Raw genomic sequence first — 72,089 nt, 5'->3', positions numbered from 1 at the left:
ATTCTTATAGTAAGTGGGTTGAAGCCATTATAACAACAAATACGTCATCGTCCAATACTATAAATATATTAAGAGATATTTTTGCTCGTTTTGGATTGCCTAATAGTTTAGTTTCTGATAATGCAAAACATTTTAAATCTGAGGAATTTCAAACATTTTTAAGCAAAAATTGTATAAACTTTAAAGAAATACCTCCATTTCACCCTGAGTCCAATGGACAGGCTGAAAATTCAGTTAGGACAGTTAAAAATGCAATTATAAAAGTAATAAATACAGGAAATTTAAAAAATTTAAATATGATTTTGAATAATTTTTTGCTATCTTATCGAATAACTCCCCATTGTACCACAGTGGTGTCACCTGCTAAATTAATGTTAAATAGGAATCCTAGATCAGTGTTAGATTTTGTACATAAAAATAAGAATGAGAATGTTGTAAATAATGATTGTAATATACAAGAAAGGGTTTTAGGGAACAAGAAAGACAAGTTAAAAATTATTGTGGGAGGAGAGTAAGGGAATATAATTTAGGTGAAACTGTAGCAGTTAGAGATTATAGGGTTAGTAATAAGCCTAGTTGGATTAAGGGTATTATTAAGAAAAAACTTGGTTTAAGAACTTATTTTGTAAATATACCATCTTTGGAAAAAACGTGGCGTAGACATATAAATCAAATTTTAGATTATAATTTTTCAATAGAAAATGGAAATGTTCATCAGGCTGAGAATATAGAAATAATTGATTTAACTCAAATGAACTCACCTGATAAAAATTTTCCAGAGGGTGATTGTGAAGTGAGAAGAAATAAAAGAAATGTAAATAAAAATATTGTGTATAAATGATTGTGTATGTATGATGTAATATTAATTTAGAAAAAAAAATAAATGACTGGTTATAATGTTTTTTGTTAAATTTAAACAATTGTTAATTTTAAGTTTTATATTGTAAGGGGGAAAAGTGTAGTATATTATTGTAAATAATGTAAATATCGACAACATAGCATTGTTAAGTTTTGCGCAGGTTTCACAAGTACTGCAAATGTTCAGGCAGTAATATCTGGGCTGTAATACGAATGACTTGACATTAAAACTTCATTAATATTGAATGGTGTCTTTTATTCTACCCCAAAACGATATTGCAGACATTACACATGTTGATATGTGATGTGAATATAAAATTATTTATGCATCTCAAAAGTGGCTTACCCCTATAACTTTTTTATTTTTTCAGATAAAACGAGATTTGGTAGGTTAGTATATGACATAAATTAGGATTGATTCACGTCAATTGCTTTTGGTCACTTCCTGTTTCACCGGAAATGACAACTTTTGATTTTTAAATGGCACCCTCGGTATTTTTGGAATATTTAATTCGATAGAAAATGACACTGAGTAGAGAATGACTTATATCATAAATCAACTTTTGACATTTTCTCATATGGTTTATTTGAAATTGTAACATGCGGATCATAATGATAATTTGACTCTGAATACCAAGTGTATGTGGTACCGAATTATTCGTAAAAAAATGTTTTTTTTCAAATACGCTAATGAACCACCATCGTTCCTTTTAAAAAATTGAGATATGATTAAAAATACGATTTGGGCATGTTTTAACTGGCCAAGATAAGACACGAAAAACACTAGATGGTCAAATCTATTTTTCCAAGGCTCTTGATTAAGAATTAGTGTTTTTAACAGAGCCATGACATTTTAGATTGAAATTTAAAATACGATTTTTTTAAAGCGAATATTTCAAAAGTTGGCATGTGATATGTCATTCTATTCAGAGTGACATTTTCTATCATCGAATAAAATAAAAAAGGGTACTATTTAAAAATCAAAAGTTGTGGTCATTTCTGGTGAAACAGGAAGTGACCAAAAACATTTGAATACGACAATTAATCCTAATTTCTGTCATATACTAACATACCAAATCTCGTTTTTTTTATCTGAAAAAATAAAAAAGTTATATGGGGGAGCCACTTTTGAGACGCACCCGGTATACTAGTAAATATCTAATATATTTTTGATTTTTGTTCAACTATAGTTTGAGATATTATGTGTTACAGATATTTTTGTTTCTAAGAATATCTTCCCCTAGGAGATGCAAGACCTTGTCGTTGGTGGAGAAGCTCCTGGTCAGGTGCTGGGGGGAATCCCCTCTAGCACTTGGCTTGGTCTAAGAAGCATCTCACTCATCGTCTTGTCCCTGACTGTAGTGTCGTGGCCAGGGAATTGCACCAAGACATATAACGACACCGGGCGGGGCTACGGACAACCTCAACCTTGGGGCACCGGGGAGCACCCCATTGTATTTTACCCCTTACTTCTACATGCGGGGCTCTGTAGAAGTGGACCGACTGTCCCTAGCGACTCATAGGAACACTATGAGATCTGGTAATAATAGTAATAAAAACATCACCGGTGAAGCTGTGGGGAAACTTAGCGACACTGGGAACAGTAACAATGAAAGTTCCAGGAGAGGTGGCTGACACTTGCGTGAGACCATCCTCCGCAAGTGGCATACAAGGTACTACCTCCTCCAAGGGTCGGGAGCCTACCTCCTACCTCTAAACCCAACAGGCGACACAAGCTACCGTTTCGTCTACCCGGCCTGGGTCGTAGCTCCTCGACTGTGAGGGACACGGGTCTCCGTAGGAAGTCCTGGGACTGTATGATGAGTTATAACTCAAGAAAGGGGGACACAATAGATCTCTAAGGTCGCAGAGATTAACCCCCCTCCCACTTATTCTATTCTATTCTATTCTATTCTAAGAATATTTTGTTTAAATTGTTAAACACTAGTCTCTTGTCGGAAATATGTTTCTTAGAAAATTAATCAAACATTTACTGAAAAATAATCAAATAAACAATTCTATTATCCAATGCTTGAAGGTGTTCAGCCACTTTAAACTTATTCTCATTTTACTTCTGTAAGCAACAACGCGTTAAATTGGCTTAAATAATTACCCAATAGAAGAAAAAACACTAATACCTAATAACACGTTTAACGGCAGTTACAAGGGTAATATTTTACTAGTTTAACTAGGTAAGTATACTAAATATTTCTAGACAATTATCCACTCAGCTCGGGACAAATTGATATCTATGCTTGGCTTATCATTAGGATTAAAGATGGCCGATACGCTCGAGTTGGCCCACCAGAGCAATCACGGTCGCGGAAACAAAGTAGCTGAATGCGAAATGTATTCCGCGTTGAGTTTTGCTGCTCGTTTAGTGATTGGATTAATAATAGTAGAATTACCATAAATATTACAGGTTTCTTCTCTTTTCTCATATATTACTTTCTTGTTTTATTTATTTGCGTTTTTTTTTGAATAGCATACCTATTTAATAAATGGATATGAGATAGAGATATATAAATTACTGCTTTAGAATAACCAAGAGTGATATTAAAATGATTTGTGAAAAACTTGTGGACTTTAAATGGATTAAGCTATATATTTCGTGTCATAATAATTATCTATAAATAGATAATATTGTTTCTTTTTCTTTCATTACTTTGCTCTATACAGAGTGTTGGCAACCTCTCGTATGTACAGGGTGGGCCAAATTGGAGGTTTTTAAAGGGAAACACTCTTTTCTATAGGAGATAGACAATAACTAATACATATCGGTGTCAGGTAATCAATTTTTATCAAAAATATGATGGTGAAAAGTGAAAACCGCACATAGATATCTGTTACTGTTTCGGAGTTTTTTTCAAAAATTTAACAAATCGTTGTTAACTTTTTTGCTATGCAAAATCCTGTATTTTTGTGAAAACATTTCCAAAGCACCTTTTTACGTAGAATTTAATTGTTTAAGTATCATTTTTTCAAAATTAATAATTTAAAACGTATCAACACAAAATTTGATTTTTTATGTAGGACACCATGTATATTTCTACCCAAGTAGCACAAATATGTTTATAACAGTTATATAAACTGCTACATAACAATTTGTAATATAACCTTAAATTTTTATAGTGTTGTAAACTCCTATATGATCCTTATAAACACGGAAAAGGCCCAGGTTTATAAAATAAAATTATTTTTTTCATGTTTTATAAGAGTCGCAAACAACACTTTTAAAACAATATTACGTATTTTATAAAATGTTTATAAATCTGCTTTGTAAATGTTTTATAAGCGCTTTATAAATTAAGCGGTAGTTTATCTACAAACTATGCTTCCAACAGTTACTAGATATTAATAAAACACTAATAAAACTGTTTTATAGCAGATTTATAGATATTTTAAAAATAACATATTTGTTTTTTAGTTATCAAGAATAAAATTATGATATCGTGTATTTATAGTGACCAAGATAAAACTGATTTTAAAATGGCAAAGTACACATATATACTATTTAAATGATACATATGGCTAATTCAAAGAAAGATGTAAATTGTATAAAAAGTATATCGCCTAAAACGCTCCAGGAGTTAAATTTTCCTGCGGAGAAAATTTTATTGATATTATATATCCATATTTGTGAAAATATTTTAAGGCGCTTTCATTTTAATAAGATTTTGCAGTTATAATAAATATTTAATTTTTGGGAAATTATTGCAAAATTACCTATAAACTGGAAAATCGACATTGTCCAATATCCGATATTATTGGAAACTAATTCGTTTCTTATAAATACGTTTATTTTGAATTAAATTTCGATTATTTTGTTTTGCAAATCTCAGTCGTCCAAATTCAACATAAAATCATGGCGTCGACTAACAAAACATTTTTGTTGCTCAGGGAGCAGTTATACAATTAACTTGTCTTACAATGATGCTATACGGAACATATTTGTTTTATTACTTAAAATAATGTCGGCAAAATACAATTAAAATCGTCTATATATTCCGGTGCTATCACATTTACAACAATAAAATTATAGCGTGCGTTTTTAAATTCGCTGTTAGGTTTATCAATACTTATAACATAAGAAGACATTTTAAAAAATTAAAATTTTCATGGATTTTTCTACGGCAAATAATTAGAAAAAAATACATAATTAAACACAAATTTACGAAATATTGTATTACTAGCATCACTTTCTTCTGGTGTTAACTGAATAATAACACTTTTTTTTAATTTCTCTCTGGTGTCAACCTTTCCACAAAAATTTAAAATCCTTTGGTAGTTATCTTTAACTTTTTTTTTAAAATGTCCACTTCTTTTTAGCTTCTTCCAGTTAGAAATACTTGACATTTTAAGTTTTAGAGATAAAATCACAATTTTAACATATATTTTAAACTTTGACCAAAACCGAAGTTTGAGGTTAGTGCTATAGTATGTTTATAAGGTTTCCTAAATAACACTTTTGTATTTGGGGAAACACTTTTGTTTTTTAATAGCTTTATAAGAATTTTAATTCATTTCTTTAACAGCAATTATAAAATTGTTTTCTTAGAGTAGCGTCGCGACTAAATTATTGCGAAGACCAAATTGTTTTAGAAATCATTCGCAAAAACAGCTATAAAACATGTCGATAATGTTTTAATAAACTAAAATGCATAATTTTATAGCTGTTTTGTAAATATTTTATAATTGTTTGAAATTATATTATAAATCAATTATAAAATATATCTAGCTTAAGCATAAATAGTTGTATAAGATTTGTTATATAAACGTTCCTGAGCATATTAACGAATATATTTATAAAAATGTTTTAAAATTTAGTCGCCAAAACATCTATATAACAAAATAATAAAACACATTTGTCTCTATGATAAATTTGTGTTCCTTGCGTTTATTATATAACAATTTCGTGTATAAGATCACTTTAATAAATCGTATATAAAACACTTCACTCTCATAATAATTTAGTGTGCTACTTGGGTAATTCATTGAAAAAAATTAAAATTATCCTCGAAATTACCTTTCCAAAAATATAGCATACGTGATATTTTGCTGGATTCTTCTTCGAGATATAAAGTTTTTAAAAATTCTCTTACTTTGAATAAGTAGGCTGTAAACGGCGCCGACTGTTATGCAAAAAATTCTAGCTGTGAGCACGAAAATAATACCGTATGATCGAATAAAAACGGCGTCAGCGATGGCTATGAAATGAAGATCGCTGTCATTTTATATGTAAAATTATATGGGGAATGTCAACGATGTTCATTTCCAAGCCATCTGGACGCCGTTTTTTTTTCGATCATACGGTATTTGCAATGAGAGATTCAGAATTGTATGACAATTAAAACTATATTTAACAACATCAACACATTTAAACTATATCTAATAAAAATAAAAATAAATAGCAAACCATGACATGAAATTTTGCTAGAGGTGTTGGTGTTCGATGTTCGACATATCGACTGTCTTCAGTTATGGACAGACGGGACCGTTTTTGAACATTTCTCACGAAATTTATTAACTCAGTGGGTGGTAAAAGATACCCTCGCATAACCGCTAAGAACTTCTAATTCTTGTCTAGATTATACAGGCCAATTTAAAAATACATATAAACCTTTATTCTTCCGCAAAGATAAAAATCCACAGGCGCTAAATTCATTGCGCGGCCTCGGCGGCCAACGGCTGGGATCTTGGTTAACTATTCAATCATTCTCGAAATTGACTGCCAAAATTTGCTGATAACTTCAGCGTTTTGAGGCGGTGCCTCGTCGTGCTTGAAAAATATGTTTTAGAGTTTGGTTTGGTTTATATAGAGGCAGACCATCAATAAGGGGTCCAAAACCTACTTACTAGTTAAAAGTGGCGAACTTTTAAAATTTCAGTTAATTAAAATTATACAGAGTGTCCTCTATAAAAAATCAATTTTTCTGTTGATGATTTTTAAATTATTAATTTTGAAACAAAAATACACTGAAACCAATAAATTTTACGTAAAAAGGTGCTTGGAAATGTTTTCACTTGAAATACCACTAGGGGTCAAATTATTACCAGAAATTTTCTAAAAATATTCATGAGCGAGAAAAAATTTCCAGATTTAATTTGACCTCGTGTGGTATTTGGTAAGAAAATTCCACACCAAATTGTGTTTGAAAACCAAATAATTAAAATGTATTTTTCGATTTTTGGTCGACTTGATTATTTAGTTACTATGGTAACTAAGTGACATCCAAACCTAAAAACTATTTCAGATTTGAAGCTGTCAAGCGGAATGACTTAAAAAAAAGTTTCGCTTCGGTCAAGAAAGCAAACAAAATGTTCGCCAGGAGATTAAGCAGTTGACACCCGCGAATACTAGGAAATCGAAGTCAAGCGTATGGAAGCAGTTAACAAACTTTTGCGCTGAAAAATCCTATGATTTCGACAGAGCGGATATACCTGTGGAAGAACTGGCGCTTATTCTTGAAGACTATGGGTTCAACATGCGAAAAAAGCAGAACTCTGAAGACTACAAGGAGAGTGTTATCAAAGTTTTATGGAACTCCACAGCCAAGCAGTTGCAGGAATATTTTTTCGAAAGATATAATCAGAGAGAACACTAATAACTAAAGTGAGAGAGACCGATAAACGTTAACTTTTGAAGACTGTTGTAGTGGCACGGCCTTTGACGTCTAACGCGAACTACGAGCGCATTATCGATATAGTAGGTTGCATTCATACGTATATACTGGCGCCAAAAATTTAAAATTTGTATATTTGAACCGAATCTTAATCTTTTAAGTTTATAATAAGAAATCTTCGTAGTTTTTTTAGATTATTTTGTTGACAACGAAATCTTATTATTAGACTTTAAAACATATAAATAAAATACTGTTTAGGAACATAATAATTTATTTAACTCCATACTCTTTGCCATACTCCAACTCAAGGCTGCAATCTTCAATATCTTTTTTATCTAACTTGGTTGGGAGTGAACAGGTGATTATTATGTGCACTCACTATTACTATTAGGTATGTTAAAATAGTTACCGAGATAAAACTTACCTTTAAAGGAAACGTTTTGTCTGGATCTCAACCACAAAACAAAAATGCTGAATAATCGTGGAATCTGAAATAATCATTAATGACAATAATCTTCTCTTCTGACAAGCTAAGAGAACAGGCACATTCAGTTAAAAATAATTTATTACTCCGATTATCAACAGATTTTAGTTATCTCCTTTTAGAGCTATGAAATAGAAAAAACTACTGACAATCTAATTAATCCTGTCAAATGTTTAACTTTCAAAGCTGAAAACTTACTTTTTTGACCGCCTAAACGCTATGCGCGTCTAGGAAGCGCGGTGACAAAATAAACTTCTCTACGAAATACCCTATTCCACAAGCCCCCTCACTTTAGTTAATAGTGTTCTCTCTGGGTATAATCGCAAAAAGATATTTTGTCATTATAGACGTCAAAAAATTTCCAGTATAATTCGCTGTTGGGTGCCCACAAGGAAAAAAAAATCACTAAAATTTATCCTTTGCCATGGCGATTTGTCAAAAAAACACGTTTTGCTTGGTTAAAAATTACAGGTGTTGAATTTTCATAAAAATTCAAAATTTTTCATAGCAAAAAGACAGCAATTTGTTAAAAATGCACATTTTTGAAACTCTGAAACGGTAACAGATAGATGTGCGGTTTTCACCATTATGTTTTTGATAAAAAAATGAGCTCCAGATACCGATATTAGTTTTAGTCTATCTCCTATAGTGTTTTCTTTTAAAAGCGTCCAATTCGACCCACCCTGTACGTGTGGTGTGTGTGTCATCAGTGATCTTGAGATAATTACGGGACTGTGTACACGAGACCTATAGTTTATCGCCGAATCCGTACAGCACTATTTGAGAGGCCGTAAGGGATAAATATACTCAGGGTGGTTTACAATTGTTTTTCTTGAGGTGGCGCATGGCGGCTCACTGGTCTCTCTATTTAGATAATTTAAGGTATTAATTAACAGTGTGATTTAAAAATCATAATATGCCTCATCCCTAAGTCGACAGGCAGGTATTAATAAATAGGCTGTGGTAAAGTTATGCTCTTGATTATGGTACACACGCCACTGCAGTGTAATACAACAAACTGATAAACTGGGCATCTCTGAAGAAATCTTTAAATTGCTCTCTCAATAACTGTCTATTAACTTAAATGTAATTATCACTTATGTATGTACCTCAGGGCTTTCCTATGATTTAAATATGATCAATGTAATGTGAAACCATAATTATGTTAGTTTATTTGACTTGCGTTCTTAATAGACGTGTGCCTAAAGCGCAATTTTCTTTTCACTTTGGTCGACTTTAATGCGCGTGGTTATTTCAAAAATATATTCGTTAGATTATTTCAAAACTAATTAACAGAACTAAGGTTAACATTTTAGTTAACATACGTTATTGTTTAAGACTGAAAATGTTTTAAATGTTAAATGTAAAACTAGAACTTAAATCTACACTTAGCTGTTCTTTATGTAATCTTGCTTCAAACAGTAACAGCGTGAGGTGGGCTCGCATCTCTGCACTCGGCCATCCAATACAACAAAAGGGGCCAGAATGAGCACACCATGAATTGATACAGCCGTAACTACTAACTGGCTTATAGATGGGAACGGAGCAGCATGGGGCTCAAGCTACATCCACGCTGGGGCACTTTATATGTAAGAAAAATCATTCCTACTGGGGACACTTGTCCACAGGACATCCGTACATAGGATAATGGTACAAGGGAACACTACCTGTACCTTGGACCATAACCTAGGACTATAACCTTGGAAATAGTCCGTACCTTGGACCCTAAAAATATGAAACTCTTGTTCAAAACCAAACAAGGTCTAATAAACAAAATAAACCTACCTCGAAACACTTCCGAGGGCTCAATAATAAACAAAAAAACTGTCCTTTCTTCCATGTAACATTCTGGAGGACAAAAGAAAAGGGACGCCAACGTGCCAGCAAAATACAAATACAAGTTAAGTTGGGACATCCAAAACTCTACCCTAAAAATATGCAGTAATAATATCGAATCTAAAAGGATAATATCTCATCTTTACCTGTTGCTTTGAAATAGCAGCTGATTCAGATTATACAGCAAGATTTAAATAATCACCATTTCTAAAAGCCGGGATGGTTAGGTTAGGCTACAGAGCGCTAAAAGCGAGTTATGACGCTAAAAGAGAGTTGACAGAAGCGATGTTGACAGCGCCTCCACAGAGCGATGACAGGGTTGTGGACTAGAGAACGTAAAAATTACGCCAAGCGTGTCAAATAAACTATCCGGCCTGAACGAGAGGGAATCCGGTGATGATAGGCCAGACATCATATGATCATATATTATATATAAAAAAAAACATGTAACGAACTAAAAACGTTACACAGTGTCAAATGCACGGTGGCGGAACTTAATTGAAGAAAGAAGCATTGATGGCAACTTTTAGAAAACTATGGCAAAAAGTAAAAGCAACCACTGGAACCGGCTCAGAGACTGACGACCTTTTTAAACTGGACTGGTTTGCATATGAATACATGCACAGATTTTTACACGGAATTTTTCCACCATCGTCTTTTTCTTTTTTCTTTGTTTTTATTTAAACTATGTTCAACACTCATTAAAATAAATCTTGCTGCACAGGCAGCAATACGCTGTTTTTGTTGCAATCTCATTATTTGTTCTTCCCTTCACGATGTTGACTACTTACTGCCACAAACAAATATACACTGCACTGTTTCCACTACTATGCAACTTGACAAGTACAGTCGACGGCCGCGCGCAAATTTGCACTCGCCACGCGCTGCGCCGTGGGAAAGAACCACGCTCGCTGACTCGCCACTTGGCGAACTGACTTGCCAAGCCGAAATTCGGTAAGCCCCGCGTCGTGGGATGCCGGCTTTACAGAGTTTTTGCCAAGTTGAGCATAGCCGTACCATTCTTTTCTAGAAGGTATTAGTGGAACTTTTGACCACCCTGTAACTTCATTGCGGATAAAGCAAGAATATTAATTTTAACTAAACATGAGGACATACTATAACTAGCTAGAATACCAAAATATCTAATAATTATAACTCATAGTTTATGAATTATCGCTTGTCAAATTCCTTTAATTTTGATATTGCCTCACTGACACATCATCAAAATTCTAAGGAATTTCTAGATGTGTCACACACTTCAAATTTTGAATTTTAGGTAGCTTTAAGCTTGCAACCAAAGGAAAAAATGAAAAACCTCAAAAAATATGCATTAAAAGTTAGTTGTCTAGCTGCTACCGGTAATTGACTTTCCAGTCGAGAAAAAAAGAAAAAAATTGTATGTGAATGTAACAACAATAATTCAAGGATTATAAATTAGTTCCACTCAATTTTTTTTTGACTTCGATAGTGACTCACTCACCGTCATCAAAATTCTAAGATATTTCTAGAAAAAAGTAGAAAACTAAAATTAATCGAAAAGGTCTCTTCTTATTTTATTTAAATATAAATGAAACAACAATACAACAAACAACAAACTTCTTTGACTTCGAAAGTCATTCACTTACCGTGATCAAAATTCCAAGGTACTTCTAGAAGTGTTAGAAACTTCAAATTTTGAGTCAGTTTATTTTATTTAGTTTCTCTTTAAGCATCTATTCAACAATTTTGATAGAAATTGTTAGTATCAATATTAGATTTGTTTATATCTGTAATACTTCTATCTAGAGTGCATCGTCTTCGTATTGGGCATACTGCGGTGACTTATGCATATCTGCTTAACAGAGAAATACCGCCAATGTGTATAGTCTGTGATGTTGAGTTGACAGTAATTCACATTATTTGTGAATGTCCTCAATATACGGTAGAAAGAAATAGATTCGATATACGTGGTGAAATTCGTGATAATTTAACTGAAGAACAAAAAATTAAAAATATTTTGAAATTTATGAAAGATATTAATATATACCAGCAACTGTGATACTCGTCTGTGATACTCAAATCCAACTGTGATACTGTGATGTAAATAATTACCTATTTTTCTTATTTTTTTTTTTTCGTTTGTTTTTTGTTGTCTATTTTTTTGTGTTTAGTTTTTATCCTTTTGTCACTCAATTTGAAATGTATATGTCAATGTAGTTTTATAAATTTTGAATTGCCCTTGTAAGATTGAATCCCTTATTGAGAATATTGAGATAGATCCCTGTAATTGGTATTATTGTTAACAATAACGAGTTGTATATGGCTAATGATCCTGGTGATCGATGCCTAGGAAAAAAAATAAAGTTTTTTAATTAGCAGAGAACACCATATCGTGCAATTGCCAAGTCATTATAATTATTACAGAAATAAAGATGTCTAATATTGGTACTAACAATTTGTGACAAAATTGTTGAATAGGTGCTTAAGGAGAGACTAAATAAAATCAACTGACTTGGTTTTACATGAAATCTCACAACTTTTTATAGTGGAGGAATTCTGTTGCGAGATTTGACATTTTTTTACATTCTATGTTTTTGATGGGATGAAAATTTATATGTTAAATGTCAGCAATTGTTATTGCCAAGTCAATTTGGCGCCATTTTTTTCGACTAGTTTTTAACACTAGTGAGTAAACTTATAAAGACACTACTTAGAGAACTAGTGTGGATTTGTGTGCGCACTTTAAGTACGTTGGGTGAGTGTAATAATTTATTGTAGTCCGGGTACCGAGGCACTAAAATGTATTTGGTACCGAGTGATCAAAAATCTTTGGAATGGTGGAAAAATTTATCTTTTAAGGACAGACAGACGAAAGAGTTCATACTAGAACATTTGTCAAAAGTTAGGGCAGACCAAGATAAGCAAAAAGAGAATGACTGTAAAAGGTGTAGTGGATCTACTAACAGGAAATTGTAACCTTAATCTAAAGCGGACGGGATTGACAAGACAGAGCACATTTTCTGTTAGTGAGCAAACCTGGCAAATGTGCGATTCTTTATTTAAAGCAATGATAAGCCATTGACAAAGACCTACATGGAGGCTTCAGTCTGTAGAAAGGATGGAACTGAAGAATGGGAATAAGCTAGAGGTCAGACAAGAACCATAATAGAAAAAGTTGCAGTGGAACAGGAAGTAGCCGCCTTAGAAATCTAATCTTATCTAACCATATAAAGAAGTTGCAAATTTTGACAGTTGATTCAAACAGTAGCTTTTAATAATACAAAACCTGTCAGTTGCTACTAAAGAACTTAATACTCAAAGGAGCTAAGCAAATTACCAAGATGTGCTTGACAAAACTAAAACTATTTATGTTACTAATTCCCACGTAGGCTTGTATTAAACAAAAATATTTTGCAGTCTCAGTAGCGTTCTTCATATCGTCGCAGAATAATCGTTGAGATTGCTAATTAAGTTTCTCATTTATTTATTTTTTGAAGAATGGAGTGGTCAAATGAACTGGTTATAAAATTTTTGGAACTTTACGAAGGAGAACCAGCAATTCGGAATCCAAAAGACCCAAACCACAAAAATAGAAATATTATTCATGATAGTTGATAGTTGGAAAAGAATTGAAACTAATTTAAGTGTCAAATGCACGGTGGCGGAACTTAAAAAGAAGAAAGAAGCATTGATGGCAACTTTTAGAAAACTATGGCAAAAAGTAAAAGCAACCACTGGAACCGGCACAGGGACTGACGACATTTTTAAACCGGACTGGTTTGCATATACCAGATTGCAGAATACATGCACATATTTTTACACAGAATTTTTCCACCATCGTCTTTTTCTTTTTTCTTTGTTTTTATTTAAACTATGTTCAACACTCATTAAAATAAAACTTGCTGCACAGGCAGCAATACGCTGTTTTTGTTGCAATCTCATTATTTGTTCTTCCCTTCACGATGTTGACTACATACTGCCACAAACAAATATACACTGCACTGTTTCCACTACTATGCAACTTGACAAGTACAGTCGACGGCCACGCGCCACGCGTAATTGGTATTATTGTTAACAATAACGAGTTGTATATGGCTAATGATCCTGGTGATCGATGCCTAGGAAAAAAAAATAAAGTTTTTTAATTAGCAGAGAATATCATATCCTGCAATTGCCAAGTCATTATAATTATTACAGAAATAAAGATGTCTAATATTGGTACTAACAATTTGTGACAAAATTGTTGAATAGGTGCTTAAGGAGAGACTAAATAAAATAAACTGACTTGGTTTTAAATGAAATCTCACAACTTTTTATAGTGGAGGAATTCTGTTGCGAGATTTGACATTTTTTTACATTCTATGTTTTTGATGGGATGAAAATTTATATGTTAAATGTCAGCAATTGTTATTGCCAAGTCAATTTGGCGCCATTTTTTTCGACTAGTTTTTAACACTAGTGAGTAAACTTATAAAGACACTACCTACTTAGAGAACTAGTGTGGATTTGTGTGCGCACTTTAAGTACGTTGGGTGAGTGTAATAATTTATTGTAGTCCGGGTACCGAGGCACTAAAATGTATTTGGTACCGAGTGACCAAAAATCTTTGGAATGGTGGAAAAATTTATCTTTTAAGGACAGACAGACGAAAGAGTTCATACTAGAACATTTATCAAAAGTTAGGGCAGACCAAGATAAGCAAAAAGAGAATGACTGTAAAAGGTGTAGTGGATCTACTAACAGGAAATTGTAACCTTAATCTAAAGCGGACGGGATTGACAAGACAGAGCACATTTTCTGTTAGTGAGCAAACCTGGCAAATGTGCGATTCTTTATTTAAAGCAATGATAAGCCATTGACAAAGACCTACATGGAGGCTTCAGTCTGTAGAAAGGATGGAACTGAAGAATGGGAATAAGCTAGAGGTCAGAAAGAACCATAATAGAAAAAGTTGCAGTGGAACAGGAAGTAGCCGCCTTAGAAATCTAATCTTATCTAACCATATAAAGAAGTTGCAAATTTTGACAGTTGATTCAAACAGTAGCTTTTAATAATACAAAACCTGTCAGTTTCTACTAAAGAACTTAATACTCAAAGGAGCTAAGCAAATTACCAAGATGTGCTTGACAAAACTAAAACTATTTATGTTACAAAAGGCATACTCTATATAAACGCATATTTGGTAATCAAATTTTATTCCACAATAAAAATTAATTATCTTCGAGAAGTATAGTACCATAAGTATAGTACTTTTAGCCGGAGAGCTGGCGACATATTTAGAGAACATATTTTAGGCAAGTTAGAATAACAAAAAAAATAAAGTTTAATAACTTGTGAACCCAGAATCCTAAGTCTGGCTGGGGGGTTGGGGGTATTTCGCTACTGCGCTACCCATAACATTTGCAAAAAAATAAATCCAAAAAACATTTTTCGGCAACTTGAAATTTGTTCATTCTTAAATTTTAGCATCTATTTAACCTAGAAATAAGTGTGCCAGACTTTTTTTTCGGGTTTAAAGTGTAACCCGACTATTCCAAATATGTTTAATTATTATACCTGGAAAACATACTTTAGGCATTCTAAAATTTTTACAGCGTGTTTATTAGATGATATTAAAAAATATGTGTTAATTGCCAGACGAATTCAATGGGATTTAATACTTGCCAGACGCGAATAAAGATTTTAAATGAGCTCGATAAGAAAGTCTTATGAGTATCTATTAGCGCGAGAAAGATAGTTTATTGAGACCCTTCGGCAGCCGATGCGGCTGCGGCTGACGTAACATTTTTTTTGGAGTACTTCAAATTTTCATAAAAACAATTTTTTTTCGGTTTCATTTCAATTATTTGCAGGCTTAATTCAGAGATTATTTTGTTGGAATTAAGTTACCATGTACAAATATGTATTTATAAATTAAATATTGGCGTGCATAGTGTAAATAGTTTAGAATAATTACTGCAAATAAATATTTTAGTAACTACTGTAACTACTAATTTCGCTACTAACTACTAAATCACAATGGATAAAAAACATTTAAGTTGTGTAGTTTGTAAAAAAGTTACTAGTGACAAAGTTATTGTTTTTGATGAAGGCAGACTACAAAAATGCAAAGAATTTTTAAAAGTGCGCCAACAACATGGTTTAAAATTTAAAGAAGTGGTTTTACCAGAAAACGTAGTCCCGACAAAAGGGTACCGTGTACAGTGCTAAAAAAATAAGTATTCTGGAATTTTATTAAAGTACTATTGGTAATCTTTCTAAATAGATTCAAAAGTAAGTAAAAGTGCTTAGGGGTTAAAATGACTTTTTTATATTGTCAATCAGGTCGCAAAAATTAATAATAATATAATATGTCACAAAAGTATAATAATAATTATACTTTTGTGACGTTTGAAAAAAATATATTTTAAATTTTTAAATAATTATTCGTCTTTTTATTCTTTCAGATACAAAATACTTAAATTAAAAAGTCTTCTTATTGAAAGGATTTCAATCATACATTTTTATTAAAAAATGTTTCTTTTTATTTATTCAATATTAGTTAGTTTTTTTTTAAGTCTTCACGACTCCAAAATGCTATTACGTCAGCCGCATCGGCTGCCGACCGGGTCTCAATAAACTATCTTTCTCGCGCTGATAGATACGCATAAGACTTTCTTATCGCGCTCATTTAAAATCTTTATTCGCGTCTGGCAAGTATTAAATCCCATTGCATTCGTCTGGCAATTAACACATATTTTTTAATATCAACTAATAAAAACGCTGTAAAAATTTTAGAATGCCTAATGTATGTTTTCCAAGTATAATAATTAAACATATTTGGAATGGTCTGGTTACACTTTAAACCCGAAAAAAAAGTCTGGCACACTTATTTCTAGGTTAAATAGATGCTAAAATTTAAGAATAAACAAATTTCAAGTTGCCTAAAGAATGTTTTTTGGATTTATTTTTTGCAAATGTTATGGGTTGCGTAGTAGCGAAATACCCCCAACCCCCCAGCCAGACTTAGGATTCTGGGTTCACCAGTTAATAAACTATACATTTTTAGTTATTCTAGCTTGCCTAAAATATGTTGTCTAAATATGTCGTCAGCTCTTAGGCTATTATTAGTAGTAGAGTTTAGATTTTGAAACATTTTCTAACTCTATATGAATTCAGGTCGTACACCTTGCATATTAAATCAATGCACTGAATAAAACGTTTAGTATGCACTCGAACATAAACTTTCGATTGTCTGTAAAAACTTACACCCATCTAATCTGGGAACAAGCTCAAATTTATATTAACATTATGCGTTATCTTGTTAATAGGAAAATTACGAAATATTTAACTGACTATTTGTATACCCTCTATGTGAAGCTGACCCGATATGGAAGCTTCAATATGGAATATTTTTTGGGTGATGCAAATTCTATAAATATAGATTTTTATGCGTAGCAAAAAGCTTGGGAAATATATACATATATATATAATTGCATAAGAATGTGATTTGTAAATAAAAAATATATAAATACAAGATGTGGAGTGCGATAAACTCAGAACGGGTGTGGTCGAAGAAAGTCACTTACCATCGTGTAAAAATTATTGTTACTTACATAAACTTTCTTATAGAATGATGATATTATCTTTCGCGATTTATAGTATTTAATGCCGTACTGTTAGAGTTATTATAAAATATTTTTATTATTTGTTGCAATAGGAAAATTCAATTTAAAAATAAAAATACAATTATTGTGTGTTTATCTTGAGTAATACATGCCATTTAAAACTGAGAATTTATTCGAAGATATTCGGCAAGAATTGAAGTAACACATTTTTAACTTTGAGTGTAAGTTAATTGTACTTATGTTGTATACTTTGATATGGATTTCGAAAGGTCTCACTTTTAAAAGAGTAATATTGTATAAGATTTATCTTTTAGACTAGTTTACTTGCCAGCTTCGTACCACCTAACAGTGAAGTAAAATGCAGTGGTTTTTTGTCAATCTTGTGACAGGGATGACCTATTCACCGAATGATTTGGAATTATTAAGACCAATCAAATGTCCTCCATATGCATATATTTTTGATATCAATTAAACTTTACGTCCTCGAGGGAGCGATTTTTAAATTCACTGTTGTCAATCATGAGGTCAGTCAAGTTTGCCCCCCGTATTAGAGGAAATTCAAAAATAAATATACCACTATTGTGCACACATTTTGCACAATTTCGCACACCATAAATGATATTTTCCACACTTACCTAAGAGAAACCAGGGCCGTTTTTTAAACGGGGGGCAAACTTGACGTTCCTCCCCACTTGTTAAGAAATTGATTTATTTCTATGTACATCGATTCGGCTAATTTTGCACAATTTTGCACACCTGTTTTTGAATTTTGCACACCCTCTTGACGAAAGTTATAAGCGGTGGAAATTTGAAATTTCCCCCCCATCTGTGACTAAATTGAATTTTGTTTATATCAAACGAATCGGCTAATTTTGCACAATTTTGCACACCTGTTTTTGAATTTTGCACACCATCCTGATTAAAGTTATGAAGGTTTGAAAATTTGCAATTTCCCCCCCATCTGTCACGAAATTGAATTTTGTGTATATCAAACGAATCGGCTAATTTTGCACAATTTTGCACACCTGTTTTGAATTTTGCACATTCTGACGAAAGTTATAAGCGGTTGAAAATTTGAAATTTCCCCCCATCTGTGACTAAATTGAATTTTGTTTATATCAAACGAATCGGCTAATTTTGCATAATTTTGCACACCTGTTTTTGAATTTTGCACACCATCCTGATTAAAGTTATGAAGGTTTGAAAATTTGCAATTTCCCCCCCATCTGTCACGAATTTGAATTTTGTGTATATCAGACGAATCGGCTGATTTTGCACAATTTTGCACACCTGTTTTTGAATTTTGCACACCATCCTGATTAAAGTTATGAAGGTTTGAAAATTTGCAATTTCCCCTCCATCTGTCACGAAATTGAATTTTGTGTATATCAAACGAATCGGCTAATTTTGCACAGCTATTTTCAAATTTTGCACACTCTCCTGACAAAAGTTATAAGAGTTTGAATATTTGAAATTTGTCCCATTGTGTGTGAAATGTCCCACTTAAAAATACATAAGTATGAGTCATATTTCGAAAATGATAGATCTCAGCGACGTGAAAAGCTGCACGGAACTTAGATTTCACCTTTTCGATAATTTATAGCTTGCATAGAAGAACATTTATGAAACTAAAATTTCTACACACAGATTTGTCCTAGCCCTCTTACTTCCTGAAATACCTGGCAAATTTGAAAATTTTCCATTTTTCGACAACCCTCATATCTCGGTTATCCTATAACTTATCGAAAAGGTGAAGTCTGGGTTCCGTACAGTTTTCCAGGTCGCGTCGCTGAGATCTGTCATTTTCAAATATGACTCATACTTATGTTTTTTAAATGAGACAATTCACACACAATGAGACAAATTTCAAATATTCAAATCCTTATAACTTTTGTCAGGAGAGTGTGCAAAATTCGAAGGTAGCTGTGCAAAATTGTGCAAAATTAGCCGATTCGTTTGATATAAACAAAAGTCAATTTCGTAGCAGATGGGTGGGAAATTGCAAACTTTCAAAACCTCATAACTTTCGTCAGAAAGGTGTGCAAAATTCTAAAATAGATGTGCAAAATTGTGCAAAATTAGCCGATGCGTTTGATATAAACAAAATTCAACTTCGTAGCAGATGGGGGGGAAATTGCAAATTTTCAAACCCTCATAACTTTAATCAAGATGATGTGCAAAATTCAAAAACAGGTGTGCAAAATTATCTGATTCGTTTGATATAAACAAAATTCAATTTAGTCACAGATGAGGGGGAAATTTAAAATTTTTAACCCTTTATAACTTTCGTCAGGAGAGTGTGCAAAATTTAAAAAAAGGTGTGCAAAATTGTGCAAAATTAGCCGAATCGATGTACATAGAAATAAATCAATTTCGTAACAAATGGGGGGGAACGGTCAAGTTTGCCCCCCGTTTAAAAAACGGCTCTAGTTTCTCTTAGGTAAGTGTGCAAAATATCATTTATGGTGTGCAAAATTGTGCAAAATGTGTGCAAAATAGTGGTATATCTCTTCTTGAATTTCCTCTAGTACGGGGGAACTTGACCGACCTTCAATCATGGACATATTCGGCGCCGTGCTAACTAACTGGAATTTAAATTTCGCGCTGAAGATTTAAGCTGTAAAAAATGTCAATTTGCCGCATTTATTTATTTATTTCTTTAGGATGTCATTCTTTTAGACACTTAGTTTTGTATTACAAATTTTTGGTTTAAATAAACAGTGTGATACTTGAAAATGTTTACTAGCAGATCTTGCAGTTAACCATGGTTCTTTTTGGAACCTCTTTAGTGCGAAGTGTAGAAGATAACTTAATAGTCGTAAAAACTCATGGCAACTTTGTTATATTTTATGTCCCTTAAGTGCTGTTAAGAAGGTGAGTTTTGTTGATGTAAATAATAACTGTTTATATGCTGTACAGGTTGTCCCACTAAGAATAGCTCTCGGCTGTATCTCGGAAAGTGTTAGCCGTAGCGACTGCGGAAAAAAATATTTATAACTAAAGAGGCTATGGGAAATTGCTGGAAATTATTTTCAAGTTTGTAGAACGACCGCTAGGGGGCGCAACTGCAACAAAAAATAAGAAAATGGTGTTTTTACACAATTTTGCCTAGATAAGGTGTACTATAAGTAACAGCTTCATAATCTTCAGTAAATTTTGAATATTTTTTGTTAGAACCATTTTCCCCTATCTACCAAAACAAAGTGGTGGGGGAAGGTTAGATCTATCTTTATTTAAATGTTAATAACTCCGGACTGGATGATCAGAATCCAGCAAACGAGGGCTCGTTTAAAAGAGCGTTCCTTACTCTGTATCGTACCATATAAACAATAATAATAAGCTTTTGAACGTAGACGCTAGGGGGCGTTGTCTTGCAATTTAACAAACATTGCGCGTTTTTTCAAAAAAATGAAATGCAATAATATATGTAATTATAAGCTGATAGTAAAGAGTAGTAAAAGCTTTAAAAGTCAGCGAAAACCGCATCTTGATATCTTCTTTCAAACCGAAGATATTAGCAAAATTATAATAATTACCAAAAAATAAGCCCTTAATTACCTTATTTTTACAACACGGTATCAATAGCCCTCTTGAAAATGGTTCTAACAAAAAAAAATCCAAAATTTACTGAAGATTATGAAGCTATTATTTATAGTACCCATTATCTAGGCAAAATTCTGTAAAAAATCTATTTTCTTATTTTCCATAGCAGTTGCGCCACCTAGCGGCCGTTTTACAAACTTGAAAACAATTTCCAGCAATTTCTCATAGCCCCTTTAGTTATGAATATTTTTTTCCGTAGGCCCTACGGCTAATATTTTCCGAGATACAGCCGAGAGCTGTTCTTAGTGGGACACCAGGTACAGGGTGGCGCACCCCATTCACCTCGGTTGATTATACGAAAACGGAAAGATGTAAAAACAAAATATTTTATGGATATATGTGGGAAAGCAATGTGCATAATTTAAAATTATTTTGAAATGTACAAGGTATGTCAGAACTAAGATCCACACCAAAGTTACATTTTTTCTTATGGAACACCGGGTATTTTATGTCATATTTGAATCCTTGGACACAAATTAAGTCATTTATTGTAATGGTTAAATATGTTTGCAAGCTTTGGTTTTTGCCTAATAGGTTTTTTTTATAAACCACACTACCAGTTCTGCAAAATAGACTAGGTGGGTTTTCAAGGAAACGCTTATAAGGAAGATTCCTATTTGGATATCTTTGAGCATATATAAGCCCTTGAGGCCAAGAAGCATTTTTTCACACAAAATAAAATCACTAGTAACATATCCATTCCTTCTGCATTCCAGCAGGTATTGCTTTATTTTTCTTGATAAAATAATGAATATTCTACTAATATTGAATATTAAACTATTTTAGGTACATTCAAGTATACTGTTATATATATTATAAATAATAATGTTCATAAACTGATCAATTTTAAAAATAGTTACTGTCACTAGAAAACTGCCGTGGCGACACCAGCCATCTTGATTGCCATTTTATTTAAAAATCGCTTTTTATTCAAAATCTGAGCTAGATATGTATTGGAAACCCTAATATAGTTCGAAAGAGCATTTGAGTCTGCTTCGATTTATTTAAAAAAATACAGGGTGTTGCGTTTGAAATAACGAAGCTTTTATATAAAATATACCCCCCTGTATAAATTTAAGGAAGCAATAACATTTTTCAGTATTATTTCTCTACCTTTAAACTCAGCACATAAACTTAACTCCTACAGGGTGGCTCAAAAAAGCGTGAGTGGATCGGGATTATTTTTTTAAATGGAACATCCTGTATATTATTCTATTTTTGACTTCCTTTCTGATCACTTTACATAGTTATAAGATATGAGTAAATATATTTCAATAGTTTCAGGGATATTAATAAATAAATAAAAATTATATATTTTTAGACCGAGTTATAGACCTTCAAAAAAAATTATTAAAAATACAAGAATTGTCCTGAAATCACAACCTATTTAGTTAAACTTCTTTAGATGGTCTGCACTTACTTTGCTGTAAATATCGGTATTTTAAATTATACAGGGTGTTCAAAATTCTACGCCAAACTTTATAAAATATAAAATAATTTTTCTTCGTTTTTTTTAAAGGAACACTCTGTAGATTACTTTTTAATTAGATTGAGAATTAAAAAATGAACATTTTTTGTATTTAGAGTATTTCAAAATTTTTAACCGTTGCGCAGATACTCGCGATATTATTTTATAAGGCTCTTTCAACGGTAAAATACGAGAGAAAAATCATTGGGTGGCTTGATCAAAATTTACTGTGGAAAATGACATGAAATATAAAACCATGAACATCTGCGAAACCGATAAAAATTTTGAAATACTCTAAATACAAAAAATGTTAATTTTTAATTCTCCATCTATTAAAAAAAAAACGAAGAAAAAACATTTTATATTTTAGAAAGTTTGGCGTAGAATTTTGAACACCCTGATTTAAGATTCCGATGTTTATAGCGAAGTAAGTGCAGACCATTTAAAGTAAATACCAAATATAGTTTTGATTTCAGGACAGTTCTTGTATTTTTAATAATTTTTTTAGGTCTAAAAAATATATATTTTTTATTTATTTATTAATATCTCTGAAACTACTGAAATATATTTACTCATATCTTAGGATTTAGGATTATGTAAACTGATCAGAAAGGAAGCCAAAAATGCAATAATATACAGGGTGTTCCACTTAAAAAAATAATCCCGATCCACTCACACTTTTTTGAGCCACACTGTAGAAGTTAAAATATTTTCCTGAAATACATCTTAGTACATACTTTAAATTTTCACTTAAAGAAAATTTCCAAGTTTTTTATTCTAGGAGTTACTTACGAACCCTGTATACGTGTGTCTAATCAACTTAATTCAAATCAATTTTTTTTATTGAGCCAAATTAAATATATAAAACTCACACATTTATTATAAATGATTCACAGATCATAACTAGCCACTAAATGTTGCTAAATAAAAAAGTAACGTAAATTAGGAGCTGTCATTCTTTTTATTGTTAATCATTAACATACTAGTATGGCTTAATATATTTTTTGGATGAGTTTTCAAGCTCACTTATTTACTAGTCTTAATCATTCGCTGAAAAGTTCACATTTTTCATAAATATATGTCTAAATTATTCATTTTTAAAATTAATATTTTTCATTTTATATTATACTAGCGTGTACCAGCGACTTCGTTCGCGTCGAATTAATCATTTGTAATGGTGATGATAAAGCAAAGCAAGAATTTCCATTAACATACAAACTGGATAAAATTTTCTCACATTTATGTCAGCATGAGAAAAAACAATATGGCGATATTATTATATAACTTGGTAATATTTGAGGGGTAGTTTCATCTCGTTGGAATTTGACTTTCGAAAATCCGTTTGCCAAAATAAGCTTTTTACGAAAAGCAGTTTAAGCAGAATCGTGGTTAATCAATTACCCAACTTTTTGAACATCCTGTATGATTTTTTAAAAAATTTTAAAATATGTAAAAAAAAACAAATAAATTATGCTTGTCCAAGCGTTTTCCCGAAAGACTAACTGTTTTTTAAATAACAAATATTGTAATATTTGAGGGGCGTTTTCACCCTCTTGGAATTTGAGATTCGAGAAACCCCTCCTTATCGAACCTCTACACTCCACAGTCAATCTGTTTGCCAAAAATCAGCTTTAAACGTCAAGCAGTTTAAGCAGAATCGTGATTACTCTATGGTCATATTTTATGAAACACCTTGTATAAATTTATAAAAAATTTTAAAATATATAAAACAACAAAATAAAATATACGTGTTTAAGAGTTTTTCCGAAAAACTCACCGGTTTTTAAATAAAAAATATTTTAATATTTGAGGGATAGTTTTACCCCCTTAGAATTCGAGTTTCGAAAATCCTTCTTATCGAACCTCTACACCCTAAAGTCAATCTGTTTTCCAAAAATCAGCTTTTTACGTCAAACGCTTTAAGCAGGATCGTGATTAATCAATGACCAGATTTTTCGAAACACCCTGTATACATTTTTAAAAAATCTTAAAATATGTAAAAAAACAAAATAAAATATACGTGTTTAAGCATTTTTTTCGAAAACTTGACCGTTTTTTAAATAAAAAATATTGTAATATTTGAGGGGTGGTTTCACCCTCTTGGAACTGGAATTTCGAAAAATCCCTCCTTATCGAACCTCTACACCATAGAATTAACCTGTATGCCAAAATTGAGCTTCTTACGTTGAGTGGTTTGAGCAGGATCGTGATTAATCAGTATGTCAGTCACTTAAGGATTTTATATACCGTATGATCGAAAAAAAATGGCGTCCAGTTGGCTGAGAAATGACGATCGATGACATTTCTCATATAAATTTACATATAAAATGACAGCGATCTTTATTTCATAGCCATCGTTGGCGCCGTTTTTTCTCGATCATACGGTATTAGTATAGATTGTTTGTCTATATTGTTAATAATGTTCCGGCACCTTCACCAAATTGTACGTTAAACAAATGCTGGTCGACCAGTTAAGATTTCATCTGTATTTTAAGCTGCATAACCTCAGTCTACGGTAAAATACATTTAATTTTGCACAAGATTTATGTATGTTAAAACAAACCTACAGAGAAACTCACAAGATTGTTTACTTTGGCCTAGAATGGGAATGCCTCTTAATTATAGTAATTATATGTTTTTCTAGCTTATTAAGTAATTTAATCGAGACCGATTGTGAGGAAATTGCTGAAACATCGGATTAATTAAGAAACAAACATGACCGACCTTTTTGTATTTTACATACAGGGTTTTTATTTGAATGAAATTCCATTCAAAATTAACATTGTTTCATGTAAATAAAATTATAATTTAAGCTTTTGGTAAATTATTTGAAATATGTAAATGTATAAATGAAAAGCATAATATGTACGCCACATTTTTTGGTTTTGTTGGATATATGCCACTGAAAGGGCAATAATTGAATTCAGTAGCATGTCCACAAAGTTTTTGAGATTTTTGTTTAAAAATCGTATTTTATATTTTTTGGTGACGGTTTTAACTCTTAAACTCAATCTTGTTATTTAATTATTATTTCAACAAAACATAAAAAAAATATTGTATAAATTATTCCACATTTCAATTAGTTTATGATCGTTTAGTGAATTTATACAGGGTGGCCCATCGAAAACATTCCGCAAGGCATAACGGCCAGGGTAATTTTTTTTTTCAAAAAAATTCAAAACGCATTTTTTCACTTGCCACAAGGTTGAACGATCAGGTGCGGTAGTTGCTAGATAGCTGTTCTGTGACTTATGCGTTGAAGTTCTTCTCAATATCGTTAAACTTTTTAACAATTATGGTGTACTCACTTGCAGAAAAAGTAGATATAATCGAACTTTATTTGAAAATAATGAATGTGGCAATCGGTTTGCGCAGATATTCAATGAACGCCATCCTGACAAACACCTTTATGGCAAAATTGTTCGCGAATTAGTAGCAAAATATCGCGGAACTGGTTCCGTTATGAATAAAAAGAGGCAGAAGGAAAATCCTGTAGTAAATGAAGCTATGGAGGTATTCGTATTGGGCCAAGTTGCCATGGATAGTACGCTGAGTACAAGAAAATTAGCCAATGAGACCGGCGTGAATCGTACAAGTGTCCAAAGGGTATTAAAAAGACACAAGTTACACCCGTACAAAATTAAGTTGGTACAAGAACTCAACGAAAACGATTTTGATCGTCGCTTGCAATTTTGTGAAACTATGAGTGAACGAGTGGCGAATGGTAATAATTTCCTATTTAGTGTTTGTTTTTCGGATGAGTGTACTTTTTTTTGAACGGTGTAGTTAATCGGCACAACTGTCGGTACTGGGCTGAGGACAACCCCAGGGTTTTTCACGAGGTGCACACACAAAACCCTCAGAAATTGAACGTGTGGGCTGGTATTTTTGGAAATTCTATTGTGGGTCAGTTTAACGATATTGGGAAGAACTTCAACGCACAAGTCACAGAACAGCTATCTAGCAACTACCACACCTGAACGTCCAACCTTGTGGCAAGTGAAAAAATGCGTAAACATCTAGAAATAATAAGAAAAAACCTCAAATTGGTCGAAGGAATTTATCCTTATCATTTACTCTGATAAATGTTTAAATAAACTTTTTAAATTTCAATCCTTCATATTTTCTCAATGACTTGATCGATTTTCAAAAACGAGGCGGGGAAATATAGAGAATAGGAAGCTCTTTTCATTTTGGCGCCACTTGACCCCCTTCCCATTTGTAAAAAGTTGGGGGATGACACCCCCGCTTAGAGGGTTGAAGATTTTGCAATTATTTTTGGGGCAAAAGTTGTCCCCCTCACAAACAAAATTGACGTGTTTTTGGATTTTTTGAAAAAAAAATACCCTGGCCGTTATGCCTTGCGGAACGTTTTCGATTGGTCACCTTGTATGTACGGAAATGCATAAATATAGTTAAAATACAAAAAAAGTCAGTAATAATTCTAGTTGAAGATGCTGGGTATTGATCTTCAATGTAGCGAGCAGTATGCTTACAGCACAAAGGGGAAAAGCGAATAGAAGCTACGGGTCATGGAATATTTTTGAAACAGCCATGAAATTAAAACTAAATGGGTAAGAATGTTCAAAATTCAAGATAAATGGGTAGAATGTAGAATGTTTAGGAGGGGTACTATATAACATTTTGTACTTAATAACACCACTATTGACGTCGTGGACTCTGTGAAATTCTTAGGACTTGTAGACAACTCGTTAAAATGGGACTTTCACATCGAAGCTCTATCAAAGAAACTAAGCGCTGCCTGTTTTGCGCTAAGACCAGTTTCTAAGGAACTTAACTTCTCAACCTTTAGAACAGCCTATTATGCCCTTTTTGAGTCACATCTTCGTTATGCCCTTCCATTCTGGGGTACTTGCTGCGCAACAAAATTTGATCGTGTTTTCAGACTTCAAAAGAGATTCTTCGATATTTATTGGGACTGAACAGTAGAACTCACTGCCAGAATTTCTTTAAAAATTTGAAAATACTGACTCTTCCTTCTTTATTCATTTTTGAATCCGTTTGCTTAATCCGCAAGCACATATCTGCTATTCCCGAAAGGCCATCTCATAACTATCCACTTAGGAATGCAGAGCACGATCTTTATCTGCCAACCCCGAGCTCAGAACTAGTTAAAGGTTCAATAATGTACAATGCCAAAAAAATGTACAATCATCTGCCTTTGAATATCAAGTCGCTTTCATTCTTTCTCGCATTTCGCAAAGCTCTAAAATCATACTTACTGGAGAGAGCCCTATATGCGGTAAACGACTTTTTTGTTGATGTTTAATTATGAACAATTTTGAATTTTAAAATTTTGATCATCTCACACACTGGTCAAAGGTCAAGTATTTAATATTTTATAACTCTAAAATTATATCTATTTACTGCGCACTGTTCTAAAATTGTCCATGTATATTCTTTTTGTAATTTTAAAGACTTATTTTTTTTGAATTATTGTATTGTATATTTGTATTGTGTATTTTTTGTTGTTTGTATTTTTTTGTGATTTTGTTGTTTGTAAGTGCTTTGCCGATGAAGCTGTTTTGGTTTTTTGTACAATAAAGCGTTTGTTGTTTGTTGTTGGAGTTAATCACCGCGACCTTACAGATCTGTTGTGTGTTCCTCTTGAGTTATAACGAGTTATAACTCATCATACAGTCTCAGGGCTTTAACAAAAGCCAGTATCTGAGACTTTGTTTCTCTTTCGGACCAATAAATTGTAGACAGGTACAGTAGGTACCAGGTACTATATTCTTTAAAATGTATGGTAATCACAAAATGGCAGTATGACGGAGTCCTGCGAATATTTTGTTAAATAAGTAAGAGATTCCTCTTCTAAGAGTTGTAGTTTTCGGAAAAATATCCTAGTTTTTCGGCGGAATGAATATTTGAATTTTATATCCATAATCTTTTTTAGGTTTAGTTTTTTTTAACGAACAAAAAGAAAAATCTGGCTATATACTTTTATATAAGTTTAGACCAAATAAATGTTTTTGGAAAGTTCTTTATGTAGAATTTTTTTATGTAAAAATTTGCGTCTGACATTACTTGACTCAAAATCTTGTCACTTTAATTATGACAGCCAGAAAAACGTTCTCGAGGAAAATAACGGCCTAATGCACCAGAAAGCACAGATCACTTATAACCCTACGAGCCTACGAGGATTCAAAATGTCTACCGGGATTGCATGGGAATGTCATAAACTCATGGAGGCCTCTGGTGGTAAAAAAATGGCGTTAGGCTAAGTCAAAGATAAATAAATAAATGTCTTTATTGTCAAAAATTTTTACAATTGGTAGACAAAGGTAAAGTAAAGAAACAAAGTAAACAAACAAGGTACACAAACAAACAAACAAAACATTATACATATTATATTGTCAGTCTTATTGTTTAAAATAAACATTTATAAATGTTTACAATGTCAAAGAATAATAAAAATAAAAATAATATTCAAAAATATTTAGTTAGTTTATAGTAAATATCAATGACCTCTAAATAAATTCATTTCGGTGTCATTGGTAAATACAGCAATAGCAAACATTAGACCAGTGTTTACAAGATCAAATTCGATTATCAAAATATAATTCATTTACGGCGTAGAAAGCCTTGTCTAGTAATTAAGAGTTCAATGCTTTGCGAAATGAAGAAAATGATGTTATGGATTTGATTTCAAATGGCAGGTGATTGTGCATTTTTTTCGAGTTGTATAATATTGAACTTTTAACTAACTCTGATCGTGGGGTAGGTAGATAAAGATCTTGCTCCGCGTTCCTGGATAAGTGTGAGATGGCCTTTCTTGAGAAGCTAATACATGCTTACGTATTAGGCAAACGGATTCAAATATAAATAAGGAAGGAAGAGTTAATATTTTTATATTTTTTTAAAAGTGGTGGCAATGAGTTCTGCTGTTTAGTCCCAGTGAATATCGAATAGATCTCTTCTGGAGCTTGAAAATGCGATCAAATTGAGTCGTACAACACGTACCCCGAATGGAAGGGCATACCTGAGGTGCGACTCAAAAAGTGCATAATAAACAGTTCTAGCCACTGACAAGTTAAGCTCCTTAGAAACAGATCTTAATGCAAAACAGGCAGAGCTCAATTTTTTCGACAAAGCTTCGATATGCATGTCCCATTTCAGAGAATTGTCTACAACAAGCCCTAAGAATTTTACAGATTTTACGGCGTCCATGGTGGTGTTGTTAAGTACAAAAGGCTGCAGCAAGTTTTTATACGACAAAGCTTTAGTTTTAGAAATGTTGAGACTCAGGAGGTTCGAATTGCACCAAGATTTAATGGTGATTAAGCCATTTGATATAATCCTATGAAGTGCCGTGACGTCCTTGCTGCTCGAAGTGAAGCTAGTGTCGTCCGCAAAAAGACATATTTTGCCACTGATGTTTATGTTAGCAATGTCGTTAATAAAAAGAAGAAACAAAATGGGGCCTAGTACTGAGCCTTGTGGCACTCCACATTCTATTGGCTTGCTAGAAGACAACGTGGTATCCACCCTCACAAGTTGACTTCTGTTGCTCAGATACGACTTAAACCATTCGAGAGATGTTCCCCTGAACCCATAGTGCTGCAGTTTATTAATTAGGATCTTATGATTTACACAGTCGAACGTCTTAGAAAAATCACAGAAAATTGTTGCTGGAGAATGATGGTTATTTAGATTGGAGTAAACTTTATTAAGGAGGGAAAACATACGTCATTTGTGGACTTGTTGCTAAGAAATCCAAATTGATGTTCGGTAAGTATTTTGTACTTAAACAGAAAAGATACCATCAGCCTTCCTTTAACCAACCTTTCTATGACCTTAGATAGCGTTGGAAGGAGTGCAATTGGACGATAGTTAGAAGCTTCATCTTTGTCTCCTCCTTTATGCAGAGGAATGATTATTGCCGTCTTAAGACATTTTGGAAAAATACCATTTTGGAATGACATGTTTATTAAAGTAGTTAGGTGATTCAGAGTGCTTTCTGGCAGATTCGAAAACATTTTTAAAGTTAGCCCCTCGGTTCCAGATGAGGATTTATTTTTGATGGTATTAATTGTACCGCGAAGCTCTTCTAAAACTACGGACGAAAAAAAGAAACTGTGTAAGTTTACATTATCATTAGAGAGATATGAAAGTGGATCATGAGAAGGACATATGGTATTAGTTAAATTTTTCGCTACATTTACAAAGTAATCGTTAAGGTTCTCAGGTGAGGTAGAGATATTGCTAGACGAAGAAGCTTTGTTTCTCAAATCATTCACAATAGACCATGTTTCTTTAGCAACATTACCAGAATTGACTATTCTCCTATTATAATAAAGGTCCTTAGCGGCTCCTCTAGTCTTATGATAAATTTTTCTGTATAGTTTTACGTAATTGTGGAAGAAGACACTGTCTGAGAATTTTTTTAAGTGAGATAATGAACGCATGTTTTTAGAAGATATGCGTAGACATTTAGTGGTTCAAGGTTTATTATGCTTATTTTTGATAGGCCTAAGAGGAAAGTATTTGAACGCTAGACGGGTTAATGTTTTTACGAAACTAGAAAATTTGGTGTCGACATCATAAGAGCGAGTATCCCAGTTGGTTGTTTTACATAAGTGGCTGAACTTTTGAGCATTCTTTTCTGAAAAAATACGGCATAATTTAAAGAGATTAAAAGAGCACGCACCTATGTAGTAGCAACAAAAAAAGCTGGAACACGCTAAGAGAGTAGTTTCCTTTCAGAAATTTTATTGTTAGAGTTCCCAAGCGCATGGAATCTAGCGTCATATTAAGTAGTTATGTAATAAATACTTCGTATTTTTGCTCACTCCGACTTACTAGATTACCATAACGACTCACTCCTATACATAGGACGTTTATATACGCCGACCTAAAGGTTCGCTTGCCAGCGGGGTATAATGTAAAGAACTGTCGATAAAACTAAAAACTTCAACTTATTATTATTATTGTCAAATTGTTATATTTAATAGACCAGTATTATTACTGCAGTATTTTTATAAACATAAGCAAAATCAGAATGGAAAAGATGCATTACAACGTCCGCCGGACGCTTCATAACGGGCCGGCGCCGCTGCTTCAAGGTAATCGTAACGTCTGCTCACCTGCAACAAATGAATTTATTGTCAGTTGACTTTCAAAAATTTGGGAAAATAGACCATAGCGAGATGTCGCGAGAAATTCCGCTGGAAATACAGAGGAAGCGGCTGCGGCTACTCAAAATTTACTTCCGACTATAACCAGAGAGAGAGATATCAGCAGGAATATTATGACAATTTTTGAAGCGGCGCAGACAGAAGTATAAACAGCGTAAATGAAGCGGTATTGTTGGCTTATGCTAAAAGAATGTCTGAAATGTATTCTTACATCACTGTGGACAAAATATTATCCATGTTGAGCTTGGTGTTGGGAGAGTATAAGTGAAAACATCGACATATCAAGGTAAAAAGCCATTATATTCTTCGATATTTAATCATACTCATTCAAATTATATTTGTTCATAGATTTTAAGTAAATCGTTCATGTTTCTTGAGGCGCGTAAAAAACGAAGGTTATTCACCAAAAAGCTAAAGTTCTGGCTCGGAGAATGATTATAAATAATTTTCTACTGGATGCCGATGATTACACCTGGTTACTCGGAAAATTGTATTGGTGCTTGGTATTCTTGGAGCTTGTAGGCGCAGCGAGCTTTGGTCACCACAGTTGATGATTTCTGAAGATTCTCGAGAAAAATATTCTTGTCTTATTAAGAAAATACAAAAAAATAAGAAAAGATAGAAATTTCTTATTCCAAAAACGGGCCTGCTGATTTCCATGGTTTATACAAGCAAAAAATATCAACTCCTGCGTCCTCGTAAACTTTGACAATCCAAAATTTTTCTCTCATTGGTTGGCAAAGAAAGGCAAGTGTAAAAGCGGGCAAACGCCTGGTATACCATCGGGGAGCGTACCGCAGAAAATTGCAAAATTTTTGAACTTCTGGCAAATCCGCACCATTATACAGGGCATTCATTTCCTCGTAGATCATCAGCAAACCATGCTCGCCGAAAAATGGTGATTTACTAACGCTAAAGGAGCTGGTGATGGAGTCTTCAACAGTGGCAGAAACTTACATAGAAAATCGAAGCTTCCAAAGAATGAAAATAACAAATCAACTTTTCTTACGATATCAAAAATAATGTGTCTTTAGTGGATACAAATATTTTGCCATTCTTCAGTAGCATCTATCTTTTTTCTATAAAATCTGTACTTCTGGGAAGGATTACAGGATTTCTAAGAACAACAAGTGCACTTTAATTTCCATGTTCATTATCATGAAAATGAATTTTAGTATACATTATGTATTTTTTATCCTTACTGTGTTATTGTTCAATAAAAATTTGTTATTAAATAGTAAAGTGTTTATTGCTCCTGCACCCGCAGTATGACGAAAAATCTAACGCAACAGAAAGTCGATAACAAATAATCTGCCTTGCTGCTTATGCATCCTCGGCTATCGCCTCGATCACAAACTTCAGCCCGGTCGTGTTATTTGTTGTTTATCGGCCTTATTACGTTAATAACTATAATAGACCATTATTACTGCAGTATTTTTACCAGTTTTGAGGTCAGTTATAAATAAATGAAAAAAAAAAATAATAGGTTAAAATGCTTAGTATATACAGGAAAAGTCAAAACTAGAAATTATTTTATTTGTAGAACACCTTTAATGTAAATTATATCTACCTATATACATAAATTGTCAGATCAGATTCCTTTGCTATTTCGATTTACTGCTCTAAATAAGGATTATTTTTCATATATTGCAGAATATTTGCCATAACCTTATTCTACCTGTAATATGTATCTTGATCATTTTATGATATATCAAGTCGATATCATCTTCGTAGCCAATTAATTTATGAAATAAAAGCAAAGAGATCTTCAATTACAATTGAAGATTACAAGGATAGTCGTGAGAAAAACTTTAAATCCGCTTGTGTTATTATCGATACATAAATTGCCCTCTATTAGATATAATAGGAAAAATTACTTTAAACGGATTGTTTTGTAATAGCGCTTTAGATCATATTTTCCAATGGCGTAGAGTTTGGAAATCAATGGCACTTAAAAGAAAACTATTTATTGGCATAGAGATAAGCCTGGAACAATTATTCTGTAAATACATACAATAGGATAAAAGAAACGGCGTCAGCGATGGCTTCGAAATGAAGATCGCTGTCAGTTTATATTTAAAATTATATGAGGACTGCCATCATTCGTCATTTCCAAGCCAACTGGAGGACACTTTTTTTCGGTCATAAGATACCATAACTAGTACCATATATTATGTATAATTTATTTGACGCCTATTATGATAATACATTATAAGCTCGGGAAAAGGGTATACCTATTTGTTTACTAATTTGATTTAATTATACATGGAGAAACATGTAGATAGATTATTTTTGATTTTTCCAGATCTGTATAATTTTGGCATTGTAACATGCCAAATTTTTAAAATCATTTACTGCAGTGTCAAGGAATTATGGTGGAGGAGAAATTGAAGAGATTCAATAACCGGATAGCTCTATTTTAACAATTTATGCTAATCAAACCAGGCAGCTTGAGGTGTCCGGTAGTGTAGCTCTAATAACGTTCCATATACGTACTGTTATATGGAGACACCTGATTATTGCAGGTTACGATCGGCCTATTTTAAAGAGTAACTCAGTAAAAATCTCATTTTCATACTTACTTTTACTTTTTCGTGTCCGGAAACATTCTATATTTTCTCGGCCCAATATTGAGCCACGTCCAATGCTTCGGGTTTGCTTTGCCATAAATCGTCGGAGTTACAATGTGCAGGACAATTAACACACTTTAGAAGGTGTTCCATATCTTGTATCATCCCACAGTCGCATTTGTCGTCATTTGGTTGCGCAAGGCATTTGTCGTCATTTGGTTGCGCAAGGCCCCATCTGATCAGATTGGTTTTTACCGGAGCAACTCCTGTTCTTATGCGGTTCAACATTCTCCAGGTTTTAAAGTTGAACGAGGCACCACTCTTTCAGGCAGGCTTTCTGACAGAGGATAGTTTGTGGGTGGTTCATCCAGGGGGCTGCTGAGAAATCGTCGTCTGGATTTTAGTCTTTAGATTCTTGGTATTGCCCGAAAAGTGGATGACGATTGTCGAAATGTTTTTTAAACTTCTCGCTGAATTCATGTGCCTCCCTACGTGAGTTAGGACTGTGAAACCTGCTGCTTGGATACAGTTTATCCAGTGGAGCAGCCTTCATGCACCCTGTCACAAGTCTACAAGTTTCGTTGAGGCTTACATCGACCTTTTGGCATGCGCCGATCTTGACCAGACAGGGCAGGCGTATTCGGCTGTGGAGAAACATAGCGCTTGTGCCGTCGTTCTTATGACATCAGGTTTAGCGCTCCACTTCTACTGTGGGTTAGTTTTCTTAATATATTGTTCCTCGCAGCCACCTTTTGACGGTTTTTTTTCGCAGTGGTGTTTGTAGGTTAGAGATCTGTCGAGGTGACTCCAAGGTACACAGGTTTATTTGTGTGTTCAAGGGTCTCTCCGTTCCAAGCGACCTTCAGTTTCCGGTTTGCTAGTCGTGTATGAAGGTGGAATGCACAGACCTGTATTTTGAAGGATTTGGTTTTAAGGAGTTCAGCTCATAGTAGGCAGACATGGCGTTTAAAGCGCTATCTAACCTTGCTTCAACCTCTTCAAAGGTTCTTGTTTGAGCCGTAATGCCCAGGTCATCAGCGTATACAAAGTGTTTTGTGTCTTCCGGTGCTGGTTGGTCGTTGGTGTAGATATTAAACAAAATCGGAGCCAGCACGCTACCCTAGGCTAGGCCGTTTCTTTGGTATCTCCAGCGGCTTTTTTTCCCTTCAAGGGTGACATAGAATTGACGGTTTTGCTGGAGTGATTCTATTATCTTCATTAATTGGTAGTCTCCTGTTGTGTTATAATATACTTTTGACAGCATTTTGCGGTGGTTGACGGTGTCATAGGCAGCGGTTAGGTCGAAAAGGACCAGCCCCGTAATTACTTTGTTTTCATATCCCTTTTCTATATGCTCTGTGAGCGTTAAGACTTGATTGGTGCATGATTTACCAGGTCTGAAGCCAGCCTGTTGGGGTATGATGTTTGAATCGACGACGTTGCTAATTCGGTTTAGTATCAGTCTTTCATATAGTTTAAATAGATGACACAGCAGCGAGATTGGTCTGTAGCTGTTCGTAGAGTTGGGATCTTTCCTTGGTTTTAGGAGGGCAACTACTTTTGACTTTTTCCATAGTTTTGGTATCCTGAAATTCTCTCGGCAGTAGTTTAACAGTTGTAAAAAATTTCATTCTTCTCATTTTCGTAAAAAATGGAGCTGCTTGGTTATTGCAGTCACCCCTTCAATTGAGACATATCCAGAATCCTATAATGAGGCATAAAATTACTCCTCTTGAGAGCGTGGTACTAACATAGTGGCAAAATATCGGTTTGGTGGTGTCATATCAGGAATTAACCGGCCACAAGAAGATAAACCTTTCATGTGTATTAAATACCATGACGTATATTTTGTAGTAAAAAAAACTGAAATTTTCATCTGGAAAAGAAAACAGAAATTTCTAAATTTCCTATGAAGTATGGCATACCTACCATAAAAACCATAGGACCATAGGAAACATCTGGGGCCATGGATGTACTATTTTAGTTTCAATTGAAGTTTTCCCGCTTATTAGTATATTTATAACAATGCGATTTTTACCACAACTACTTTTAGTGAAATCAAAGATATCCTAGACGAAACTGTCATGGCCAACTTAGTTTCCATGATACAAAATGAGTCTGAACATGTTGAAATTTTAAAAGGTATAAATTATTTTCTCGAAAATGTAAAATTACTTTTTGTAGAAGTTTTTCCGTAGATTCCAGTGGCTTATTACGCACTGCTTAATACAACTATAAAATTTTACTCTAGTTCATACAAAATTATGTTATCATTTAAATGATAGGTCGCTGATTTGTATCGGAACGGTCGATTATTAGATAAAATATAAGAGGTATGAATAATAATAATCGACCGTGGGAAACGATCGTTTATACTTGTAAAGGACATTCATGCTCAAATGTGCCTGATGATGATGACATCTCGCCTATCGTCGTTAACGAAGGTGACGTGGTTAGTTGTTCATTAAAGATCTAGATCTCTCCTCAGCATTTATTACTTGATATAAAATTCTAATTTAATGCTCTGCAACTTTCATTGTATGGTTTACTATTTAGAATGATCATTTCCGTGTGACAAACGTTTAAATGTCACTTTAATGCGAAAATCGCTAAAATCAGCAAAAATTGTAAGTATCACCATTCTTTATCTTTCGAGTTCTGCCAGACTACTGGATCGAATTGAACGAATTGGTAATTATTTTAGACAGAATTTAATGGTCTTCGGAATTACCTATAGGCGAAAATCTGAAAAAAGTCGAAGAATTTTACCATTTTTTGGTCCTCCTGAGTCGACCGGCGGTCGAGCAACCGTGCAAAACTAGGATACTTATCTTTCATTTTAACTGAACAAATCAAAACCATAATTGGCTTTCTAACACTTTTTTCCAAGCGACCCCTATAATAAATCTTATTTGACTGGCCTAATAATTAAATGATAGAATGTAGTATTGTAGGAAGATGCTGATAACTCTATCAGAATTAAAACAGATGGCCTTTCTGAAAATATACCAATCTCTGTCGGCGTGAGGCAAGGGGACAGCTTCAGTCCTACTCTCTTTAATATCATTATGAAAACAAATAAAGCTCAATCTCTCAACATGCAAATATCCGTGGAAAAATGCAATCAATGGTAATAGCAAAAGGACAAATCAGATGCACACTCGTAGTTAACAACCAAACACTTAACCAAGTGTTCCAATTTCTGGTAACAGAAACCTCTCAGACGAAGCAAGGGTCCAAGCAAACAAAGCAGCACGAATATCTGGCTACTTAAAAGATACCATATGCAAGACTTGTGTTAGACCAGTTCTTACCTATGCTAGAGAGACTTCAGCCGAAACATCAAAAACAACGACAATACTCAGAACAACAGAAATGAAAGTATTAAGAACAATACGCGGAGTCACTCTAAGAGATGGAATGCGAAACTACGACATCAGAGAGGAACTGGGAGTGCAAGAGATAGTGAGGTGGGAAAGATCAAGAAGGCGTCATTTGGCGTCAAGACCATGTTGAAAGAATGGACCACTATAGAATAGCAAAATGGGCTCGAACACAAGTACCCAATACACTCAGACCACCTGGCAGACCACCAAAAAGATGGTACGAAAGTTGGACATCCGGTTCACAAGAGGTTTAAATAGTGGTTTTATATAGGGATAAGCCTATTGCAAGAAGAATAAGAAGGTAGTATTGCTAAGTATAGACTACTGAAAAGTTTTAATTGTGTAATATAAAAATTATAATTTTTCTTTTGAAAGCCATTAGTAACCACTTGCTATATAAAAAATATACGTACACTGGTAAATATTTTATTAACAGAAATGTTAATAAGAAAATAACTAAGCCAATGCCATTCCGCATAAAACGTTCTATATAAGAATGCGTTTTTATGTTGTCAGGGAATTAAGATACGAGGGATGTGTGAAATATATAACATTCTTAAAATCACCCTACAACTATAGTAGAAGGAAAAGAGTAGTTGCACTCTTCCAAATATTTTCTGCCAGTTTTTACAATCTGTCGAATATCGGCAGACTACAGATCGTTTCAGTTGTGCTCCGTTCCGTCTGTCGACCTGCGAGGTTCAAGCGTTGCGTCCAAACGCAGAAACGGATTGACAAAAATGGGTGCCTTACTGTGTGCTGCTATTGGTTGTAGTAATAATTCAAAAAATTGTGCTTTTGAGTTCTTTTTAAGAGTCATTTGTGATCATGTTTGTGTTTAGGTTAATTTTCTCATGACTGATTAGTGATTACTACTTAATAAAGTGATATTATTTTCATTTAAACCTCAATTATTTTTTATCGGTTTTACTTTTGACAATCATGCATTGCTTGCTGTTTAACGAACTGCACAATCATGGAACAAAATTTGCTAGTACTGAAAGTGCCGAAAAAAAACCGCGAATCGTCCTATACAGGGTGAATCTTAAATAAGTGCAAATATTTTTAGGGGTAGTATTTTATCCCCAGAAATATGAGGATTTTTCTGCGCATTCTTTTTTTGAAAAAAAATCTGGAATTTTTTTAGTTTTTAGTTAAAAACATAATTTCTTGATAATATGGTAACTAGGGTTCAGAACTGGAAATTCCCGGTTCTTTTGAAATATCAAAGAACTGGGACTCGAAATTATTAATTCCCGGTTCTTCCGATACCTTCGGGACTCGGTAACAATAACTAAAAAATTATTCTTTTATTTGTGAGAAAGTAGTGATGATATTTCTCATTGTTCTTGCTTCTTTTCTCTTTTCAAATTTCTTTAATGTTCATTAGCAATTATTGAAGCTTATTTATTATTGAATATGTTATTTTATTATTTAGTACAATGTGTTGTTCAATGCATTTGTTATCCAATGAAAATCACCTAACCAATATATTACTACAAAACAAACATATTAATGTTAAAATTAAACTTGTTTTAAATTAAAAAAAAATTTGTAGTAAATGTAGAAAATCTTTGAAATAGATGATAATATAAAAATATGTTATTATATATTTTTTCCGCATTTCTTTTCATCAGAAGATTTTCAGATACTGAGGAATTGTTACTTACACGAAATGTGAAAATATTCTGTTTTCAAGCAAATTTTTACTCGATGATCAATTTTTTTTATTTTATTTTATTGTGAACTCATATTTTCCTAAATACATCTCTGTGAAACTATGGCGAGTGCCACCACTATACTTTGCCTAGTTATAGACCACGACTATACAGCTACGTCAGTGGTCACGGGACCCGAGAACAAGGTCATATAAAGTGGCAGAATAAGAACAAAGCATTTGACAAGGAGTAAAGCTACTAGTTTCCTTATACTATGCTAACATAGAAGATGAAAGAAGGCATTGACAATTTTGATTGTGCATGTTTGGTTTCAGAAAAAAGTATATATACCTAGCGAACCGCAGAGTTCTATTTTTAGCAATCAAAAGTTTTATATTTATATTAAATCTATAATAATAAACAACTAATATTTATATTAAATCTTTCTTTTATTAATCACTATGGACGGCACTGTTCAAGTATTTTTATTTGAAGTAGAATTTTTAATCTACTATGTGTTAGAAGACGAACAACTAATAATTAAACGGCTAATTAATAGCAAAATCATAATTATTCGTTAACTAACCTTAAAATTATCTAACTGTAAACAATGTACGTTTTTGTCCGGTAGATAATTTCTTAATTGGAAAGAAATTTAACACAATGCATTTTGCAACGAGGCAAAATACGGTGCAAACTAGACGATATATTTCTTCCTCGTCCGTACGAAGCCCAACTATCTTAGATCTGGTGATCTTTTAGAATTACATCATGCTGGCATCAAGCTGCATCTTTGGCTTTAATCAAAATGAAGAATTCTGCGTGGAATAACGAAGTCTGAATTATATTCTCTTCACACATGATAAAAAAATATACTCATGGGAGTTATGTGTATTAATGCTCTCGTAAGAACGTTATATATGGAGATTGTTAGCAGATTCGTATTATGTGTAGTATATCTCAGTAGAATACCTACTAATAAATCGTGAGTTTGCAACAAAATATCAACTAGGTAACATTTTTTGTTCATGATTTATGATTTACTGAAATACGTAGTCGTATATGATTATATTACTACTACCAAACTTTACAGAATTTTCTGTAAACTTTGCTATTACTATTGTAAAAACCATTATTATTTTGGGATAATATACACCCCACATAAATTATCGCTTCACTAATTAATTTGGAAAACTGCAAAGTATTCTTAAATTCTCTTGGTTAACAATAATCTCAAAAGTTATTTGCATTAATAGCAACTTGTTAAGGAATGGAAAGTATATCATAACTCAGGCAGACCTTAGATTTAAGTTTTTCTTATAAAAGTGTTTGAAGCGTTTCAAGAATAAATACTACGAAAAATATAAGTGTTGCGAAATTTTTTGTGAGGTGTGTATTACGGTTTCTTTTGTTGAAGTTGCATACGTTTTTTTCGCATATTAACATATTATTTAATACTGTTAAAAGATATTTGCCACTTGTGTCGTTCTCTTTGAGTTTTGCATTCTTATCTAGTTTATCCCTGATTATTTGAATATTTAGGAATGTTGATTGAGTTTTGACATATTAGCGGGAGATAAATGATTGTTCGACAGTAATTTGATAACGTTTTTGGTCCATAAGAGCTATAAACTCTTCGTAAATAAAAAAAATATACCTGTAAAGTCCTTTTATAAAACTTCGTATTTTTTTGACCTTCCTTTACGCCTTTTTTTACTCTTTTCGCCCTGTAACAAAAATTCCTAGTCGTATTATTTAATTTCTGTCAAAAAAATTCAGCAAGAATAGTGATAACTGAAAAAAAATGCTAATGTCCCACTATTTTAGTTTTCGTTACACTGTACGTCGGTGTCTCTGTCGGACAATGTTTACTATTACACTATTAGGACAATTATTTAACTATGGTTTCTTCTTCCTCTCCGCATTCTCTGCAGTAGTCGTTGTTGAAAATCTTCCATCTCACAGGTTTACCCCCGTGGAGCAGTTTCCAGTGATGACACCTACAATTATGCATACTAGGTTCTTTTTGTGCTCTAGTAGTTGTTTTGTCTTTTTGCTATCTACCACTGGCCACAGTCTTCGAGCTCTAGCGCGGTCCTCGCTGTGTTGCCTATACTATAAAGCTACAATCCGCAGCAAAATTGCCATATAAATTGGCCATATTTCGAAAACTACAAACTTTTGGTAAAGACAATCTTACAGAAATTTACCTTTATTTTTAATTGTAGGTAAATCAGATAAGTCGGAGACCTCAGTTCGGAACTCAGAACTTAAATGGCCAGATGCTACGTCTTCTCTGTGTTACTCTATGGATGTGAGAGCTGGGCTGGAACTTTGTAACGAAATAGCGATCAGTAGCGATGAAGAATACTGCCGCTTGACGTTTAGTTTGTACGGCCAAGGTCAGTATTCTTCATCGCTACCGATCGCTATTTAGTTACAAAGTTCCAGCCCTGGACACTAAATTCACAGACTGAAAAGAGAATAGAAGCTTTCGAAATGTATGAGTACAGACCGATGCTGCGAATCTCATGGGTACAAAGGATCACTAACGATGAAGTACTCCAGCTCATGCAGGAATAAAAAGAGATACTGAACACCATCAAGGCAAGAAAAATGCAATACCTGGGTCATGTGATGAGAGGTGATAGATACGAAATATGGCGCCTCATAATAGAGAGCAAAGTGCAAGGGAAAAGATCAGTAGGAAGACGCCAGAACTCATGGCTAAATGATTTAAGGAGATGGTTTGAACGCTCGTCTGCGGAAATATTCCGGGCTGCAGTTTCCAGAGCCACAATTGCAATTTGGATCGCCAACCTTCGGCAGGAGAGGGCGTGATAAGAAGAGGAAATCAGATAAAATTATAAAATGTTGTTGTTTTTCTTTGAGAAAATTGTTTTTAGACACATTTTCCTCAACATTATTTTTAATTTTATTTTTTGAGCACCCTGTATTCGTAGTTATCAAAATATTATAAATAATCTATTAAAGTAGGCCTCTTCTAACAAGGAGTACCACCCTAATTAAATAATAAACTTTATGCTTCAAGGCAAAATGGACGCTTCTTTATAGGAGGTTGATATTATGTTATTATGCCTGTGAAGCTTTTGCTACGCCAGTATTTCATATTAGCATGATCAAAATATACCTTAAGGTATTATTCTATCATGACTTATTCATATCTCTCTCGAATGGTTTAAGTCGTATCTGAGCGACAGAAGTCAACTTGTGAGGGTGGATACCACGTTGTCTTCTAGCAAGCCAATAGAATGTGGAGTACCACAAGGCTCAGTACTAGGCCCTATTTTGTTTCTTTTTTTTAATTAACGACATTGCTAACATAAACATCAGTGGCAAAATATGTCTTTTTGCGGACGACACTAGCTTCACTTGGAGCAACAAGGACATCACGGCACTTCATAGGATTATATCAAATGACTTAATCACCGTTAAATCTTGGTGCGATTCGAACCTCCTGAGTCTCAACATTTCTAAAACTAAAGCTTTGTCGTATAAAAACTCGTTGCAGCTTTTTGTACTTAACAACACCACCATTGACGTCGTAAAATCTGTAAAATTCTTAGGGCTTGTTGTGGATAATTCTCTGAAATGGGACATACATATCGAAGCTTTGTCGAAAAAATTGAGCTCTGCCTGTTTTGCATTAAGGTCTGCTTCTAAGGAGCTTAACTTGTCAGTGGCTAGAACTGTTTATTATGCACTTTTTGAGTCGCACCTCAGGTATGCCCTTCCATTCTGGGGTACGTGTTGTGCGACTCAATTTGACCGCATTTTCAAGCTCCAGAAGAGAGCTGTTCGATATTCACTGGGAGTAAACAGCAGAACTAATTGCCGGGACTTTTTTAAAGAATTAAAAATATTGACTCTTCCTTCCTTATTTATGTTTGAATCCGTTTGCCTAATACGTAAACATGTATCAGCTTCTCAAGAAAGCCCATTTCACACTTATCCACTCAGGAACGCGGAGCAAGATCTTTATCTACCTACCCTACGCTCAGAGTTAGTTAAAAGTTCAATATTATACAACTCGAAAAAAATGCACAATCACCTGCCATTTGAAATCAAATCCATAACATCATTTTTTTCATTTCGCAAAGCATTGAACTCTTATTTACTAGACAAGGCTTTCTACGCTCTAAAATGAATTATATTTTGAAAATCGAATTTGATCTTGTAAACACTGGTCTAATGTTTGCTATTGCTATATTTACTAATGACATCGAAAGGAATTTATTTAGAGGTCATTGATATTTTGCTATAAACTAGCTAAATATTTTTGAATATTATTTTTATTTTTTTCTTCTTTGACATTGTAAAACATTTATAAATGTTTATTTTAACAATAAGACTGACAATATTATTTGTATAATGTTTTGTATTATCTTTTGTTTGTTTGTTTGTGTACCTTGTTTTTTTACTTTCTTTGTTAGTTTACCTTTGTCTACAAATTGAAAATTTTTTTGACAATAAAGGCATTTATTTATTTATTTATAAAATATTCTTTAAGAGAAAAGTTCTCTAGTAAAACATACATGGTAAATATAGAATTTTTAAATTATTTTTATTATTATATATAATTATTCGGTAAAGAAATACATCATAATTTCTCAGTTTCACAAAAGAAAAGTACACTTTCAGACTACATACACACACACATTCATACGGAAGACCTTGAAGATTCTTGGAGAGAAAGATAAGCACCACAGAGAGCCCGCGATTTTATGAAATTTCGAGCATCGTTCGTAATTTCAAGGGGATGGTGGGGTCTTCTAAACCGCCGGCAATGCGTGGGACCGAATTGGAGTAGGCCTTGCTTCATCGAGATCAGACAATAGATTACCAAATATCTAAAAACGTATATAAACTAGATATTTTTTGCGCCTTCCCACACATCAACATCTTTCGGGCCGATGCATTTGCAATTCGGTCAATTGCAGTTTTGCTCTCGATTTAATTTATCGATAAAATACCAATTTACATAATAAAATCAATCGGGTGAGATCAATTATTTTCGGGTTAAATTAGTTTTGATTGGATTGATAGTATAAATACACAAGGTTCAAGTCCAAGGAATCATGAAAACAGTAAGTGATAAAATACATACATAATTTAGCAGTTTAGCTTTTATGGCTCTTAAGCTTCATTCAGAACCTCGCAATTACTGGCATAAATTAGTGGTTTCAATAACACTTTATACTTTTTAGTTTACGATCATTCACAATGTTTAAAAAACACAATTAAAATTAATAGAATATCCTAGCAACAGCTTGTGTTAGTTAGTTGTCAATAAGTCAGGGAAAGCCTAATCTATACTAATATATAAAATCCTTGTTTATATATTCTTAAAGTTGGTCAACCGACTAGACAAAATTTGCTGCTAACTGGAGGAAAAATCGTGAACCTTTCGGGGCGGAGTCAAAAATATCGATTATTTTCGTTATTTTCAGTTTCAGAGTAATGTAAAATGTAATAATATAGCTCCGGGTATCTGCGAACTTTAATAGTGATCAGCTGATTAAGAAATTTAAACGAAACTTTTATTTTACTGTAAATTGTGGATTATTTTTGCCTGTTATTTTAAGAATTCTAAACCGTATTAACAAAGAAATTATTATTTCGATATGTTGGTACATTATTTATAATTTATGATAATGCTAATTGGCTGTTAATTAATATTTAAAAAAAAGTTACATACCTATTTTAATTTGATTTAATGTAGGTTTATAAAAGAATCATTTCATTCTTAGATTATTTTATTCTAAATTGAGTGATTTACGAATTTTACGATATTTTTTTTTAAAACATAAAACTTTTTACATTTTTGATGCTAACTAATTGGCATGGTATTATTGTTATGGAAATTAGCCAAGAAAGGAAAGAATTGGCTATAACTTGTAATTTTTCGAAAAAAACATATTATACCTATCGCTGAAAAGCTTAAAAAATGGCGCTTTTTATGAGGTCATGGCCAACTATGGTTTACTAAAAAAACATATGTTTGTGTCATATGTCAAAAATGACAGACTTTGGAAAAAAAAACAGAAAACACAAACTCATTAGGTATGTGATTATCTACAACTTTTATCTGAAAACTTTTTGTCTAAAATACCGTATGATCGAATAAAAACGGCGTCAGCGATGGCTATGAAATGACGATCAATGATATTTCCCATATAATTTTACCATTTTTATTCGATCATACGGTAGATTATAATAGAATTAGAGACAAGTTTTAAAATAGCCAAAATTTGTTTTTTTCGAAATATCTAATAAGCCTTGAACTTCTCCGAAAAATCCGAAAGGCGCATATTTATGACCCCACAAAACTGCAATTATTTCCCCATTAACCGACTCTCTACCTCCAGTAGTTTCCGAGATGCCCATAGAGAACATCGTAGGAAACTCACCCTGTATAGTATTTTGAAACTAACTATTGTTATTATTTGACTAGTTTAATTTGATTAATAAGGCTAGATTAATTTAATTTCAAATAAATTTGATCAGAATTTTTTTTCGTATATTCTGCTACCAGAAAACCAAGATTATATGATAACGCACTTTTCAACGAAGTTGAAGGAAGATATAGTGTATTTATCACAATACTTAATAGAACTACTACAATTATTACAAGAAAAACAAAAAGAAGAATTTTAAATAAAAAACACTACACAACTACTTATTCTTGTATTCTACACTGAACAAATTATCAAACTTACCAATTTATCAAACAAAAAGAAAAAATAACAAAATTATCCCTTCACCCACTACTTAAATACAAAATAAACTATAAAAACACTACTAAACTATTTTTGGTAGACTACACTAACATGCTACACTAAACACTATAATTAAACTTAATAAAGTAATCTAATTTTACACTACACCTACAAAGAAAAAAGAAATATGAACATTTTCTAAAACTAGAAGAAACAGAACTTCCATACATGCAACCAGGATAATAGGTCAAGGGGACAAAGAATATAAAATATTTTAAAATGTGCATTCAGAAAGAAAAAATACCTCGAAAATTATCTAAACAAACATTTTTATTTGTTATCAGTGAGAAGCATCGGCCTTGTCGGTCTTGAAGAATTTGTCGGGTATTTACAATGGTCGAATTGTATAATTGCCAGCTTTTATAGCATATCTAATAGATAAAAAGTATCTGGTCGATTAGTAACCAATTGCACAGTCCGAAAATTATCGATTTTATTTTCTCTGTTTTTATTGGTAGCTTCAAAATTCAGAGTAACAAAAATATTTTTCTGTAGGGAAACCGGTCCTGCCATCTAGTAGTCTTAGTTCATAAACGAGGGTTGATCTACCGCAGAGGAATTATATTATATACTATGAAGGAATTCTTAAGGGATTGAAGGACTGATTAATCACGATCCTGCTCCAAACCACTCAACGTAAGAAGCTCAATTTTTGGTAAGAATTCCAGGTTGATTCTTAGAAATTTAGAGGGTTCGATAAGAAGGAATTAAGAGGAATTCCAAGCAAGATGGTGAAACCACCCCTCAAACATTACAATACCATGAATTAAAATAGGTCAAGTTCCTAAATTTAAAGAAAACACGTATTTTTTATTTTGTTCTTTTCCTATCCATTTTTCGTTTTCGCTTCCAAAATTTCCCAATATCATATTTTAAGATTTTTAAAAAATGTATACAGGGTGTTTCGAAAAAGTCATTGATTAATCACGATCCTGCTTAAAGCGCTTGACGTAAAAAGCTGATTTTTGGAAAACAGATTGACTTTAGTTTAGGGTGTAGAGGGGAAGGCATTTTATATATATAAAAAATAATATATAATAAATAATATATATAATAAAAATATAAGAAGGGATTTTTCGAAACTCGAATTCTAAGGGGGTGAAACTATCTCCCAAATATTAAAATATTTTTTATTTAAAAACCGGTGAGTTTTTCGAAAAAACTCTTAAACACGTATATTTTATTTTGTTGTTTTACATCATTTAAGATTTTTTATAAATTTATACAGGGTGTTTCATAAAATATGACCATTGAGTAATCACGATTCTGCTTAAACTGCTTGACGTTTAAAGCTGATTTTTGGCAAACGGATTGACTGGGGGTTGTAGAGGTTCGATAAGGAGGGGTTTCTCGAATCTCAAATTCCAAGAGGGCGAAAACGCCCCTCAAATATTACAATATTTGTTATTTATAAAACGATTAGTCTTTCGGGAAAACGTTTGGACAATTAATAATATAATTTATTTTGTTTTTTTACATATTTTGAATTTTTTTTAAAAAATCATACAGGGTGTTCCAAAAAGTAGGGTAATTTCTTAACCACGATTCTGCTTAAACTGCTTGACGTAAAAAGCTTATTTTTGGCAAACGGATTTTCCGAAGTCAAATTCTAACGAGATGAAACTACCCCTCAAATATTAACAAGTTACATAATAATATCGCCATATTTTTTTTTTCATGCTGACATAAATGTGAGAAAATTTTATCCAGTTTGTATGTTAATGGAAATTCTTGCTTTGCCTTATCATCACCATTACAAATGATTAATTCGACGCGAACGAAGTCGCTGGTACACGCTAGTATTTAGCTTTTAAAACAATCAACTTTTGTAATTAGTGGAAATGTTAAAAGTTTGATAACTTTTTCTACTAATTGAAAATGTCTACCACTAATTTATTCCACTAATTACGAGGTTCCGAATGAAGCTTTATAAATACTAATTAATAATTAAAAAATAAATCTATTGCATTAAGTTATGATATAACTTTTGATTCTAACTTTACCTATAAGTGATAGATATTCTTTTCAAAATTAAAATTAATTGGATATTTATGTTTATTTTTACCTCTTTGTTTTAGTTGTGATTTTATACTATTTCTATATAAAATTAATAAAGAACTATATTATTATTAATAGTATAAATAGTATATTAAATATACTATTTTAGATATTTTGTCAAAAGTTGACTTATGATATGTCATTCTGTTCAGAATGTCATTTTCTATCGAATAAAGTAAACAAATACCGAGGTTGCCATTTAACAATCAAAAGAAGTCATTTCCGGTGGAACAGAAAAAATAAAAAAGTTACAGGGGTGAGCCACTTTTAAGACGCACCCGGTATAAGTGATACTCTTTTTAAAATTAAAATTTATTCGATATGTTCACCTCTTTGTTTTAGTTGTGCTTTTATACTATTGTTATACCAACTTTATTTTTTATGTTATAAGCTTGTCAACAATTATACAGGGTGCGACAATAGTGCGTCGTAGTAGCTCCTATAATAAAAAACTTAAAAATTTTGTTTAAATGCAGACCTAAACTATGTATTAGGACGTAGTTCAGGAAAATATTTTAATCTCTACAGGGTGGCTCAAAAAAGTGCGAGTGAATCGCGATTATTTTTTTTAAATGGAATATCCTGTGTATTATTGCATTTTTGGCTTCTTTTCTGAAATCTATACTAGGTACTATCTATACTCGTACTATAATTGGTCTGTACTTACTCTCCTATAATGTAATCTTAAACCATACAGATGGTTTCAAATTTCTATGCCAAACTTTCTAAATTATAAAATAGCTTTTCTTGGTTTTTTTTAATGGAACACCTTGTATCTTATTCCTTTGTTAGATGGAGAATCAAAAAATGAAAATTTTTGTATTTAAAGTATTTCAAAATGTTTAACGGTTTTGCGGATATTCGTAATATTATATAATATATGGGGTTTTTAACACTATTTTTTATCAGTCACACAAAGAAGCTTATGATTTTTTTCATCGAGGCTGTTATACTGAGGTATTATGTTGAGTGTTTCTATATTGGGGTTGTTTTCTTGGTTAAGGATATGGCTGTAATGCTCTTTCCAGCGGTTTCTGATTTGCCCTTCCTCTTTTAGAAGTTCGCCATTTTGTGCCATGATTGGGCATCTTGCCTTCTTAGTTGGACCGTATACTTCTTTTACAGTCTCGAAGAATTTACGATAGTCGTGATGCGTGGCATACTCCTGAATCTGACTAGCTTTTTGCGACCACCAGTTATCCTTTAGTTGGCGCAGGTTTCTTCGGAGCGTGTTGTTGGCTGCCTTAAAGTTGTCTGCTAGTCTTGGATTGTGTGGATTTGCAGTGACGGCTTGATGTGCTCTATGCTTTTGTTCCAACAAAGCCTGTATATTCGGTTGATTTTCGTTAAACCAGTCTGGTTGTTTCTTTTTGTTGGATTTTCCCAGTAGTACTGCTTCGCTGGTTTTGTGAATCGCATCTCTTAGTTCTGTCCAGCCATGTTCAGCATCCACGATTCAGATTGAAGTTATCGGTGGAAGTGATTCTTTGATGGCTTCCCGGAGGGAGTCGGCGGTATCGTTGTTCTCTAGACCCCGTACGTTCAATCTGGTCATGTAGCTTTGCTTTTTACAGTGTGGATGTTTGGGTTTTAACTGGATTTTCATATTTGAGATTAAAAGTCGGTGGTCAGTGCCACATTCAGAATCTACTCTGGCTTTTGTGAGACTGACATGTTTTAGGTGCGTCCTTCGAATGATTACGTGGTCCAATTGGTGCCAATGGCCTGATCTCGGATGTTTCCAGGTACCTTTAAATTTGTCCTTCAGCATGACCCACGTATTGGTGATGCAAAGATTATACTCTGTGCATGTTGTTAATAAGCGTTCACCATTGCTATTTACGTTTCCCATTCCATGTTTTCCCAATACGTCAGGCCATATTTCCTGTTGTTTGCCGACACGGGCATTAAAGTCACCTAGCAAAATGATTCGTTCCTGCTTTGGACGTTCATGGTTTATAATGACAGTTTGACACGAACTACCAAACCAAGTATGTGGTATCAAATTATTTGTAAAAAAAGCTTTATCAAAATATGCTGATGAGCCACCCTCGTCCCATATGAAAAAAATGCATTATGATTAAAAATACGATTTGGGCATCTTTCAACCAGCTAGGAAAAGTCAAAAAAATATTAGACGATCAAATCCATTTTTCCAAGGCTCCTTCTTTAAAAACGGGTGGTTTTCACAGCCATAGCACTCAAGATTGGAAATTTAAAATACTATTTTTAAGATAGAATGTCAACAATTGACATATGAAATGTCATTCTATTCAGAGTGTCATTTTCTATCGAATGAAGTAAACAAATACCGAGGGTACCATTTAAGAATCAAAAGTTGTTATCATTTACGGTGAAACAGAAGCTGACCGAAAATAATTGAATATAGGTCTGTTCTCAGAAGAATCCCTGACTTGTCAGCACGTTTTTTATTGGTTATAATGCGTAGAAACCTGATTGTTAGTCTGGTTTCTACACATTTCAGCCAATAAGAAACGCGCTGACTAGTCAGGGATTCTTCTGAGAACAGACCTTATGTCAATCAATCCTAATTTGTGGCATAATATGTATACTAACATACCAAATCTCGTTTTTTGTGTAAAATAATAACAACTTTTGAAAATCACCTGCTATAGGATTTTAGTTCGTTTTTGAAGAAAACCAAGGGTGTCATCAAAATTACTTTTATTATTATTACTATGGTATTTTTAGCTAGAATTTAAAAAGAAGCCATATTTTATCGATTTTTTCAGTACCGAATTTGAAAAAAATTAAGAATTATTTTGATATTCAATTTAGACTTCAAAATTTGAATGTTGTATGCTGTAATGTTTAGCTAATTTTATATTTCAGGAAGCAATTATTTTGTTTGCCTGCGCGCTTGTTACTGTCAAAAGTGAACCTCCTGCCTCTTACGGAGCGCCAAATACAGGTTATGGGGCTCCTCTTAGCGGACCTGGAGGAAACTATGATCAAAGTAGTCCTGGAGGAGGTTATGGTGGTACCGGTTCAGGAGAGGGTTACGGAGGTGGACATGGAAGTCATGAATCGCAAGAGGTAATATGTTCTTATTCTTTTAATAATATACAGGGTGGTCCGAACTGTATTCGGGAAACTTCGGCAGCATATTCAGCAGCTAAAAAGAAGTAAAAAAGTTCGTATAAATTTATGTCTAAAAATGCTTCGTCTCGGAGATACATGGTGTAGAAGTTTCATTTTTATTTCGACTTTTTTTTAAATAATTTCTGAGTTAACACCGACATTTGGATGAAAATTGGTGTCTATGGTTAAATTGGTTAGGTGTTAGTTTGCGGTGGTAGTTGTATTGGTCTCACCCAAGAACAGTTAACCTAATAGGACTGCTCATTCAGCCAAAAGTGTCCGCCAGGTGCATGCGAAAACTTCTCGCTTTGTGACGTCATTGTAGCCCTTGTCATGGTTATTAGTCCTTATCCGGCAACCAATAATACACACACGTGCATTATTGGTTGCCGAATGCAAAACGTTCATTATTTAGTTTATTTATTTAAACACCTTATATGTATGCAGTATAGAAAATTAACTGTATAAATCGTATTAAATACTGGGATAATGCATTTTTAAGAACAGCAGTTCTCAGCATCACCTTTGCAAGCATTCTTTTAGAGTACTTCCATATTTTGCTTTAAAATAATTAATAAACAAAATCGTGGGCACTTAGTAAGCACTTTGTCACAATCCACAACACAAAATGAACGTATTTATACACTCTATAGCTCTAAAAACTTTAAAAGACACCTTTTTCACATTTAAAATTGACAAAATAATTAACTCAAAATTTCTCAGCTGTTATTTTTATAAGTTTACCAAAGGCAACTAATAATACACACTATCATGACAAGGCCACGAAGGCTTTGACAAGGGCTACAATGACGTCACGTCATTAGTTTACCGTTCTTGGATCTCACCTACATATTTTTAGCTGTTTTGAAGAGTAACAACTTTGTGTCTGTACCTATATTACACTACTGAGTAAAAAATATACATTTTCGTAATTTTTTACGTAAAAAAGGTTTCTTGGTAAATATCGCTACGAATAATGGTTCTAAAGTTATTTGGAATCGAAATTGTAATTGACAAAAATTATATCCATGTGGATTGGATAGTTATTAGTCTGAAACAATAAATTTGAAAAATTTTTGTGCTGTATATTTTTCTACAAAAATTCATGATAAGCTTAAAAAATTAAAATGTTCCCAAATTTATCATTTCAGTCAAATAACTATCTAGTCAACATGTTTGTTTTTTGTCAATCTTGACATGTATAATGATTATTTCCATTTCAGATATCTCAAAAAAGGTTGCTCGTAGCGATTTTTACCCAAAGACATTTTATACGTAAAAAACTACGGAAATGTATATTTTTTTCACTCAGTAGTTTTATACAGGTACGAACAAAAAGTTATTACTCTTCAAATCAGTTAAAAAACATATAGTTGGTGTCCTCTATAAGTAGGAGTCATATTGATGTCGAAATCCCAAGTTGCTCATGTTAAAAAGCACCCAGACACCATTTTTCATGCAAATATCGACCTTAGGTCAGAAATTATTTGGAAAAAATCGAAATAAAAATAGAACTTCTGCACCCTGTATCTCCGAAACGAAGCATTTTAGGATATACATTTATACGACCTTTTTTACTTACTTTTATCTTTTTTTATTTTAGCAGCAGAATATGCTGCTGAAGTTTCCCGAATAAAATTAGGACCACCCCGTATATTATCTTATTTTATTTAACTTCTTTTTGTTTATATATTTTTCGTTTAAACATAATTAGTTTTCCTACAGCTTATAATTTAAAGAAGCCAGAGTACCATTACACTCATTTTGCTTAAGTAAATAACAAATCACATTTATTTAAATAATGATATAAATTTTGATATTATTTGAAGAAATAACTGTATGTCAATAATACAATATGATCGAAAAAAAAACGGCGGCAGCGATGGCTATGAAATGAAGATCGCTGTCATTTTATATGTAAAATTATATGGGGAATGTCATCGATGTTCATTTCCAAGTGTGATAATATGTGTGTCTCCATAAAAGTGTATTATTGTATAACACTATTCCAATTTTCTGGGGATCGAATCATCTCTGGAACTAGATCGGAAATCTTAATTTTTGGGACTCTTAGTTTTTCGTATAGAAATCTTCGTTCATCTGTCCATCGGTGACATTCCAAAAGGGTATGCCCCACCGTATCAGCATCGGGGTCGCCATAGAGACATCTCGGTCTATCAGCTAACTTTATTTTATGTAGGTAATACCTGAAACAATCGTGGCCAGAAAGGAAGTGACTCATGGCATAGCTCATTTCTCCATATTCTCTATTTATCCAACACTCTAGGTTCCTTATAAGTGTTCTAGTCCATTTACCTTTACCATTTCTGTTTTGACTCCATCTTTTACACCATATTTCCAGAACTCTATTTCGACTTTCTTCCTGAATGTTCTTGCCTTTCCATTCTTTCTTCAATTACTATGTCTATCGGGGCCATTGAGCTCAGAACTTGTGCAGCCTCCGCAGATATTGCTCTGTATCCACGACATACTCTTATGGCCAATCTTCGTTGCACTGCAAAAAGTTTCTCTCTATGACTTCGAACTTTGCAGGTTTCTCCCCAAATTTCGGATCCATACAAAATTGTAGATGCTTGTACAGCAGCTAGCACTCGGCGTTTCGTTTGACCCAAGGTAGACCAGTTTGGCATAATTCCGGATAACATGGCCCCCTGTTTTTCTGCTTTCAAAACTGTATGGCGGATATGCTCAGAAAAGCCTCCTCCCGCTTGGAAAACAATCTCTAAATATTTTATTGTTTTCTTTGGTACAATATATTTTGTTTCACATGAAAACGTACACTGCGTGATTTTCGGTTACCAACCAAAATAACTGCCTCCGTTTTGTGCGGCGCTATTTCTAGTCCCACCTCATCCATCCATGAGCACACCTGCTCCGATGCTCTTTCCGCAGTTCTAACGAGGTCTTCGTTACATTTAGCTTTACCATCAGCGCAACATCATCTGCATATGCTATGACTTCTACTTCTGCTGGGTATTCCATACGAAGAAGTCCATCATACAGTACGTTCCATAGTAAAGGACCCAGTATAGATCCCTGAGGTACACCTTTAGATACTTTAACTTCTGCATCCTCTACTCACGCATCTTCTGCCGAAATAAGCTTTTATATTTTCCACTAAATATAAACTTATTTTCCAATGATATGCAAGCTCATTGATTACATTTTCCCAGTTAGCCGAGTTGAAAGCATTTTCATAAGGATATCTCTGTTTGACGAGCTAGTATTCTTTAGTACTCTGATTGCCTCAGACACTTTTTTAAGAGGATCGATTGTACTAATTTTTTTTCGCAACCCGTACTGCCTCTCTTTAAACCACCCTTTAGCTGTATTTCAGTTTCCAATCGATCTTTTAAGACCATTTCTATTAATTTGACCATTGAGTCCAGCAGTTCCACTTTCTTTCTGGGGTTTTTCTATTAACACCAGCTGGGCACGTTTCCACCTACTCGGAATAGATGCATTTCCAATAACATCATTGCAGATATCTACCAGTACATCAGGTCTTTCCTGAGCAACAATCTGAACTAACTCAACTGGAATGCCGTCTGGTCCAGGTGCCTTTCCTCTTTTTAGCCTCTTGGCTGCGCTATCGACTTCAGTCATCGCTATTTTGGGGAAATCCACTATAGGAAATCTTTTCCAGTTCACATTCTCGCCCCTGGGAAACAGCTTTCTGGCTTCATTTAGTTGAGCTAGATACCTACTTAAGACAAAAGAAACAAGGATAATAGTAAATAATAATTATTAATTTTTATCAAATTTACTAATGGAAATTATATTGAAGCTGTATAAAATTATGCCTCCAAATAAAGGTTAAAATATGTTTTTTTATACAATATGTTACGCCTAAAATGGATACTTGGCTAGTTTTCAAACTAGCCAGCTATTTTGCAACCAATACAACCACCACTGCAAACTCCACCTAACCAACAAAATAACAGCGCTTTTTGCAAAATAGCTGGCTAGTTTAAAACTAGCCAAGTATCCATTTTAGCCGTAACATATACAAATCAATATGGAGTTTCAATTGTCATGAGCTATGCCAACTTTAATGTTATTTTGGTAATTCTTTCTTAAGTAAAATTTTGAGTTAATTTGTACCTACTGTTGTTTCAATTGACTAAAATGTCAATTTAAACAAAAATAGTTTTGAAAATAATAATATACAATACAGGGTTGTTCACCACATACGACACGGAATATTGTAGCTAAACGATTAGATTTTTATAAATTGTAAGTTTTGGGTTCGTTGTAGGACTATTAGAGCTACAATTTAAAAATAGTTTTACAAGATACAGAGTGTACCAAATAAGTAAAAAATATTATAGTTGTATTTTTTTAAATGGAACACCCTGTATATTATTCTATTTTTGATTCTACGATTGAAATAAAGGTAAATTTGATTAAGGTTTATTTGTACTTAAACCTTAACGTTTTTAAATATTTTCAATTTTATGAAATTGCAGTAAAAATTTTAAGGCTTCATTTTCTCCAAAGGTATCAAAGTTTTAATACTAAATATTTACTGACGATTATTTATTGATCAGATATTGTGTTGCAATAATAAAATTTTACTACCTTATACAGAGTGTCCAAAATGTATATTAAATAATGACTAGCTTTAAACGGCAATAACTTGTTTAATTTAAATAGAACACCCTATATATTTTAGGTGAATCCGATGCACAATATAATTGTCTATCAAATTGTATTATACAATTTTACCCATCTCTTCAAGTTTTAGAAAATGCATTTTCTTATAATTTAGACCTCATTTATCACTGTACCCATGGAATATTGACATTTCAGATTTTTTTAAAGCAACATATATGTACAAAATGTATTGCAAGCCCATTGGTATACAAAAAAAACTATTTAAATCTTTGTGAAAGAGTATACCAATTAAATATACATATCCATTATTTCCGACCAAAAATTAGTTTTAGTTTAATTAATAAAGTATTCTAAATATGTGTGTGAATTTGGCTCAGAATCAATATAATAATAAGTTATGAAGATGAACGTTTCTGTTTTTATAAATAAGCATTCGTCAAAAAATGAAATAAAATGTATAATGTGTTACTTTTTACCACACTCTCTAATACACACACAAAATTCAGTTTTTGAGTATTTGGAGCAAATATTATTAATCAACGTAAACAGTCAATTAATGTAGTTTGAATGCTGGGATCATATTAATTGGTCCTTGTTAACAAAAATATTTAAACAGTTTTTTATTTTTAATGAAATAAGCTTAGAACTATATCGACAATATTAGTATCTGTACTCTTTGAAAATTTGTTACATCTTTAAAAATAATCTAAAATGTCAATATTTTACGGGTATAGTGATAAATGAGGGTCTAAATTATAAGAAAATGCATTTTCTACAAAAACTTGAAGAGATAGGTAAAAATGGTATAATACAATTTGATAGACAATTACATTGTGCATGTGATTCATGTAAAATATATAGGGTGTCCATTTAAATTAAACAAGTTATTGCCGTTTAAAGCTAGTAATTATTTAATATAAATTTTGAACACTCTGTATAAGGTAGTACATTTTATTATAGCAACACAATATCTGATCAATAAATAATCTTCAGTAAATATTTAGTATTAAAACTTTGATACCCTTTGAGAAATAAAGCCTTAAAATTTTAGTGCAATTTCATAAAATTGAAAATATTTCAAAAACGGTAAGGTTTAAGTGTGATAAACCTTAGTCAAATTTACCTTTATTTCAATCGTAGAATCTAAAAATAGAATAATATACAGGGTGTTCCATTTAAAAAAATACAACTATAATATTTTTAACTTATTTGGGACTTGGGATACAGGGTTCTTGTAAAAATATTTTTAAATTGTAGCTCTAATAGTCCTTCAACGAACCCAGAACTTACAATTTGTAAAAATCTAATCGTTTAGCTACCATACTCCGTATCGTATGTGGTGAACAACCCTGTATATTGAGATGGGAAAAAATATGTGAAAAATATTTCGTAAACTTCGTCTTATAAAATATATACATCACCATGTGTAATAGTTTTATGAACTGTAAAGAACGTTGGAATATTGTGTGAAAATTATTATTTTTTCTTAAAAGAGCGATTTCATAGAACACATTAGACACGTTATTATGCTTTGATTATTTCTTTATTAGCAAACATAAAAGAAGCATTTGAAGGATATGCATTGTGTTTGTTTTCCATTCCTTTCCTTTACTTAATTTGTTACTTTCGTTACTGTTACTTCATATAAGGTCAATATTTACTAATAAGTAAAAGTGTATAAGATCTAAAGAAATTTGAATGATTTTAATTTCTGAATATTTCGTTTTTAAATTAGACATATAACATAGATATTGTTCTAGAATTATATCATATAAATTTAGAGTTGTGTACAGCGTCCGGCAATAGTGCGTCGGGCATCTGCAGCTCCTAGTAATGTATTTTGGATGTATTTTACAAAAATATTTTAACTTCTACAGGGTGTTTAAAAAAGTGTCAGAGGATCGGGTTGATTTTTTTAAAATAAAACACACTGTATATTATTGCATTTTTGGCTTCCTTTTAGATATCACTTTAAATAATCCTCAGTTATGAGTAAATAGATTTCGATAGTTTCAGAGATACCCTATGATCGAAAAAAAAACGGCGAAAGTTTAGTAGACTTTTAAACACTCTGTAATTTAAGATTACGATAACTATAGCAAAGTAAGTATAGATCATCAAAAGTAATAATTTCCAACCTTAATGGGAAGTACCTTTCGAACTGTTATGGATTTTTATATTACCGCTATTCGCGTTTGCATTAAAATATGTGTAAGAGTACCTACCATACTTCAAGAAAAATGGCTTACCAATGTTCTTAAAAATAAAGAAAATATATTATTTTTATTTACCCTCTCCCGGGGTGTAATTACATCGGGAAGTATTTTAGGGCATATTTTTATAGGAACTTTATATTTTATTTTTATCTGTAATCACCAACACAAAAATACACTATTTTGCCTACCCTTACCCTTATTGATCTTTCTTTAAAGAGGAAATTGCAAGTATCCAATCCCTCATTACCAAAATTGTATGCTTTGCCAAAAATTCATAAACCGGACAAGTCTATGCGCCCAATTGTTTCGGCTGTAGGTTCTCCGACTTATAATTTGGCAAAATGGTTATCAAGGGAGTTCGAAAATTTACCTGATCATGAACCTTCTTTCTCAGTTAAAAATAATATTGAATTCATTAACAAAATTCAAAATATAACATTGCATGAAGGTGAAATTTTGGTCTCCTTTGATGTATGTTCGTTGTTCCCAAGTGTTCCAATTCCACATACTTTAGGCTACTTGAAGGAATTACTGAACGCAAATAGTCTCGACAGCAAAACTGTGAGTGAATATATTGAGCTTACATCGTTATGTATGAAACAAAATTGTTTTCAATTTAATACCAACTTTTTTGAACAGCGGGAAGGTACAGCAATGGGTAATCCATTGTCTCCATTTTTGGCTAATTTATTCATGAGTAGGTTTCAAGTGGAGGCTAAGAATCAGTTTGAGTATTTTCCAAGAGTATGGTTTAGGTATGTGGATGATATTTTTGCTGTTTCTGACACACATTCAGACACCATAGATAATTTTATTTCTAAGTTAAATAATCGTTTTCCTTCCATTAAATTTACGCATGAAATTGAGAACAACGACAGATTACCATTTCTAGATGTATTAGTTATTAGAAATACTAATAATTGCCTGGAATTTGATATCTATAGGAAAAATACGACCGCACGCAGATATATTCCTAATGAATCACATCATAGTGTTCAACATAAAATGGCTAGTTTAAATTTCTTAGTTCATAGATTACTTAGTTTCCCACTTTCCAACGAAAGATATGAAATAGAAAGAGATTACATTAGGAATGTAGCTGAGTGTAATGGATTCTTCTTCACTAGTTGATAAATTAATTAGAAAACGTAGGTATAGATTAATGATTTCTGAAAATTCTACTTTTCAAGTGGAGAAAGATACGTCTAAATATTTTTCGATACCGTTTGATAGAGAGTTATCTCGTGGTCTAAAAGGAATTTTTAAGAATGTCAATTATAAACTTGTGTATAGTGCTAGTAACAAATTACAACATTACATTATTATTACATTATTACATTCATTATTATTACATTATTAGGTAATCCAAAAGATAAAACACCTCTACTGGAAAGGTCGGGTATTTATGAAGTTTCTTATAAAGATTGTAATCAGAAATATGTTGGGCAAACTAGAAGATCAATATTAACTAGATTTAAAGAACATTTAGCTCAGAGAAGATATGGTAGACCGGATAAATCTTGCGTTGCCGAACATATTGTTGATAAAGAACATTGTATAGATCTTAATAATTTAAAATTAATTAAACAAGTCTCAAATTACAGGCAATTAGATGCATATGAAAGCATCAGAATTAATAAATGTAAAGATAGTATGAACAGAGTCAACGGTCCAATTCCTTCAAGTTCTTTGTTCCTACTACTCTACTGGCGGAAATCTAACTGTTACGCTCAGTGGGCTCTGACTCGGTTGGCTAGATTTTGCCACGCCCACTCGGTGCCCACTGAGCGAGTATGTAAACGCTCAACTTGTAGATTGTACTTTAGTTTATAATCATCTGCTGATGATGCTAACTTAGTTTTAGTGTTTTTATTTTACTATTTTTTGACACCTTGAACATCTCAATATTTATTTTAACTTATTTTGATTATTAATTTATATTTATAGCCACAATCCTATGAATTCGGATATAGAGTAAAAGACGACTATTCCGGGTCCAACTTCCATCAAAAGGAATCTAGCGATGGCAATCAAGTTAGAGGAGAATACAAGGTAGCCCTTCCAGATGGAAGGACGCAGATCGTAACTTACTGGGCAGATTGGCAAACGGGATTCCATGCTGATGTTAAATACGAAGGGCAGGCGACCTATCCTCAAAATAACAATGTTCAGCAAGCGTATGGACCTCCACAAGCACCCGCAGGTATGTTTATGAATGCAATGTCTATTTTACTCTAAGCGATATTTTGTGATACCAAAAACCATGAAATGTTTAGTCTACTCAGGCACCCAACAATGTTGCCGTTTCTTGTCTCTTAATTTCATGATTTTCAATTATCAGTTAAACTAAAGACGTTTATGTTTACGGTTTATTTTAAAGTTGGATTGTTATTTGGTTTATTTTGTTAGAACGATTTGCGTCAAGCCGGACCGTGCAACTTTATAACCCGCATGCCTATTTGTCTTCCGTGGAACGACAGAACAAAATAGACCTGTTCGTTGTTGAGATTTGAACACCGGTGTTAGGTGTTGATAACCACCAGTGTTTCAGTCGGTGTACCGGTGTCAACACCGACACCGGTGTTTATCTCAACACCGGCGTTCATTTCAACACCGGCGTTTATCTCAACACCGGTGTTCATCTACAATACCGGTGTTTATCTCGACACCGGTGTTCATCTACAACACCGGTGTTTATCTTGACGCCGCGGTGTTTATCTCAACTCCGGTATCACGATAAACACCGGTGTCGAGATCAGCACCGGCATCGGTGTCGATCGTCGATGTCGATGGTGCCGTTTGTTTGTTTTTTTTAGTTTTTAGTATTGAAAATACTTCTGACAACAAATGAATCCAAGGCATTGTCAAATATTTATTGGGATAAGTTGATAAATTTTTACCGTTTGAATATTGTTGTAAATAATAATTATTATCATTTAATTAGTGCTAACTTATCAAAGTTCACAACATAAAAAAAAATAAAAAAGAGATAAAAAAGTTTCTAAAGAAACTAAACTATCCAAATTAATTTTTTTACATGTGTTTGATAAGATTTTTTTTTAAATTTTGTTAACAAGAATGAGAGTTTATTTCAATCCCTTCCACTCATTTTAAAAAAGTGAAAAAATTACCAGAAAGTGTGTTTTCATAACAGTAATGCTTCCATAAATTTTCATTAGTCTATCGTTGTTCATTTTCAAGATAAAAAATAAAAAAATTATTTTTCCGCCATCTTTGTACCGCGATATCTCCCTAATGATTGAGTTTTGACCCAACGTTTCTACCCTTTATTTTGAACAAGGAATTACCCCTTGAAGTTTTTCGCATTTGTTTTGAAACACCCTGTATAAAAAAGTTATAGGGGTGAGCCTCATCCCTATAACTTTTTAATAATAATATTTGCTTTTTTAAAATAAATAAACGAGTTGTGGTATGTTAGTACATCATATAAATTAGCATTGATTAACGTAATATCTCAAATATTACAACTTTAGATTTTTAAATGGCACCCTCCGTATTTTTTTTTACTTTATTCGATAGAAAATAACACTCTGAATAGAACGACATATCATTTGTCAACTTTTGACATTCTTGCTTTAAAAACCGTATTTTAAATTTCAATCTAGAATGCCATGGCTGTGTTAAAAATATGGAGCCTTGGAAAAATAGATTTGGTCGTCTAATGTTTTTTCGTGTCTTTTCCGTTTCGTGTATTAAAAGATGCCTTAATCTTATATTTAATCATATCTCAATTTTTTCAAATGTTACGAGGGTGGCTCATTAGTAGGTATATTTGAAAAAAACTTTTTTTTTGCGAATGAATTGGTACCACATATTTGATATACAGGGTGTCCCCGAAATAATTGCAAGTATTTTAACTGGTTCAACCCCAGAAACACGCCTCGCCTATGAGGTTTTTTTCGCGAAAAAAAATTTTGAAAATTCGATTTTTTTTTAATTTCTTGGAATTTTTTTTAGTTTTTAGTTAAAAAACATAATTTCTTGACAATATGGCAATATAAGTATTAGATTAAATTTACAAGAAAGAAAATCCAAAAAAGATCCAGAAGTTCTCAAAATTTTAACAAAAAATATTTTTTTTTAAATATTCAAAGTAAAATATCTCCGTTATTTTCGACTTATTTGAAAAACGATAATGAGAAAATACGTTTCTTTTATCGAGATCTACCAGCCCTTAAAATGCATGCATGCACTTATTTCTGGGACACCTTGTATATTTCGAGTCAAATTGTCGTTACATTTATGGTCATGGCACTCTAAATTGAAATTTAAAATGCTATTTTTTTTTAATTGAATATGTAAAAAGTTGACACATAATATGTTCTTTTATTCAGAGTGTCATTTTCTATCGAATAAAGTAAAAAATACCGAGGGTGCCATTTGAAAATCAAAAGTTGTAGTAATTTCCGGTGAAACAGGAAGTGATGGAAAAGAATTGAATACGTCAATCAATCCTAATTTATGTCATGTACTAACATACCAAATCTAGTTTTTTTTTCTAAAAAAAAATAAAAAAGTTATAGGGGTGAGCCACTTTTGAGACGCACTCGGTATATCTTTATTACGGACTGAGACATCCACTATTAAATAACTTGAATGCTATTTTCTAACATCCTGTATATTAATATTTATTTAAAAAGTTTATTAACTATAATTATTTCTGTTTTCAGGTAACGGTGGTTATAATTATCCCAGTCCACCAAGCAATCAGTACGGAGCTCCTTAAAGACAGAATGTTTATACAGTTATTCATAAGGAAATACTTTTTTAAGATGTAAAATATTAATTTTTGCGTGGGTTTCGACTTTTTCCTAACAGATGTTAATTTCTAACATTATTTTTTACTTTTTTATTAAACGAATGTGTTTCTGCAGTTAGTATTAAGATTAAACTGCAAGGCCATCTATTTTTTTAAATATTTACTTTTTGCTATAAAATGCATAATGTATAAATTTAAAATTATCATTTGGTTTTTTAGGCTTAAATCTCATTAGACTAGTTTTCAAAATTTGACAAAATACAGGGTGTCGAAATATTCCGTAGACATAGAACTACTGCATATTTTTGGAATCAAAATAAGTTGACAATTTGTTCGCCCTCTATACAAAAGTGCTTCGTTTATCCGTTAGAGGACTACAAACTTTAAAAAAACAAATAAATGTTTCCGTTATTCCGATTTGAATGAAATTTCGGGTGTCTATGTTTTGCTAAGTGCTTTAATATTTGACTTTCTTAAAAATCAGGGTGAAAACTACCCCCACTCCTACATAAATTTTAATAGAAGTATTTTTCAACTCCACCGACGACAGATTTTCTTTTCATAAAATAATGGGCCCTCTATTACATTTTTGTCTCTTGTAAAAAACGCATTGTCCGTAATATGGTAGGACAGTATCAAATGTGTTGAAAAATAAGCTCAAATTACCCGAATTTATCTTTTCACAGGTAGGTATTGTTTCCGCCGTAATCGTACATAGGCGTCCCACAAGGGAGCCTCTCACAATTAAAATAATTTCTAATTATATTTGTTGAATTTTGATCTATTAAAACAAGAACGTAGTAGCCGGTAATTGAATTATAATTCGTCTCAATTACTACCTAACTGTTGTAGATCATAACAAATTTGAATATAAACGTTGCATATATTTGAAACTTTATTATATGCCAGAAAGTGGCATTTTTTTTTAAATTGCGTCATATTTTGGTCATTATATACGATATTTTAAAGGATTTTGCTCAACAAATAAACAAAGGTGTTTACCCGTCCTTTTTTACATTTTATTGCTTTATTATATCTTATATCTGCCCCTTCGGTCTTGTTTAGACAAGTTTTTACCACCGTACAATACAAATACCTCTTCCTAGAGTTATTTTTACGGTGTGTTTACCTTTTTTTAGAATGGGACGAACTGTAAATAATTCTTAGGCTACTAGTTTTATACATACCTATATACAGAGTGACCCAGACCTCCAAAAAAGCTTTTTACCTATTACGTTTTTGGTTTGTGATTTTTATTTCAATCTTTACATAAGATCGGGGCCATTGTAACGCACATTTTCAAAATATTTTTGTCAACATACAGGGTGATTCAAACCGCAATACATATACTTAATACAGTTCATGAAGATTGGGACGTTTAACTAAAATTTGATTGTCTGATTAAGCTACCTAAGTAATGGATTTGTAAACGTAATATTCATTATCATGCGACAGAAATCCAATACTGTAGCACACAGATTTGATACTTTTTATGATAAATGCCCTCTATTGAGAGACTAAAAGGTAATTGCCTCGTATCAGAGCCATCATAATACGAGAAGAAGACCGAAAGTCAAATCTTGTCTTATATTTTCAAAAAAACACAATTTTCTCATTAAAATAAATATTGATTTTAGGTATAGGAAGTTATTAATAACACAGTACTTCACAGGAAGCTATCGATTGCGAACTAACTAAATCGTTACTAATTACTAATTTTGAAAAGTTCTTTTTAAGATAAAAAAAGGTAAAACTAAAACCTAAACTATCATTTGAGATTAAACGGGAAGTTCTAAATAATGTTGCCTATTCTAAACAAGAAAAATTTATTTATAAGTTTTATAACACCTCTAATTAAATTTGGACGAAAAGAGTATTTCTGTTTGCTGTAGGTAATTTTCTCAGAGATTAAACGGGAAGTTCTAAGTTCTCTTCTTCTCCCAGGGAAAATACGTAAATAAAAATGACTTTTTAAGTCAAAAAAAGTCAAAAGGACAAGTTATTCCAAAAAAGGACTGCCCTTTTCAAAAAAGGACAGGTGGCAACCCTAGGTATTTCTGGAATGGAAATTTAATGGCAAATCTGCAACTTTAGTTTGAAAATATGTTCCGGCCACCTATGATTACAAAAATGTCTAAAATGTGCTATACTATTGCCTCCATATTCTAAAAAACAAATTGAAACAAAAGTCACCAACCACAAACCTAATATAGAACTGTTTCGGAAGCCTGAGTTACCCTGTAAATATTCAAAAGTAACTGAAAGTTTATATAGAAGTAACTGAAAGTTTAAATTGAATATCGACGTTGGAGCGATTTTCGAAAACTACCTACTAACGTTTCAACATAAGTATATGTGGGATATTAATTATATTATTATATTAGACCTTATAACAAAACTCATCTAACGAAAAAGTGTTAATGTAGTATATTAATATGGAGTAAAAATTTTACTAATTACTTTACTTTTACTTTACTAATTAAATTCGTTCCAAAAAACGATACGCCACTGGCCATTAGAACAATCCAAATGCGCCTAGTTGCCGACTCGGTTGCCGGGGTCGGAAATTTTAGACTTCTCTGTCTCTTCTGTCTTTGTTTAACACATTGGAATGTTTGATACACTACCAACGAGTATTTATGAATGACATGTTCGGTCTATCTTTATAATGTTTTTGTGCGCGAGTCAATTTTTAACGCAACGCCCGCTAATAACGTTACCGCCTGACGTAATTTGCGGATCAATTATACCAAGCGGTATTTCTAAATAACGTTTAAAAATTGCTTAAATGGGCATGTGCGGGTATTTGACAACCGGGGCTATGTTTGAATTGTTTTGAATTATTACTTTAGTTTTATTAGGTAATTTGATATTTAAGTAGCTGGGATTAGTTTTAATTAAATAAATATGGCCCAAAATATAGCCCTTGTAAGAGAATTTGTTGCTTGTTGCCCTAGGCCCTCTGGCAGACGTTGAACAATAAAGCACTGGAAATAAGCACTTTAGCTCTTTAGTTTTAAAATACCTAGTAAACAAAACAATTTCAAAGTTTTAAATTCAAAGTTAGGTTAAGTTTAAATAGCGAACGCGACGCGAACATATTTTTTTCCGATCCGATAACTATAAATGAAGAGAGTTAATACCACCTCACGTAAAGGAAATAACACCTGGCCTTATTAACGTCCATGCACGCTATTCGGTTTAGCGATATCTCTCTATTACGCTGTTTATTGTTATTTTATGCGAGTTTATTTTTGCGCACAGAAAATTTTACTCGTTTGCACATCGTCATAAAAAACAATTTTCGTACCACGAATTAGGGATAAAATTTTTATCTGTATAGACATGGTATACCTAATCTGTGGTGATACTAGCATAAAATTCCATATTTTTGCCTACTAGATTATTAGAGCATAATAGATTGTATGAGCCTTCATAGCTTGATGTGACAAAAAACGTTTTTTGGAAGTCACATTCGGGAATTTTTTTTCCTCAAAAAGTATGCGCGGTGGCGTCGTTTTTTTACAAGAGACAAAAAATGTAGTAAATACTAGAAGGACCATTTTACGAAAAAAAAAATCGGTTATAGGTTGAGTTGGAAAATATTTATGTTACGCACAATACTTGAATTCGGGTAATGCCCGAAAAAACTGCGCAGAACTAGTTTTGAGCAAAAAATATTTCCCAAACCCGAAATTGTACATCTAAACGGGTATTGTGCATTACAAAATAGTCAAAACTAGTATTGTGCATTTTGAATTGCGCAATAGTTTGGTGCATTTCAAAATGTCCAATACTAGTTTGGATGAATTGTTTATGAATGTGTTTGATTCAAATATGATTAAACTGACAATAAAATACTTAAAAATAAAACTTTATTCATAAATATTTTATAAATGGATAACGTAATAACATCCACAGGACCATACGCTCCTGTAAATTTATTAGTCTAATGTACTTAGTACTTATCATTCAACTTATAAAATATAAAAATTAAAATAACGGAACCCTAAGAATGGTTAGATACCTAATAGATAAAATATTGTGCCTGGTGAATAATTATAGAAAACATTTCCTCAGATGTCACAAAATACAGTATGACATCGGAATCTCCTTGGCGCTTCTTGATCAATTTTTCCACACCACCCACAGTTATTTTATCAAAACGCTATATCCTTCTATATTGTTTCGCACACAAAGGTTTTGAATCAGTTTTAAGAAAATTTGCCTCCTTAACTTCAGTCAATATCGTTAAGTATTGGTTTTTCGACATAAGGTTATGTTTCTGTGTTTTAACCATCATCAATCGACTTACTTTAATTTCGAACTCGGCTTCCATTTTTTCTTGCATTTTTATATTTTATTTTACCAAGTATTGTGTATTTCCAGCCACAACAAAATCAAAATAAGAATCCCTTAAAACCTAAACAAACTGCTAACCCTACTTTTTGCCGTCTTAATTTTGAAATACACCAAACTAGTTTTGCACAATTTAAAATGCAAAATACTAATAGTTTTTGCTATTTTGGAATGCGCAATACCCGTTTAAATGTACAATTTCTTGCTTGGGAAATATTTTTTGCTCAAACCTAGTTCTGTGCATTTTTTTCGGGCATTACCCGAATTCGAGTATGTATTGTGCGTAACATTTATACTAAAATTTATGTAAGGTGGGGGTAGTTCTCACTCTTCCCGTACTTTTTCCTGATTTTTGAGAAAGTCAAATGTTAAAGCACTTAGCAAAACATAGACACCCAAAATTTCATTTAAATCGGAATAATAGTTCTTAAAATATCTGAAAAAATGTGTTTATTTTTTTAAAGCTTGAAGCCCCCTAACGTACAAACGAAGCACTTTTCTATAGAGGTAAATTGTGTCCAATGAACTTCTTTTGATTTCAAAAATAGGTAGTAGTTCTATGTCCACGGAATATTGGGACACCCTGTATAAATATTGTGGCTTGATTACAGCCCAAATTTATAAATTGGAGGAGAAAAATCTTGCAAACAAAAAGATATTTTTATATAACTATATATTTTTTGTTTCTGTGTACCTAATTATTTGATAATAACATTAATGTTAGACAAAATGGACTAATTATAGCAAGGCTGTTATACTCAGTAAAGATTTGTGAACCATGAGCAACTAAAGTAGAAGAAATTGAAATGAAAATATGATTCTTTGCCAACATATCCTTTTCTGGTTATACTGTGTATTTTTAGCATAAGTTTTAGTTTTACAAATCTTATTTGTTCTTCATCTGTATACTGTTGTAAATAGTTTCTTCTTTTCTCGTCTAACGTAATCTATTTTGTAATAAATCTTTATAAACATACTATTTGTAGTTTTATTGAGTGCGCCATTTTGTAACTAACGGTGTTGCACTTGATGAAAATTTTCTCTTCGAGATGTAGAAATTTGTTTTCACGTGTAGCCAATTACTGTAATTTGTAGCGATGTTCTTTCTTAGCCCAAAGACAGAATGATGTGCCTTTTCTGATTTCCATTAAGCAACGTTTGAAACTGGCTATTGATTTAAATTGGATCGTTGTTTCGAAACGTTTACGTTGAAACGCGGCTCATCATGTATCAATCAAACAAGTCGTTTAATTCTTGAACAACAGTGTATTTAATATTGCATGGTATTGTTATGTTGAATATTCAAGAGTTGGAGTGAATATTCGGACCTAACTGCGATAATAACAGTTGGTGCGATGTATGATGATCTGGAAGTTGTCAGTAAAATGACTTAAATCAATATAATTAGCCTCAAGTCAAGACAACCAGAATTAAATTTAAGTACCTTTTTTTAAATGTTAATATTAATTTTCTTTTATAATAAGTTTCATATTATTAATTTATTGTAGGTACAGATGAGAATAAAACCACTTAAAAGAAAACGATTTATTTTCAGAATAACTAATATACCTATAATCAATATAAAAATTATCAAAAATAAAAAAAAATAAACATAAAAGCGTAAAGAACATAAAAACACAACTTATATTAAATTAAATTTTGTGGTACTTTGTACAGGGTGAGTCAACGATAGAGTAAAGTCCATTATCTCATTTGTTTCAAGGTTTACAAAAAAATGTTTAATATAAAAGTTATAGGGATGGTTAAGATACACATTTTAAAATTATTATAGAGTATACAAGGTGCTTTAAAAAAGTGTGGCGGCTATAACATATGTTTTTTTAAATGCAACACCCTATTTTTTATTTTATTTTTAGATTCTGCGTAAAATTCCATACTTTTTTTTATATATAATGTTATATACCTAAAATTAATAGTTTTTGTAATATTTCAATTTATTTAAACAAATGTTAAATTGCACTGTGGTAAAAAATTGTCATTGGTGCCATTGTTTCTGAAGTTGGAGTACCAAAATTTGGTAGGAGAGTTTTATAGAGATGAAAAAAATATACATGTAAAGATATTTTAGTTAAATGATACAGGGTGTTCAAAATATATTTATGAATTTCAACTACTTAAAATTAAAAAATCTCAAATTTTTTAAATGGGACACCCTATATATTATCATTTTTTGTGATAGATTTTACAAAACGCTTCAACTTTTATTAAGTATGTCAAACACCTGTTTTTAATAGTTTGTGATTTATTCCCATTTTTTCTATTTTTACCCATATTTTTAATACAATTACCCTATAAAATCATAGTTGTCATGACAAAACAAAACTATTTATTACTTACCTTTAACAAATAGCTTCATAATTAGTTACAATTGCTGATATTAGTTAAAATTAATTAACTTTACTCAAATAAACTAAATTGCAGTCTTGGTGTATTTCTATATTAAGAAAGATGACACTTGGGATTTTTCGTCAGGGCGAATAGCCACAGATTAGGGTAATACTAGATTACCTAATTGCTGAAGACTGCTGATATAGGAATTTTCTTCGACATACAGTAAAGTTTTTTCTCGTAGTAATTCTGGTTTATAATTCACTAGTGTGTACCCGCGACTTCGTTCGCGTCGGATTAATCATTTGTAATGGTGATGATCAAGCAAAGCAAGAATTTCCATTAACATACAAACTAAGATAAAATTTTCTTACATTTATGTCAGCATGAGAAAAAACAATATGGCGATATTATTATATAACTTGGTATAATATTTGAGGGGTAGTTTCATCTCGTTGGAATTTGACTTTCGAAAATCCGTTTGCCAAAAATAAGCTTTTTACGTCAAGCAGTTTAAGCAGAATCGTGATTAATCAATTACCAAACTTTTTGGAACACCCTGTATGATTTTTTAAAAATTTCAAAATATGTAAAAAACAAAATCAATTATGCGTGTCCAAGTGTTTTCCCGAAAGGCTCGCCGTATTTAAAAACAAATATTGTAATATTTGTGGGTCGTTTTCACCCGCTTGGAATTTGAAATTCGAAAACCCCTCTTTATCGAACCTCTACACCCCACAGTCAATCCGTTTGCCAAAAATCAGCTTTAAACGTCAAGCAGTTTAAGTAGAATCGTGATTACTCAATGGTTATATTTTATGAAACACCCTATATAAATTTTTAAAAACCTTAAAATATGTAAAACAACAAAATAAAATATACATGTTTAAGAGTTTTTCCGAAAACTCACCGGTTTTTAAATAAAAAATATTCTAATATTTGAGGGGTGGTTTCACCCCTTAGAATTCGAGTTTCGAAAAATCCCTTATTATCGAACCTCTACACCCTAAAGTCAATCCGTTTTCCAAAAATCAGCTTTTTACGTCAAGCGCTTTAAGCAGGATCGTGATTAATCAATGACCAATTAATCAATTTTTCGAAACACCCTGTATACATTTTTAAAAAATCTTAAAATATGTAAAAAGAAAATAAAATATACGTGTTCAAGCGTTTTTCGGAAACTTGACCGTTTTTTAAATAAAAATATTCTAATATTTGAGGGGCGGTTTCACCCCCTTAGAATTCGAGTTTCGAAAAATCCCTTCTTATCGAACCTCTACACCCTAAAGTCAATCCGTTTTCCAAAAATCAGCTTTTTACGTCAAGCGCTTTAAGCAGGATCGTGATTAATCAATGACCAGATTTCTCGAAACACCCTGTATACATTTTTAAAAAATCTTAAAATATGTAAAAAAGAAAATAAAATATACGTGTTTAAGCGTTTTTTCGGAAACTTGACCGTTTTTTAAATAAAAAATATTCTAATATTTGAGGGGCGGTTTCACCCCCTTAGAATTCGAGTTTCGAAAAATCCCTTCTTATCGAACCTCTACACCCTAAAGTCAATCCGTTTTCCAAAAATCAGGTTTTTACGCCAAGCGCTTTAAGCAGGATCGTGATTAATCAATGACCAGATTTTTCGAAACACCCTGTATACATTTTTAAAAAATCTTAAAATATGTAAAAAAAGAAAATAAAATATACGTGTTTAAGCGTTTTTTCGGAAACTTGACCGTTTTTTAAATAAAAAATATTCTAATATTTGAGGGGCGGTTTCACCCCCTTAGAATTCGAGTTTCGAAAAATCCCTTCTTATCGAACCTCTACATCCTAAAGTCAATCCGTTTTCCAAAAATCAGCTTTTTACGTCAAGCGCTTTAAGCAGGATCGTGATTAATCAATGACCAGATTTTTCGAAACACCCTGTATACATTTTTAAAAAATCTGAAAATATGTAAAAAAAGAAAATAAAATATACGTGTTTCAGCGTTTTTTCGGAAACTTGACCGTTTTTTAAATAAAAAATATTGTAATATTCCACCCCCCTTTTTACCCCCTTAGGGGATGAATTTTTAAAAATCCTTTCTTATCTTACGTAAACATCATAAAAGGAACCCCTGTGCAAAATTTCAGCTTTCTAGGATCAAGGGTTTGGTCTGGGCGTTGATGAGTCAGTATCAGTCAGGACAGTCAGATTTATATATATAGATTTTGTAAAGGCAATATTGCTACTGCCGCGAAACCGTACCATTACACACTGAAGATGTTTTCTAGATAATATATATCTATTCTTACAGTAGTTAGCAAAATACTATATAATATATAGTACTAAACCAAAAAATGTGGATTTCTAGGCTTGTCCGTGTATATCATTCACATTGACTTATTCATTTCAAGAAAATCTGTAACTATTATCTCTACCATTTATACTTTTTACAACAAATTAAACTAAATTCAAATTTTGTTCTTAACTTGCTTAACATGTCATTGCAAACATGAGATTGTAATAATTATTACTTTTTATCATGGCGACTATGATGTTATAGCGCAATTG

The 72,089-nt window shown here is 32.5% G+C and overlaps 2 protein-coding genes across 2 annotated transcripts in view; both read left to right on the top strand.

Annotated features, from left to right (window-relative positions):
• LOC115881441 (uncharacterized protein K02A2.6-like) overlaps positions 1-3,271 on the top strand; it is a 5,026-nt gene extending 1,755 nt beyond the window's left edge. The window contains exon 2 of the mRNA XM_030898915.1: positions 3,074-3,271. Coding sequence (XP_030754775.1) covers positions 3,074-3,271 — 198 coding nt within the window. The remainder of the gene's footprint in view (positions 1-3,073) is intronic.
• A 40,897-nt stretch (positions 3,272-44,168) lies between these two features.
• LOC115881436 (pro-resilin-like) lies at positions 44,169-63,135 on the top strand. Its single transcript, XM_030898909.1, has 4 exons — positions 44,169-44,341; positions 50,945-51,148; positions 59,995-60,250; positions 62,739-63,135. Exons 1-4 carry the CDS (start codon positions 44,333-44,335, stop codon positions 62,792-62,794), a joined length of 525 nt encoding a protein of 174 aa, XP_030754769.1. The 5' UTR covers positions 44,169-44,332; the 3' UTR covers positions 62,795-63,135.
• Positions 63,136-72,089: the final 8,954 nt, after the last annotated feature.

Source organism: Sitophilus oryzae, unplaced genomic scaffold (genome assembly GCF_002938485.1).
Source record: "Sitophilus oryzae breed Bouriz unplaced genomic scaffold, Soryzae_2.0 scaffold_1720_pilon_pilon, whole genome shotgun sequence".
Taxonomy (NCBI): Eukaryota; Metazoa; Arthropoda; class Insecta; order Coleoptera; family Curculionidae; genus Sitophilus; species Sitophilus oryzae.
Note: the sequence above shows the minus strand (reverse complement) of the source record. Positions and strands in the feature narration are given on the sequence as shown.

Bases quoted from the DNA above. Each gene is read 5' to 3' on its own strand.
- LOC115881436 (XM_030898909.1), top strand. The intron at 51,149-59,994 runs GTAATATGTTCT...TTATATTTATAG, and splicing joins GAAGTCATGAATCGCAAGAG to CCACAATCCTATGAATTCGG. The intron at 60,251-62,738 runs GTATGTTTATGA...TTCTGTTTTCAG, and splicing joins ACCTCCACAAGCACCCGCAG to GTAACGGTGGTTATAATTAT.